This window comes from Fundulus heteroclitus, chromosome 17, assembly GCF_011125445.2.
Source record: "Fundulus heteroclitus isolate FHET01 chromosome 17, MU-UCD_Fhet_4.1, whole genome shotgun sequence".
Taxonomy (NCBI): Eukaryota; Metazoa; Chordata; class Actinopteri; order Cyprinodontiformes; family Fundulidae; genus Fundulus; species Fundulus heteroclitus.
The window spans coordinates 6,304,108-6,376,196 of NC_046377.1; the positions used below are offsets into that span (position 1 = coordinate 6,304,108).

Consider the following 72,089-nt stretch of genomic DNA (forward strand, 5'->3'; position numbering starts at 1 on the left):
CTGCCAGTTGTGATCTCCCTCATCATAATGAGCCTTTTGATATATCTTGCAAAAGAACATGAGATAAGACCCTTGCTGAATCACCAAGGATGCAAAGTCTCCACAACTTTATCTATGAACCCTGAACTACTTTACTAATCTTACACATTCCCATATGCAATATAAATGTGAAATAAGGACCCAGGATACCAGATTTACAAAGGCGACACTCAGCGTAACCAGACCGATCCGCCAACATGCATATGAGGCTTTACAGCAGAATAAGCAGCAGGGTTGACCACGCTGAGAGGAAGCTGGCTGAAACTGCGTCCAAGACCATCTGTTGCAGCCCAAGGGACACACCACTGACAGTAGCTGTGAACAACTGAGCCAAGATCCTGTGGGATTTCAAGTCCCAGACAGACAAGCTGCTGCTGCTGGTCAGTCAACCAGGCAACGTGAGTGACAAGCAGCAAAAGAGAAAAGTTGTAAAAGATGTGGCAATCCCACCTGACACTCACCTCAACAGGGAGGAAGGAGAAGAAAAAAAAAAGACTTCTCAGCGAGTTGTAAGGAAAAGACTGGCGGAGAGGTGACGCTTAGCAAGAAATGCTGCCGTTGATTTTACAGATTTGATGCACAGAAGCTTTGCAGAGTTGTACTTTTTGCGGCAGAAGAATAACCATGGTTTTCTGCTACCAAAGAAGGTGAGGTATCAGGTTTAGTGTGTGGATGATATGAATCCAACTATTGGAAACAGAACCTCTTCTCATGTTATACACACTCATGTTTAAATCCATAAACAAACGATGAGTACATAAATAGTTTGATTTGAAATGTTGTTTTGCGTTTATTACATAGACGGCAAAAGGTTTATAAAAGTTTAACAGCAGTTTCTTTGATAGAAGGAACTTTTACAAAGATATTTGTTTTTCATTACTACAAAGAGACTATCTCTAGATGTCAGCGGATGTTTTGTATTGAGAAAGGAGATAAAAGTATATATTATTTTCTCACTGAAGCAACAATACAGTTATGGTTTGGCTGTGGCAGGTTATGCGCGGTGTCCTCGTCCATAGGTTTTGCACTTTTCCCATCTTAAAAAAAAGGAGTAAAAGGTTTATTCAACAAATAAACGCTGCTCTTGAAGTTTGAGAAGATTGCCCTTGTCACCTGTTTAAGTTCCTGAAAACCATGTGTTTCGAGACAGAAGGATCCTTAAGGAAAGCAAACGGTATTCGCGTTGTCCTGTTTCTGCATCCGACGGCGCATCAATGTTTTGCCATTAGAAAGACCATTTTTCTGCAGGAAGTCAATTTTTATCCATACTAATACGCAGTCACGCTCTGCTGTTACATGCTCTACTTTCTAATGGAGGTATGGTCATGGTAATTCCATTCTGAATGGTTTTTGGCCAGGAAAGCATAAACTTGAGTTTGAACATGCTTTGAAAAACAATAAGCAAAAGGTTAATTTTTTATCTGTATTTAATATTGTCTGTATTATAAAACATAATGACCTTTGCTCTTTAGCACTAAGAATAAAATGTCACTTTTTACCAAGAGGAAACAGCTGGTAGGTCTGCAACCTTGTTTTTTCTGGTAAAAATGTTTAAATAACTAATGATTTTTTTATTATTATTATTACATATACAACAATCGTCTAAAACCCAATTGGGCAAAGCTAAGTTAATAAATGTAATTAGCTTTTAATGGTCCTGTTGCTCCACTAGCGACCAGGCATGACTAAATTTACTCAGGAGACCTGAGGCTCCTTTCCCAAATACTCATTTTAAACACGGTCTCTGAGCAGCCGCATACTTATTTTGTAGTTTGTCAAAAGCAACTGAAGCTTATTTTGCACCACCTGAGAAATCCCACCAAGTTTGAGGGAAAAAGAGAAGGAAAAAAAAGCACTAGAATTTACATACTAATTGAAGCAGCATGACTGGCTTGACAGACATCCCAGCCTCTAATGGGAAGCTGCAGATTAGGTCCACAGGAAGAAGAAAATGGGAAAAAAAAGTCTTCTGTTTTTTTCTTTTCACGTGCAAAAATAACGCCACCGAATGTGAACAGCGAGAACCTTTACCACTTGTCGTGTCACACTGATCCACAGCTGGCTATGCATGAGAAGAATTTGTGTTTGCACAGAGCTATGTGGGTGATGGGTGCAGAGGATTATGAGCTTGCAGGGGGAAAATAAAAAAAGGACCTGCGGGCAAACAAATGCATTGGTGATCTGAAAAAGTAAAAAAAAAAAGGACGGGGGGGGGGGGGAGTCAAAGCGGCACCAGCCCGCAGGAACCGATGGGAGTGGCATGTGGATGAGTGGCTCGTCCCCCCCTCTCTCCTGGGACAGATTACACAGACTTCACACAATGAGAGACAGGAATATGGCAGCGGCTCACTTTTTCTAGCCTAATTATCAGACGCCATATTGGCTCTCTTCGGGAGGAGAGGAGGTAATTTTGTTTCTGAGTTCTTTTGGGAAATTAATTCATTTTACTAAAGTGACTTGGTAATTACAGTGACATCAAGGTTAATTGCCAAATCTGTATTGCTTTGGTGCCTTCAACGTCAAAGAAATCTGTTCTCTAAACACTCACCAGCAGACAACAGGCCACATAGGAGACGCGGGCCCACTCACACGTGCCCTGGCTGTGCTGGGTGTCCTTGTCTGTGTTGGCAAAACCTTTTCGCGAATACAAAAAGGGCATGAAAGCAATGCCGATATGTGCAGAAAAGTTCAATTTCAATCAATTCAATTCAGTTGAATTTTATTTATATAGTGCCAATTCACAACACATGTCATCTCAAGGCACTTTACAAAGTCAAATTCAATCAAATCATACCGATTGGTCAAAAAGTTTCCTATGTGAGGAAACCCAGCAGAATACATCAAGTCTTGACAAGCAGCATTTACTCCACATGAAAGAGCGTAGAGCCACAGTGGACAGTCGTCTGCATTGTTGATTGCTTTGCAGCAATCCCTCATACTGAGCAAGCATGAAGCGACAGTGGAGAGGAAAACTGTCGCTTCATGCTAGAGGAAGAAAACCTCTAGCAAAACCTGGCTCAGTGTGAACGGTCAGTAGCCTCGACTGACTGGGGGTTAGAGAAGACAAAGCAGGGACACAAAAAGCACAGGAGCACACATTGATCCAGGAATCCTTTCTGTGTTATATGGTAATAGTGGATGATCTGTCTCCCCTGGATGGTGTCACAGCTAACCATAGGCCTGACCAGGTGTACCTACTGTACTATGAAGAGAAAAATGACAGAGAACAAAAAGTAAAAAGTTGAAATAACAGCAAACAAAGCAAATTGGAGAACAGTAGGAGAACTCAGTAGAGTGAGAAAAATAGACCCAGCAGCCTAAGCCTATAGCAGCATTACTACAGAGATAGCTCAGGGTAACCTAAGCCACTCTAACTATAAGCTTTGTCAAAAAGGAAAGTTTTAAGCCTAATATTAAAAGTAGACAGACCAAATTTTTTCTTTAATTGCTCAGATTGGTTAGATTGCACAGATTTCAATTCTCAATTGGATTTAGGCCCGGGCCATATTAACACCTGGATCTGCTTTGATCTAAAACCTTCCTGCCTAAAATCTTTTGCAGACTGGAATACACTTTCTTCCAACATTTTGCTGTATTTAGCTACATTTATCTTTTGATCAACTCTGAGCAATTATCCAGTCCCTGTGGAAAATAAACCTGTGCCACATCATGATGCTGCCACCACAGTGTTTGTTTTTCCTCATACCTAAGTGTTTGTAGAGTGCACATCTAAAGATGTTACTTAATTACTAAGTTACTAAGTCAAACGTTTGCACTGGGACTTGTTTAAAGGTTTTTCTCACTGTATGATAAAAACTGACGCTAAACATTTTGCCTATGCCATACCTTCTGATTGGTTGATACACAGCACTGACGTTAGATAGAAGTACACGCTGAATGTATTTAAAGTCAACTGCTTCATTCTGTGACATTTGATATATATCCTCTAAAGGTTGGATTTTTCTACTTGAACGCAGTACGCTTTGGGTGCATGAAGCCAAAGTCAAATTCCTTATATGCTCACCCAAACCCAGCCTTTAAAACTGATTCTGATGTTTTGTGGGTGTTTTGCCACAGGAGGGACAGGTGCACTTCCCAGTGATAGCTGGCATCATGAGGAAAGAAGGTTATGTTGAAATATTGAATCACCACTCCAAGACATCAGGCTGACATTCAAAGCTTGGGGACAAAAGGGTGCTCCAAATGGATGATAACCATAAGCATACCGTAATGCCGCTATAAACTGCCTGCAGAGAGATCATCACAAAGCTGTGAGGTAGCTGTTAATCCCACAGAGAATTTGTGAGCAGAGCTGAAAAGAAGACACAATGTGGTCCAAAAAACTCCAAATCTTGTGATAAGCTTGTGGAAGGAGACCCAAAACATCTGATCCAAGGCATACAGTTTAAAAAGCCAAACACTAGAGATACGTATGCATAAAGCTCTGACAGTAAAGAAAGTAAAATAGAATAGGAATATCCCTTAGTATTCTTGCATTTAGTACATAAATATTTTTGTACATTAAGCATGAAAAGTTTAGTCTGATTTATTGTCAGTGGTGTGATATCGCATAAAGAAGCAGCTACTTTTGTAATGAAGTCAATTATCACGCCATTCACCAGTGGTGTGCTCAGCGCAACGCTCGTTTATTCGCTGAGGACGATCATAAATTCTCACTGAAAAAGGTTTATGGAATAAACAAGGCGACGTCACTGGGGTGAGACCTCGGCAATTATTACCACCGAGCGGAAAACATTTATTCTCTGAGGACCAAATCAACAATAGAATCTGCCGTCCTTGTGGAAAGGGCCCAAATCAAGTGCTGACGATCATTGTTATGAAACGGGTTTGTTAAAAGTTTTGTAGAACACCCAAGTTTAGCATTGCTCCACAAATATAACTGCTGATTCTCCCACTTTTATCCCTGAGTAATTAGAAATAAATATATATTTTTTTGTCTAATGTTGGTACCCCTGCTTTCCTGCAGCTCTGTCTCCAAACACTTTGAAGTCTTTGTTAATGTTCTTGATTTTTTTTTTTTTTCTTTTTTTTGGGGAGGGAGGGGGGGTTCTATTTTTGGTGAGCTGCTTCAGCTCCCTCTACACATACGTCTAATGTATTTCTCAAATCAGTGAATACATCAGGGAGGTAACAATAAAAAAATAAAAAATAAAAGCACAACTTCCTCTTCTGAAGTCCAGCTGCATATTTCAGCCACAACGCAGCATGGTTTGTCACATACTCAGCAATTGGATGATGTGAAATGTCAGAAGCCTTCAATCATGGACAGTTCTAGACAGGGGCAAAATCAGGGGCCAGTGCCCCTGTAGAACTGGTCCTGGCCCCTGCTATGGCCCCTGTACCGAAGACGGAGTAATAAATTAATATCCTACGATTATATGCGCTGGCACAGAAACAGTAACTGGTCCCTTGGACTAACTTCATTTTTTACCTTGACAGTTTTACTTTAATAATGATTTAAAAATTGAGGTGTTGCACTTTTAGCTTCAGCTGTATTTTCACAGTTTACATCTGCTAGATTAGGGGTCTGCAACCTGATGTGCAAGAGCCCACAAATGATTGGACAGAAATCAGGACTATATGATGGCCAATCCAAAACAACACTTTGTGGTCCTCAAGCCACTTGTAATTAATTTGGTGGGATGCTCAAGGTCTTTGTCCAATTTGAAAACCCATCTTTGTCCAAGCTTTAACTTCCTGGCTGATGTCTTGAAAAATTGCTTTTTTTATTTCGATATAATAATTATGCCAGCTAGTTTGTTAGGTGCACTAGCCTTTTCTCCAAAATATGTCCCTAAACCATGATGTCGCTACCCCCGTACTTCACAGTTGAAATGGCCAATTGGCTTCCAATTGTGGCCTTGATCCTTCAAATGTAATGACAGCCATTGTGGCCAAACTATGCATTTAGTCTGATTTATTTCCATGCATCATCTGTAGATAGCTGGTTTCAAGCATTCAGTAAGTCCTGGATGCTGGACCCTGTTGATGCCAAGGCACTCTTAACAGTGTTGTGGAATTTCACATTATCTCAGAATCTAGATTCTTAAGTGTTTGCTGCATGTGTTTGTGCATATGCCTTTTACATCCTAAGAACAGGTGCTGCATCAAGCCATCCAGGATGTTCCAAGACACTGTGGGAATCCCTTAGGCCTCCATTTCCTGCTGCCTGGCACAGCTGCCAACAACCTGACTTACAGAAAAGTATATTGAACTAACAATGGCCCAGTAGATTCCACTGAGATGAAAAAAAAATAAAAAAAAATACAACGGTGCCAAGAAATACAACAGCAGTTATATGACAAGTGGGCCTATAATTGAAAATTAACCCGCATAACTACGTCTATCAAATGCACAGCATGTTTATTTGCCTATTAATGCACATGTCACCTTTGCAGTTTAATGAAATTGAAATAAAAGTTTAATCAATTTCTGTTTTACATAGTCTTGTGTATTTAAGCCAGGAGATGTGTCGCTTTGCCCCGTACATGAAAACAGCAAGCTGCTAATCTGTCTATTTATTGCTGTCATAACAACTCTCCATTAAAGGCTGGGTTTTAGGAGAGAAGGACTGTCAATGGGTTTTCCTATCTTTGCTGTGGATTTTTGCAGCTGTATCTACTTCGTAGATTACTGCTGAGGTCCATAGGAGTTTTAGTTAGAGGAGTTATAAGCTCGACACACGGGGAGTGACAAACGACAGCTACTGATGGCTTTCATCGCCACGGCGGTGAAGACCCAACACATGGGACGCAACAGTGATGATAGAGTTTCACATCGCCCTGTTGGATCGCTTGTTTTCCAGGAATTTTATTGGTTATGAAATTGAAGGGCTTTTGATATTTTGCTGGAAGTAACTGAAATCTTGCTTTTATGTCATCTACAAAAGAAATATATATAACGATGTTCATCCGATATTACAGACAAGGAAAGACTATGAAGAAAATCATAATTTTAAGGACGGACCTCACGGCCGATGCAGATAAATGGTGTCGCAAGCCCGCGTGTACAAGTTCACGTGCACAAGCTCAAAATTTCGCACGCACAAATTTTGCCGGTCACTTGGATGGAGGACGGCAAGCGATTGTCGCCTCATCGCATAAGTTCCATTGGAAATGAATGGAGAGGGAGCGACGTTGCTCCACATGTGCCAGGCCCATTAGACTAAAGGATGAGAAATACAAATGCATGGCACATTTGTCAAATTTTTAGTCGTGAAAAGAATTTGAAAACCTTGCATAGTTTCCCTTTAACTTCACAATCAGTCGGTACTGATCTGTTACTTTAAATTCAGATAAAGTATATTAAAGTTTGTGCCACGGGTGTGTGAGGAGCAGGAGGGATTTGATTATTCTTGGTTTAAGATTCAGCACAGTTTGTTTGGACTCTGCCTGTGCCTGAAGAAACCCTGCAGGGAAAACAGGATTTCAGAACCATTTTAATGACGCACCGTCTTTTCCCGTCACTCTCAAGAGAATATATTTCTGTTTTGTTTTTCTGCTCCCCTAATTTCCATGTCATGACTGTGTTTAGGATAAATATTTCTGGTCGGCTGGCAAAAACAGAACAGAGAAACAGATGTCTGTTTAAATGTCATGTTTGTCGCGGAGGCTGCGCTGACATTTCAGTCCCAGACTTTCACCTCTCGGATTTCCGCGCCGTGACTCATTACCAGAATCGGGTCGAGTCAGAGCAGTTGTTGTGAATAAACAGGATTTAATTGATAGCTGACCTCTCACATCAGTGAGTAAATGGGACCCAAACCAAGCGCAGGCCAGGAAGACTTAACTATGCTTATGTATACGAGCCACTGCATCCCTATTTGCTGATTCCCCCCGCCCCCCTTCATGAGCAGAGGAGGCGTGATGACTGCTGTATATGCGGCTGGGGCAGCTGGTGGCCACCGATATTGATAATGGCACTGCGGACACTCGGCTTCTTGTCTTATTAATCACACCAGCCTGAGCAGTGACCTTTCTCCGGGCCTGCTGCTTTGGGCTGAGCCTGATCCCCTGCCTCCTCTGCCCCCAAGGGGAGCAGGAGGCTAACATCACTCACCCCGTGTCCGCTAATGTCAGCCCCGAGCCTGGGCCGCAGCAGCTCACTGGCCCTACACTCGGCCCCGGACATAGCTCGGGATGACAGAGACATTGATCACTCAGGAGGCTCAGGCTGTCTGAGTTGTGCTAGGACTCGGGCTGTGGGTGTGTTATGTGTGTGTGTGTGTGTGTTTTGATACAACACCAATTGAGACTGGTGAGCCTAATTAGGCTTCACATCTGGGCCTAATGAGCAAATCAAGACCCATCATTGATCAAGAATCAACTGGCCCTGAGCTGCTCTGTGACTGGTTTAAGCTGTGAATCACTGTGTTACATATGCCAGGCTAGAAAAAATATTTACTTAGGAGATTCTGAATAAATCTACATAATAACTGTGCCACTGTTTGCGATTATAAGAAAGGCAGTTATTTCACAATTTGTCGCACGGCAGTCACAAATTTTAATCCATTTCATTTGGATTTTATGTGACCAACACCTTACACTGTTGTGCCATTTGTATTGCCTTTGTATTAAGTCCCCTATACTCTGATATCGCAACATAAAATCCCATGCAACCAACAGCCGCTTTTTTATATAATCAGAGACCTCGTATTAGGATTTATTCAGACACGGCTGCCAGAACTCACTGGCCCCAGTAAAGAGAAAATGAAGGACTGAAGCAGCAAAGAGGCCCGTGGTAACTACAGGGGATTCACAGCACTGTTAATCGTGCACTCCTTAAAGCTAGCCTGGCCAGCTAGACTGACTTACACTAAATGTATTCAATACACAGCGTGTTGGTCTGGACAGGCTCAGACTCTCTGGTCTGAAACTTACCAATCACAGCACAGGAGGCAGGAGTTTTCACTTTACCCATAATGCAACAGCTCTTTTCTCTACAGTCAAGATGGCAGCCACGGTGATGTTTTAGTGATGACCTTTGCTATGTCCTGACTAAGCTAGATCTATCTTTAAAAACTCAACAACTGACTGCTCTAAGAGCTAAAACAGAACGTGTTGCTTGGAGTTTCCGTCACATCCGTAGTTCTGATTGGTTTTACCCTGACACTTTTAGTCCCACCTTGGAAATCAGGCTCAGACTTGTGGCTTTCCAAACTGATATGCCGTGTTTAGGTCATAAGTCAGTCTGGCTGGCCAGGTTATCTTACAGCAACAATGTGTAAATTTTAGCCACTACGGCAAGTAGATTTGTAACTTTCAGGTTTAGTACTCCAGAAGGCCACTGGCAACACTGCACTGTCGCAAAATTAAACAGTCTCCCTCCATGTTTTGGAATCTGCTAACAGACCATTTTGGACCAGCAGACTGAGAAATAATGGAGTTACTCATAAAGACAAGGCCACATTCACCCCTCCAGATTAAATCCTACATCAGAGAACCACTAATATGTTTGATCAGGTTTTAGTCAATTCAGTTCATTTAATTATTTTCATATAATTCAATAATCCAATTGACAACACATGTCATCAAAGAACTTTACAAAGTAAAATTTCAAATCATACAGACATGATTAAAAAAGACATGGTAGAAAAGTTTCCTATCTAAGGAATCCCAGCAGATTGCATCAAGTCTTGACAAGCAGCATTCACTCCTCAAGAAAGAGCGTCCACAGTGGATAGTTGCCTGCATTGTTAATGGCTTTGCAGCAATCTCACATACTGAGCATGCATGAAGAAATAGTAGAGAGGAAAATTCCCCTTTAACAGGAAGGAAAACCTCCAGCAGAGCTAGGCTCAGTGTGAACAGCCATCTGCTGCGCCCGACTGGGGTCAGTGGCGGTTTCTGATATGGGCGACATGAGCAGTCGCCCAGGGCGGCTTATCATCTAAGGCGGCATCAGATTCACTACTGCACTACTCCAGTTGTGGATATTTGGTGCCCTCTGCCTGCAGCAGTGCATGTAGCTTTCTGCCATGGTTGTCTGAAAGACAGGTTTTAACAGAAGGGGGTAGGGAGTGGAATATGGGAGTTATGCCAGTATGCCAGTTCAGTGCCAGTGTGCATGTGCTGTGGCCAAAATGGATGGCCATATTTGATTTGGACAAATGTTGAGCAGGAAAGCTTGAATAGTTTGCTTGTATCTGCTGGAGTTTACATTTTGTTGATGGTAAAGAGCTAACAATTGAATGTCCAGACCAGATACCAGCGAATTCAGCACCTATGCAGGTAGGATACTTTTTTTTTTTTCTCAGTGGAATGAAAACATCATACAATCTTTGATGGCTGTTTATGTTGGCGTCAGTGTTGCATAGTTCACTTATTATAAGTGACTTTGGGCTTGTTTTTCTCAAAAGTAGGGTGACCAGACGTCCCTGATTTCGGGGGGCAGTCCCTGTTTTGCATGAGCTGTCCCCGGCAAAAGCTATCCACGGCCAGGGCACCAAACAGGCTAGGACCACCCCTGACTGGGGGTTAGAGAAGACAGAGCAGATGTGACACCATGAATGGTGTCACAGCTAACAGATTGCCAGACCTGGTGTACCTACTGTGAAGAGACAAAAAGACAGGGAAAACAAAAAGTCAAAGGTTGAAATAACAACAAGCAATGCAAACTAGAGAACAGTAGAGTCACAAAAATGTCAATAGATCCTGATGTCCTCCAGCAGACTAAGCCTATAGCAGCATAACTAAAGAGATAGCTCAGGATAACCCAAGACACTCAAACTATAAGCTTTATCAAAAGGGAAAGTTTTAAGCCTAGTCTTCAAAGTAAAAACTGGGAGTTGGTTCCACAGGAGAAGAGCTTGATAACAATATGCCTCCCATTCTACATTTAGAGACTCTAGGAACCACCAGTGGAGCTGTAGTCTGAGAGCTCAGTGCTCTGTTTGGAACATATAGGGTAATCAGCTCTCTTATGTATGATCAAGCTTGATTATTAATGGCTTTATATGTGAGCAGCATTTTGGATCAGCTGAAGGATTGCATATCTCTATCTGCACTGCACTTTGTGGACTTCCTGATGTTAAATAACTACAATAGTCCAGCCTTGAAGTGGCAAATGCATGGATGACACTGTTATGCTGAGTGTCATCAGCATAACCGTGGAAATTAAATCCATGCTGTCTGATAATTTTACCAATAGGAGGCATTCATATAGTAAAGACAATTGGCACAAGGACTGAACCCTGTGGTACTCCACAACTGACCTTAGAGTTTGAAGAAGAATTATTATTAACATGAACACGTTGGAATCTGTCAGAAAGATAAGATTTAAAGCCTAATGCTTTTCTCATAATCCCTAAAATATGTTCAAGTCTTTCTAGGAGAATATTGTCATCTGCTACAGTATATCAAATGCCACACTGAGATCTAACCGGACAAGTACTGACATAAGTCCATTGTCTGAGTCTATCAGAATATCATTAGTGACCTTCAGAGCTGTTCCTGTGCTATGATGAGCTCTGAAGCCTGACTGAAACTCTTCAAATAGGTCATTACTATGTAAATCTTATATCGGTTTTGTTTTGTTGTTACTCAGACCGCCGTATCCTAGAATGGGTCATGTGATACAGAGTGCCACATGAGTTCAGTTCTGGTCAAACCAAAACCAAACTTTTCAACTTTTGCAAAATGCTGTGTGTGGCAAAAACCTAACACCGCTTGTCACCCAGAACTTCCATCCTCAGAGAAATGGTGGGCACAACATTATGCTGTCGTGATGCTGTTCCTTAGCAGGAACAGGAAAGCTGGTCGGAATTGATGGGAGCCTAAATATAGGACAATGGAAAAAGTCCTGTTAGAGGCTGCAAAAAGAGTTAAGACAATAGTGAAGTCTAATGTTTAACAGGATATGGATACAACTCCTACTCCTAAACATACAGCTAAAGCTACAATAGAATATTTTAGAAGGGTGGCCTAGTCAAACTCCAATACAGATATATTTTAGTTGTAAAACCCCCCCAAAAAAACAGTTTGTAGTCATAAAATACTTTGTCTTGGTCAAGCATGTAACTTCCAACTAAAATACTTTTAAGTGCATATAAAACATATGGAAAGGGTTAAGTAGTATGAATACTTTTGCAAAGTGCTGCATTTCTCTGGTATCCATCCTCCTCTAGTCTCCTTCCTCTGGTATTAGCATTTAAACCCATCAGCACCAACAAGCAAATCCTGCTTCCTTAAATCAATTAGTCTCTGCATGTTGAGTGTAACTAATAGCCCTGCTGAATCCTAGATTAAATATGCTAGATACAAGCCGAGTATGAAGCAGGATGGTTAAGATAATTAAGAGTGATAAATCCTTCAGAGGGAAAGCAAAAAAAAAGAGGGAGGGTGTTTTGGGGTTGGGTGGATGGGGGGGGGGGGGGTTCTGAGCGTTAAATGTGTGTAGACCTGGGAGAAATGGCGAAAGCTAAGATGGGTTTGTTAGGAGGGGTTAAAAGGCCAATGAAAAAATATATAAAGAAGGATGTGTGGCCAAGAGTTAGTAAGTTCTTTTCTGCATTGCCTCGAGCTCCCCAGATGGCAACGGCTCATCTTTATTTCGCCCTCGGTTATTTGGCAGCAGCCACTGCTCACTACCCATTGTCATCTTGCACTTGTTAAGAAGCTGCATTAACACATTGGAGACTCCACTCTCGATTCTGTTTTAGCACTCTGACCGTCGCCTTACGTTTCTTTTTCGCCCAGATGTACAATCCGGTGCAGGGTGTTGATTTTCTTCCAATATATACCTCTGCCTAACACGTGGTTTAGAGCTAAAGCTGAATCCATGCGGCACATGTTTAACATCCGAGTGCATTTACTTTACATGGACATGAATGAAGTTCAAAATATGTGCCATGCACAAATTGTACATTGTTGTGAAAGGTCTGCCCAGATTACAGATTTATTCTGCTTTTGCTTTTTACTTTGACTTTTTAAGCAATAATGTTGTTTTTCTAAAATGTTGTGTTTGTTTATTAGATGTCACTATCCACTGTATTTCCTCTTTTTTTTTTTTTTTTTTCTTTTTTTTTATGAACCGGTCATGAAATGTTCCTTCTTGACATTTTTTAAATAATTCATGTCGTAAGACAGGATTTTCATTCCACAGGTCAGTCACTAATCAGGCCTGTGTTGGAAGTTGAATATATTTTAGCTTTCGAATAACTTGTGAGAGCATGCTGGATTTGATAGCTCTCATCCGTTGCTAAATGAAATCAACATTAGGAAGCTGCTCTTTGTATATGCTCAGGGTATAACTGTAAAACATAAAAATTTGTTTGTGGATCTAAGATATTTGAGTTTGAGAAAAAAAACAGAGCCAAAAGTTTTGAAGAAATAGCTTGACACAGTCAAGGTAAAACTAATTTGCATCACAGTTGCAACTTTTGAAATTTGACTAATTAGCTTCAGCCGTATCACTGATTCTTCGTTTCCAGCTTTTTACATCGCTCATGTTTTTTATGAGATTTCGTTCCCTTTCTCCAGTCAGACAAATACACTTTTTGTAATTTGTTTCTCATTAAATCACCATTTAATATAATGGGGCAAAAAATGTCTAATTTTCTTTCTTTTTCACTACAAATATAATTTACTCTCTCTTTTACTGCAAATAAACCTATTAATTCACAGACAAATCTTTTGTTTGATGTGAGGATTATGTCTGCGAAGATGAACATAATCCTAAAAAGATGTTGTTTTTTTTAGTTGTGTAATTTGTAACTTTAAATCATAGTGATGTGACAGAAATATCTGTGTTTGGTTTCCAACAACACAACATGTACTTAACGCCTTTTTTCACACAAAAAGAAGCGTGCTCGTATTTCTGGTCTATATGTGACTAGACCAAAATTGAGTCTGATAATGAGCAGTGCTTTGATTCTATACACTGAAATATATATATTTTTTATAACAGTTTGTACAAATGTCCAGTTTACAATGGTAAAGCAAATTTGCCTTTGCAGGTTACACTTCATAGCCATTTTATTCAGGTTAGAATAAATGTTATTTGCTTTGTAGAAATAATTACATTGCCTGCCTTTAACCCAACTTTAACCTCTTTAACACTTTAACACATAATATGCCTGAGAGGGGTGTTGAAAACTGAAAAAGAAGTTTGGGCCGAAAAACTGATACCTTCTTTTTCAAATCCCATCTTAAAACACATCTTTGTTTTTTGGCTTTAATTCAAAGACAACGGTAAGCCCTGCTAGTGTTAGCGGTAACGCTGGTGCTAAAACACACAAAAAAACATTATCGATCAAGTTGGCAGAATAAGCAATTGCAAACAATTTCAGCATGGGAAACCAGTAAAAAAGGAAGCAATGCAATATGACTTATCTACAGCCATCCCTCTGTAGTCCGAAGACCAGAGTGACACGCGCTGTTCTGAAGTGAGCTGAGCCAGAACAGGCGATTGATGGCAACAGCTCTTAAGAGTGTTAGCCACCAGTCTGACGGCAGGAGTTGTTTACAGGGCCATATTCTTTTATGTGTGTCTGACTCCTCCGAAGTGTGGGATTTGATGACACATGAAATGTGCTTCATTTCACAACAAATTGGAAGCATGTTGCCTGTCCCGAGAGTCTCAACTTCAGCTGTGGCAAAGTAAAATCAGGATTTGACATCGACATCATAAAAACATAAATGTAAGTTGGTCAAGGTAGTGCAATGGAGTGGGGGATATTTTCTTGGCACGCTTTGGGCCCTTTAGTACCAATTGAGCTTCAAATCCTTGAAAACTGGTACTCTGAGCACTCCAGCGGGATCCACTTACATGATCATAACTCTGTAATGTACCTTTTGAATGGAAAAAGGAAATTTGCATCTTGGATGAGCAAGCAGCAAATCTCCAACACCGTGTGTCACTGTGCATCATGTTAATATGAATCAAAATCTATGAGGAATGTCTCCAGTATGCTGTTGAATCGAGATCACAAAGAATCATAGCAGTTCTAAAGTAAACGGTGGGTCCTGGTATCAGCAAAGTGTACCTAATGAAGTGACCAGTGAGTATATGTCGTAAACCGTGAGAAAGGAACATAAGTGTGGGACTAATTCTGGGCATATATCAAAATCTTTGTCGAAAGGAAATCTATTCCAATAATTTCCAGTGATAAACTTACATTGCACTTGGACTTCACATCTCAGAGACAGATAGTATGTCAGCCAAGGATGTCTGTATTTGGGATAAATTATCACTTTTCTGATGATATTTGTTTTGACCAAGTAGAAAAGGCGGCGTTGGAAAAAAGTTAAATTGCAGCTTTGTGTTCAGCTAGATTTATACACCCATCTGTGACGAGGTCTGTCTTTTTCACAGACCTAATAAAAGCCACTGGAGCTCTCCATCCTTGTGAGAGATGCTTTATTTTTTTCGTCTGTCATCCATGACACAAGCAGACCTGTAATTTACACAGAGCCGCAGAACAATGACTTTTATTGGTGAGGTAAATATTAATGCTGGTGGAAGCTAAACACGCAGCTGCAACTGACACAGTAAAACCAAGAGAGCGCCCAAGTAATGTTGCATTTGAGTCCTAAATCACTTCCAAGAGTTCAATCAATGCTTCTAACCAATGGCTTGGTTCCATTAGACTGCCTCCACCTAATGAGATAATGAGATATGCAGACAGTGCCATTCTCTTATAACTTTACAGAACTCTTAAAAAAAAAAATTATTCAGGGTCTTTATGATTAATCTTCAAAATGTTAACCTATGTACATCATTAGGGCTTGGGAATGTTAACACTAATGTGCTCAATTCTCATCATTTTGTCCACAGTATGAAAACAAAGTAGCAACATCGGTATATTGTGCCGTGAAACATTATTTACCTTTTATGTCTGACGAATGTTTCAGATCATCAAGCAAACATTTACACAAGCAAAGGTAACCTGAATAACAACTATTAGCAGTTTTCAAATGAGATTTTCATTTCAGATTTCATTTGTTCAAACCAACCTTACCCTATGTGAAAATAATATTGCCTAAAAATAACAGATTTTTTCCCCTTTTTGGTGCCAAACATCATGCTTGACGACTGACAGTGAGTGTTTTGCATCACTGTGGGGCAGTTTTGGCCTGCTTTTTTTTTTTTTGCAATATTGTTTTACGTCAGTGACATTTGTAGTTTTGGAGAAACTTTGAGTAAGCCATTCCAAAACCTCCAACTTAAGTTGTGAAGTGAACATGCTATTTGCTTCAGATTGTTGTCCTGCTGTATAATCCAAAGTGATTTGAGTATAAGGACATAAACTGAGGCCCAGGTGGTCAGGGTTGGTACCTAGTCAGGGTTAGTCACTGTCCACTCCATGTTTCAACATGCCATTTACCCGTGACCACAGCCCTGAGCCCCCACTTAGCTATGTATCTTAGAACCGCCAATGGATTTTTCTGGGGTGAGTTACCCTTTAGGCAGCAAAGCAGTCCCAGACCTTCCCATTGTCACCACTACATTTGACTGTATGATGTTCTTTGTCTGAAATGCTTTATTTATTTAATACCAGATGCAACCTTACACACTTTCATTCAACAAAATATTTCTCCTTTGGAAATGGTCAAGATGTTTGTTTTTCTTTCTATTGGAGGGTAAGACAGTCAGCAGTGGCTTTACCTTGAAACTCTCTGATATATGCTGTTTGAATCTAGTGTATTTATTTTTGATGAATCATGAACACTAAGCCAACAGTGGCCTGCAGTGCGTAAGATGTTGCTCTGGGTTTTTTTGTGTGTCATGTTTACGTTTTCCATCACTGACCCTGAAGCAGAAAACACAGAGACGACAGTGAAATGATTGAAGTTTATTGAATGTTTTGGGCAGGTGGTTGACAGAAGAAGTGGGACTGGTGATAGACTGTAGGATATAGAGCGGACAGGATTGAGCACTGGCAACAAGGAGGAAGCCAAGATGGTGCAGCAGAGGCTAACTTACGGAGATGATAGTGGATGGCCGGAGGTGACACAGGTTGCGGTCAGTGATGGTGGAAGTGTCGCTGGAGGTTTGGGTGGAAAGGTGGTGATGGTAGCCAAGGATGCCAGTGGGGCCAGAGAAGCAGCGGTCAACTGGAGAAACAGGGAGGATATTGGGACTCGGAGCTGATACTTGAGTGAATGATCTTCTAGAGGTGTAACGTGAAGCCAGGTTTCAGTGGGGATGGAAGTTAGCCGAGAAGAACGAGGAACCAGGAACAACTTGGAGCTTGGATCTGGTATGGCACCACTCTGGGTGGGCAAAGGCTCTGACGCCTTCAATGCTCCTCATGATTGCCATGGATGGAAAACACCTGCGGCTGGCGTCGACCTGCCGCACCCTTATGGAGAGAGGTGAGAACACACACCACACTTACACTGCACAGAACCGCATACCTGACATTGTGACCTCCTGGATGAGTCATCAATGCACTCTTAGAGTAATTTTGGTAGGTCAGCCAGCTATACGTTTAACACTTGTTTCTCAAGTTGTTTATTATGGCTCTCACTGATGTTCTCTGGAGTCGTAAAGGCTGGGTAATTGTTTTATTTTTTGGTCTTCCCATGGAGAAAAATGTCAGTAATTTTTTTTCTATGTGTTCTTCAATTTCTTTACGGTTTTAGATCTTTTAGCTGTCAGTACAAATATTTTTAGCTGATTCCCTGCTTCTAGGGGTCTGACAGTAATGACGTGGTTTGGATAGCTTTCTTTGTTAAATAAATAAAATTATCATTTGAACACCGCTGTATTGACTCAGGTTATGTTTGACATTATTTAATTTGATCTGAGAAATGTAGGTGTGGAAAAAGCTAAACCAGAAAGATGTTAGGTGCCAAATCTTGTTCAGAGCAACATATGCAGACTCACAGAGTTCACGTTTTATTTTTTTTCTCAAAATCTAGGCTGGTCCCGGACATTGCTCGGGATGGATTTGTAACGGCTCAGTGGGGCATCAGAAGAAGCGCGGCAAGATATGAGAGGGACTCTGTGGCTAACTGGTGCATCATATCTTATGAGACGTCTGTTCTCCTCCCATGGGTTCCTCTGATTCTCACAGTACACATCAGCTGTCAGTCGGAGAGCCTGACAAACAGCCCACGGCCACACATGTGGAGCCGGAAAGCCAACAGTAAACTCTGAGCGTTTTCGAGGGCGGAATGACAGGACAAGTAATCTATTTACATCTTAACGAAAACTGAAGGGCAGAAACAGATTAACATCGATATCTGGTATCCAACGCTTATTTATCACCTCTCGTCAGCGGCAACCGCCCACAGTCTATGCTTCAGCTGCAAAAGTGAGGGATTTTCCAAATGACATTGTGAGGTGTGCCCTCCCACTTGTTTTCCAGCACCTCCTCCACAGTCTCACCAGAAAAAGCATAATTTCCCTATATACTGGCCACCTTGACGGCTTTGAGATTAGCTTCAATAAATATGAAGACCGGCAGTTTTACTGCATGGCTCATTGGCATAGCGGATGATAGATATTACAGGCCGGGGGTTAAGGGAAAGAAAGTCGTTGAACGGACAAAGAGAAATGGCAAAGTCAGATGGATGATAATGAAAGAGCAGATGCTTTTCTGTGCAAGTACAGATAATAAACATCTGTGAATCAAAAAAAATAATAAACTGCCAATTCCCAAAGTAAATTGTTACTGGGAAAGAGTAAACAAAGCACCATGATCTACCTGTCGGTGAAGCAGAATATTTCTAAAATATAATAAAAAGGTTGTGCAGAGACTTTACCTTAGGCTAACAACAAACCATGATTCGCTATTATAAATTTTGTTACTGCATTGGGGAGTTACTGTTTGTGAGATTAGATGATTATGCATTCAGTAGAGAGGAATAGGGTGGATATATTTCAGTTAAACGAGCACTCAGTGGGAGCGGATGGCCCAAGACTGACATCGGGATTAACTCATTTGCACTAGCGCTGCCTAGGTTCTTCTTTTGGCTCACCCAGCAATTCTCCTGTAGGGAAAAACAATGTGACAAAACACCATACGCGACTTTTTCTGTCTGCTGAATACATTAAGGGAAGCGGTGTGCAATAAATTTCCAAAATCCCTGTCTATGAATTGAAAGAAAACAGAATTGTTTTGTTGATATATATTGTACAAGTCAGCGAGGTGTATCATTTTTCACTACAATTTCTATCTAACATTTGTATCAAACTCAATCCATTAACATGTCGTAAAGTCAAACACTGGGTTATAGGTATATATAGAACAAAGAGCACTTTAGTTACGATAAAACTAATCAGAAATGGTTCCCATTTTCTTTTTTTAATTATTATAGCTTCTATTGCATCTTAAATAATAATTTAGTGTTAAGGTCTTTTTAATAATGGTAATTAAAGACAAATTAAGGCAGAGCTTTGGTGTTCCCTATAGTAGAGGTGGAAGAACCGTTAAGAAGGTCTAGGTCTTTATGGTAGAAATAGAAAACCCTCCTCACTAAAAGGCACACAAAAAGCCCCTCAGAGATTGTCACACCAGGAGGTGAAAAAAGTCCGGTCTGATGAAACCAAAATAAAAGTTTTTACCCTGAACTACAAGCGTCATGTCTGAAAACAAACAAAACAAAAACAACAGGCATAGTTTAGAAGCTGATTAACACCATCCCTACTGTGCGGCAATAGCCTGATGCTGTAGGCTGATTTCAGTAGGAACTGGTAAATGTCCAGAGTTCAATCCAACTGGGCATCTCTAGAAAGGCCTAAAAATGGTTGCATGCCAGTGCTGGATATCAATCCTGACCGAGCTTAAGATGATCCACAGAGAAGAATAGGAGGAAATAAACCACAGTGCAGGCGTGTCGAGATTGTAGAAACACATTCAAGAATCCCTGAGGCAGTCATTGCTACCAAAGCTGCTTCAATAAGTTTAATACTTCTCAAAATTACTTTTTTCGTTATCATTATGCAGGTAGAGCTTTGTGGAAAAAAACACTCAGATCTGTTTTAGAACAAAAGAACGTGGAAAACGTAAGGGGTTAAAAATACCTTCTGGTGGCACTGTATGCCTTTTGGTTGCAATACCAACAATATTTTTTTTTTTATTAATCTTCGCTTAAAACACAAGTACCATCTTATGTGCAACAACTGAAACCAACAGCCTGTTGTTATCGCTGTCTAGCTGGAAAATAACCGTTAAAGCCCATCATATAATAGAGCGTGTTTTCCCATCAGTACTCACCGCTGGATCGCCACATCAACCATACTGTATATTAAATGGCTCACATTGCTTTTTGTACCCCCGCCACTCCCGCTGTGAAGTGCTGCAAATTCTTTTCACTCAATGCAACAATCCGAAATGACCTTAATGTCGACAACAAGGACGCGCGCGATGGATTACTTGTCAATTTGACTGCATAACAGAATCATGGCATTGGAAGATGAATTACCCTGCAAACCAGGCAAGACAAGTTGGCGTGTGTGTTCATTTAAACCCGATTTATGTATTTAACGCCTTACGACGGGGCGTGCGTGACAGAGTGCCGCCGGGCCCCTAATTCAGATGTATTACAGCCAACGGCGAGCACCTCTGACTGACAGGCAAAACATAACGCTTTGGAAACAATTATTCATAAGCAGGACTCTGCATTAGGTGACCGCTCAGCTTAATGACAAATGTTTTGTTTCTGAGCTCAAATTAATTCCCCCCCATCAGCATCTATGAGTGTCTGCTTGTAGGAGCAGTAAGCTACCCCGGCTTTTTTTTGTTCCCCTTTTCTTTGATAAGTGCCCTCTGTCTTATCATTGTCATGAGCAATGTTGCCACCTTTGCTGATTTAATCACGACCTGTCAATGTGTCCGCACCGCTCAAAGCTTTGTGTTCATCTTTAAGTGCTGCAGAGCGTCCGCACAATGGGAAGGCCGCTCTTGATCAATACTTCAACACCGATGACAGACTTGTTAGTGAAAAACGTCCCCCAGTGTTTGGCTTGCAGATTCTCTTACCTCTGTGGTCACATGTGCAATGCCTTGCAAAAGTATCAATAAACCTTCAAGTTTTTTTCCCAAACTTCTGTGTCGTTTATTGAATTTTAGGTGATAGATCAATGCATAACTCTACAGTGGAAGGGACAATATGATGAATACGGTTTTTAAATGTTCTAAATTTTCCAACAAACAACGTACCCAGACTTACTTGAAAAACTATCATTGCACATTTTACTCAATGCAATGGCCCAACTATGAAACATAGTGGTGGCAGCATCATGTGGTAGGGAAAACTTTGCTTGAGCCAAGACAGGAAGCAGTTTTGTGGTGATTTGATAATGTATGAATAAGTTGAAGATGCAGAACAGCTGCCAGCGTACAATATATATGAGTGTTCATCAACCCTGACCGGCCAAACCCATGGCCTCTCTAGAGGAGCTGCAGATATCAATAGCTCAGGTGGGACAATCTGTTGACAAGATAACTACTCTCAAAAAATGTAGCCTTTGTGGAAGAACTGCAATCAAAAGCTATTCTTGAATGAAAGCTAAAAGGACTCATATTTCAAGTTTGCTAATGGGACACAGCAAACACATTGAAGAAGGTGTCCAGGTCAGATAAGACTGAAACTGACCTGAACAACTCACTGGGACACATGGCGGTGCTGGCATCATGCTGTGGGGATATTTATTTCCCCTGCAAGGACCAGGAAGAATGTTAGAGTTGATGGGGTGATAGATGGAGACAAATATAGGACAATCCTGAAAGAAAACGTATTGTAGGTCACAAGAGTATGTTGCGAGATTGTCCTTCGAGCAAATACAACCCTGAACATACAGCCAGTGCTACAATGGAATGGTTTAGATCAATGCCTCTTCAACTGTAACAATAGTCCAGTCAGAGTTAGACTTGAGTAAAAGAACATTAGGCTCAGACCTTCACGTTTTCCTGAAATGTTTACAGAGTGTTTCTCCCAACGAATAACACCAATCAAACAAGAATATTTCTTCTTTGAAAAAAAATGTTTTATGTCGTTTTCTATTAATTTTCAAAACTCCACCACAAGAAAAAAAAAATCATTTTAAAACATAAAAACAGCCATTAAACAGCAGATCTTTAAATTCTAATTCACAGCTATATTTTAGATATAGCTGTGAATTAGAATTTGTTGTAATCTTTTTAAGATTTGTGTAGCTTTTTTTTGGCTTTAATCAAATTGTATTTAAATGAACAAAAGGGCACAGGCGGCCTGTCCAAATATAACCTTCCCCTGACTTTCGATTAGTCCAAACATAATAATAAAATACGCTGAAGTTATATGAAGTTGGTTGTAACATAGAGTTTAGACGTAAATTCAGACTGGATAACTCACTTGTTCCCTGACCGCCTCGTTATGCACCTGTGATCCAGCCAATCTGCTCCAAGTCCTCTTCTCACCTCAACCAATCATCCTTCAAATGCTTGCTTAATAAGCCCTCCATACATGGACTCTCCTGATCTTCAGCCGAGCTTCGATGCTCTCAGGCTCCTCCTGGATCCCTTCCCTCCTCTGGCTCCCACCACCAGTGTCCAGACCCCAGGGGGAAGACTTCACTGATCCTAATCCTAAAACGATCATCCTAGGTCACCAACATTAGCAGCTTTCACGTCTTCTGCCGGGGTCTGATGTATGTCAATAAATCTTTCTAATTGCCTCTTCTGTCTGTGTGAGTCTTTCCAGGTTCAAATGTAAGAATGCAAAAAAAATTACAATACTTTAGCAATGCTCTTCATGCACAAGTGTGTGGAGGGCACTGCATTTTGTGAGGTTTGTGCCTTTGTTTGTGCCCTTTTTTCCAACACGGCCTCTTCTTAGTCAAATGTTTTCCATCCATCCCTCGAAATGTTGTCTATAGTCCCACTTCACTCCATGCTTGAAGGGCACTGATTTAATTTCAGAAATTGATGTTGTTGTTTTTTTAAAGATTAGTCTTCCTTAAACTTTTATTCAGAAGTGGGAAAAGAAATGAGCTGAAAAAGAAAAAAAAAACATCATTAAAACTCTCAATATTTTTTTCTTATTCATTCAAGCATTCAGACCCAGCGCATCCCATCTATTTAGAGCAGCCAAACTGATTCAATTTACCGTGTTTGCATCACTCCTTAATTCAGCAGCCTCTCTGCGAGCTGTAAAACATGCGTCGTCAGGGAGATGGCTTTAGTTGGATTTTTCTTTTTTTGTACTTTAACTGCAGATGCTTCGTCTTTTGAAATCTCATTTATTAATGTAACTGAGCAGATGAAGGCGGCTGTGGGAAGAAAATAAAAAGTCACAGCGAGGGTGGGGAGGGTAGAGAGCCTCGTGATGAAAAGCTGTAGATTAGGTTGTCAAATAGCTGCAGAGCTTATTTAACTGATGTTATGATTGTTCAAGCAAAACAGCAGTTTTATCCCAGGGATCCCAATCCCTATCATGCTTAACAATTGTCTTTTCCTACGCGAGATATGAATACGGTGTTTAAAACCATTTAGCTGTTTAAACAAACCCAGATTAGCCACTAGAAAACTAATTAGGGAAGACCAGTGCAGCTAAATTACAATTACGTCTTTTTGAATGTTTTTCTTTGGGTAATTGTTTCAGTAAGTGTACATAAACCACAAAATTAACATTCCATAAGTGATACTACATCATGAAAGCAACAGCATATTATTAGAAGAACTATACTGTACTGTTCAAGAGATAGAAGAAAAATTATGAACATTTTAATCAAGCATTTTAGGAAAGAGAATGTGTTGGAAGAGACATAGGCCCTCAGCATCATAGATACTCCACCCTACCTAACAGTGGACAGGAGGTGCTTTTCCACATATTCATCCTTGTTGTTAGGCTGGAGCCATCAGGAGCGTATGTTGCTGAAAAGCTTCCTCTTTGTCTCATAATTCAACTTTTTAAAATTCTAGAATCAATGTTTTTGGATACCTTTCTTCAAATTTCAAAGTTGAATGCACAAAGAATTGTCTGCATTTAACCAGTTTGGATTTAACCAGTGATGCCCAGATGATGATGCTATCATTTTATATTTAAGTTAATGTTGGCCACATTTGTGAATGTATTTTGAATGCCACATACACAACCAAACATCCCAATGAGAGTTGTGGACCTCCACAACAGTGGTTCATCCGTTTAAATCATTATATGCAACAGGATACAAATGTCCAGCCATCATACTTATCAGGGAGGAGGTGGGTTCTGGGTACCAGAGATTAATGCGTTATGGTTCAAAACGTGCGTATCAAATCCAGGAAGTTCTTGTGAAGATGCTGACTCAAGCTGGTAAGAGGATTTCGTTATCCAGAGTGAAAGAAGTCCTCAACATCAGGTCCAAGGTCACTAAGAAAGATTTCACAAAAAAGAGTGTACAGTTTAAAAATTAAGTCAGGGTCAAAAAACATAATTTTGGGGGCATTGTTAAAGGTTTGATGAAACTAACATTAAAGTATTTGTCTATGGTGCCCAATGCTATACTTGAAGGGAGAGGCTTGCAACCCTGAGGACACCATCCTAACTGGGAATTACGAATGAGGAAACAGCATCTTGTGTGGCTGATTTACTGCAAGAGGGACGTGCGCTTCACAAACAGAAACGCCATGGAGAAAGAACATTATGTGGTAATATTTAGGTAAAAATAACATAACACTGGTAATAATTGTTCAGTTTAGGTACAAACAGGTGTTCACACTGGCAAAGATCCTAACAATGCTGGCAAATTGGTTACAAACTAGCTTTAAGGGGACATAAGCTTTTTCAGCCCTTTTGTGTACTTGGAGTTGTTATGCCACCACACCATGCTTAATTGTGTGAATTGTGAACAATATGTGAAATGGGTAAGGGATCAAAATGGACTGTGAATTTTAGAATTTCCCCACAAGCACAAAGGACCTCCCCTCACGACAGGGTGCCTGCTGTTGAGCCAAACTCCTCCCCACAGAGGAGCACCTCTCAGCTCCCTTCCCTTCTTCACCATTTATCCCTCTTCCTTGATCTGCTCTGGAGAACAGGGCCCACGGGGCTGGGACTGCCAGCCATGCCCTGCGAGCCACACAGACAAAAGGTCAGAAACTTCTGACCAGACTCAGTCTGTTTCTTCTCCCAATGGGGGCTCCCGGGGAGGGGGGTTGCAAGCAACATCAGATCCAGTCTGCCTGCAGTCTTTCTACTCCTTCCTGGGACTCTAAAGGAGAGCCCCCCCCCCCCCTGCAGGAGCCATACAATGGGCCTGAAAGAGGCCACAAGCTGAGTAAAAATGAGCTTCTCTTAAACTCAGTTCCTCCCTGGTATCGGAAGAAACTGCCAGCTGATTCAAAGATAAGTCTCTCACTTCTGCTTAAAAACAGATGCCGAAGTGAACGAATCCGTCTATGCTAGCTTTGTTTTGCTTTCTCAGCGGACTCCAGACAGAGCTGATTCCAGACAACGCAGAGCTGAAAAGCCGGCAGAGGAGCCACTTCCCCAAGCTGAGAGCAAAGTCTGCTGAAATCGCCTGCTGCATGCCGGGGACTTGACTGCAACCAGGCTCAGAGGCTGCCTGCAGGACATCTGAGCCTTCGATCTCAACCACGCTTCGGCTATCTCCTAGCCACATGTCTGCTGCTGCTGGGCCGCAGAGCCGCAGGCTAGCCCGCTGCTGAAAAGACCAACAATTTCCCCTGCTTTTCAATGCTCCCTTCCTTGGATGGCCAAAGTGGACCGAACTCAGAAGAGGCACCGGCAGGTTCGGCAGAGAAACCAAAGGGAAATGTTTGTGCAATGCTTACACATGGTTGTTTTTAAAACAAAGAGCTAACAGCCGTAGCTCATGCTAGCATCCTGTATCAGGCCATTGCGATATGATTCAACTGTGTTTTTATGGTTATAACAAGCGTTATCTCCACAAATGTTTCATACATTGATGGGATATTAATGTTTATGTTATCCGGCCACTCATTATGACTAAAATTAAAGCTGAAGTATTTAAAGTTAGTGCTGAAAGTCCGCTAGCCAAAATCCTATTAACTTCTGGTAACGTCTGGTTCCGGACATTCAAAAAGGCTTGTTTTAAAGCATAAGGCTTGTTCGTTTCGCTCTTCCATCATTTGATAGTGCTATGAGCCCTATTCCCGCATTAATATTGAATATTAATGTCGATTTAAAGACGTTTTGTATAACTTTAGAGTAACCGATTTTAGTGACCAATCGCTGCAGCGACCCCTAGCTCCCGGAGGTAGGATCGCATTAATAAAGTTCCCAGAGTTCCCAGATTCTTACCGAGAAAATCATTCTCTAAAATGTTATTTCCTCAAATAATGTTTTGTGTAACATTTGCATTGTGAATGGGTTGAAAGCATGCCAAATGTTGTTCTGAATTAGTTAAGCTAATTTAACCTCAATTAACATTCCTTAAGGTGAACTTTGGCTCTTGAACTCAAACAAAATGTTATTTTATCAAATAACATTTTGTTTAACTCAGGATTTACATTGTGAATGGATTGAAACACGTGCCAAATGTTGTTCTGAATTAGTTAAGCTATTTTAACTCAATTCCATGTTCTTTAAATCAGATCTGCAGTGAACCAGGATTCCCTGAATTATTCTGATGATGATCAACCACTTTTGTTTTGTCTTTTGTGTTCTTTTGCATGTAAATATTTCCTTAGCTTCTTTTTATCTTAATTTTGTTTAGTAGTTTAGTTAAGTTTCACTAGCCTAGTAGAGGATTTGTTGATTGAAATATAGGGTTAATTCAGATAAACAGCATTATATAGTGATGTTCTCTGGATGTTAATTGTAAATTCTTGAATTTGAAGAGAGGTTGTCACTCATTTCTTCTATGTGTGTTAAGTATTGTCTGGAGGTGATATCCCCAGACAATACATGACAGAGAGTTATTTATTAAACATTAAATAACTTTAAACAGTGTATATTTGCACAACATAGTCTTTTAGGGTTGTGGACAATTTGAATGTAGTCTGTCCTGGTACTGTGTAGTTATTTTTCTATGTTTTTGGGCCATACCTTTCAAGCTGTTTTTCATTATGTTTTTTGAACAATAACGTCAAAGTATTTGATGCTAAGCAAGGTCATTGACTTTTGGCTGTCAGTTTCATAATTCTGCCATTTTTATTTCTCGGGGCAATTTTTCAGACCAAGCTGAAAGATGGCGAAGCTACAAGTGATAAAGTCAAAATGTCCGGTTGTTCAATTACATCATGCCCCAGGATACGACACAATGGCCGAACAGGGTGGAGTCGGACCCTCCGTGACCTGGAGGAGGGCGGGGTATGAAGTGCCTCCTTTAAAGAGTCAGCACCAAAACGAGTTGGTATCAGATAAGCCTAGAAACAGGGGTAAAAAGGGGGAATGTGGGAGTAAATTAACAAAGTATTCAGACCGAAGCATTGCAGTTACACTATATATAGACCACAAATTAATGATTTCAATGTGAAAAGGAAGAAGTGAAAAGCACGAAAAGTCCTCTGCAAGGACCACAAAGCTCTGATCCCAACCCTGTGGAAAATTTGTGTGCAAAGTTCAAAAAGTGTTTGCGAGTAAGGCAGCAAAATAACCTGACTCTGTTTCACTAGTTATGTCTGCAAACCCAGAACCACTAAACATGGAGAAGCAGCATTTACTTCCTATGCTCCACAAATCTGGAACAAACTTCCCAAAAACTGCAAATAAGCCGAAACACTGAGTTCCTTTAAATCAAGACTGAAAACCCACCTGTTTAGGGTTGCTTTTGGCCCATAATAACAGGAACACCGACCAACGACGTTTTTATGTTTTCATGATGTAAAGCACTTTGAACCGCCTTGCTGCTGAAATGTGCTATATAAATAAACTTGACTTGACTTGGGAGGAGTGGACAAAAACTCCAGCTAACTACGTGAAAGGCTTGTGAGAAGGATATAAAAAAGTTTGAGCTAAGTCATACAGTTTATAGCAAATCAATCCAACTTTTCAATTTTAGGAAAGTAAAAACACATTTGTTATTAATGTACGGAAGCTTAATGCTGCCACTGGAGAAAAAATTTTTTTTTTGCTACTTATCTTGTATAAACATGATAAAATAATTTACGTAAGGTTTCTTTCCTCAGTGAATAAATGTATGTGCTCTAATGTTTTGGCTGTTTCTATGTCTTTTAGACGGGAGACTGTATTTCTGCAGTATAATGTAAATTCCCTTTAAGGCTTTTCACACATCTTCACCTGGGTTACCAATAAAAATGCAGGGGGTCGAATAATTAGAAAAATGTATGGACTAATTTTACCTGTGTTTCATCTTTTGCTAGTTAACAAGAGAATTTATATGAGCAGGGGGATGTTGGGAAATCCCAGTCATGTGCTCTAATAAAAATACGAAATAAGCACAGAATTTCCAAAGTTACTGTGTCTAGTCATGCCCCAAGTCTCCTCTCAAGCCATTCAGTATGTTTGTAAAGATTTTATAGTTTCACCTTAGTGGAAAATTAGAGCTAGTGTTTGGCCCACAGGAGTCCACTTCAGCACCTAAAGCAAGGCTAAATCAATAGCACACGCAGGTTAATAGCAGTTGTGTTTTTGGGAAGCTGGCACATCAACTATTAATTAGCTGGTGATTAGAGTCAGCTGGAAAGAATGAGTCACAGCCCGAGGAGGCCATTGTCCTTGTGCTCGGGAAGGATAAATCCTGAGTTAAAGAGGGAGCTGGAGGTTCTCTGTCAAAACGTACGTCCTTTGTGGAAGTACAGTAAAAAAAAAGAAAATGCAGATCGAGAGAAATTTGAAAAGAGTCTGAAAAAAAAATCTAATTATTTCCGAAAGGCTTTTTACATAATGTCACACAAAAAACAAAACAATGATTTTAACCTCATCTAAATTCTTTTACACTTGCTGGTGGATTTTAGATGTGGGGGATTCACCGCCTTGGGCAGCAAGGCCAGGGTTGCATCATGAGCTGTCAACAAAAGCAAACAGTGGCCCTCAGTGGCAGGGTGGGGTACAGATAGACAGGCTCTTCTGCCAAACCTCAAATCACAAACGTTACCGTATTTTACTGGAATTTCATGGAATAGTAGTGCATAATTATGAGGTGGAAAGGAGAAAGGCACATGGTTTTGAAATGTTTTCAAATACATGTTTATAATACATGTATTAACTTCCCTTTGCTATACCTTACAATAAAAACGATGCAACCCATTGTTGTTAAAAGTCACATAATTAGTGAACAGAGCGTACCTGTGTGTAATATGTGGTGCTTTTACAAAAGAGCCATTTCCCTCATTGGATGGTCCGCGACATTTGGGTAGATGTGAAAGCTCATCCATGTTCCTCTGCTCACCGAATATAACCCTGGTGTGGTTTACAAACACTGTGAAATCAAACTGATTAGCAAACCAAAGGGACGATGCCACATCTCCTGAATGTGTGATTTAAAATACTATGCTGTATGTGATCAGAGAACATTTAAATCTTGGGTCAGCGGCCATGTAACAATATGGCAAGACATTATATAATTCAAAAGCCAGATTGGATCTTCAAAACAAATGTCCATAAAATAAAGAAAATTAATATTTCAAATGTCCAAATGGCGTTCTTCCTATCTATAATTAACTGTTGAGCAGTTATCAGTCTTTCCTTTGACAGATGACGTCCCATTTTCCACATGCACACAGTTTCCTGATGCACCTAGCCAGAAACACACTCTTCTGATCTACATGGATAGCTGAAACTCCCCACAATGTACAATTCACAATAATCTCCAATGTTAATTAGAGATAAGTGGGTTTTTTATGAAATGTTTAAACAACTTAGCTTATTTGCTCGCTGCTCATATCGGGCCTGTTCTTATAATTGCTCCCCAAACGAGCAGAAGTCTTAATTGCATGACGCTGTCTAGGCGGTTTGGTCTGCTAGCAAAAGTGCAGAGAAAGTGAGCCAAACCGAATGAACGTGTGAAACTTGTCAAGTTCCTATTCACTACCCTTGTGTAAAAGCACCCATACTGTCAGCATAATTATAGCTGCTCTCCGAAGGACTAAGAAAACATTAGTGAAGACACAACTCATAAAGACCAAGGAGCAGTGTAATCAAGGTTTGGTTCTAAAACGCTATCCTAAACTTTTGGATATCTCATTGTTTAGTCCATCATCTGAAGACTGAAAGAGCACAACACAGTTGCAAAACCAACCAAGACGTGGCAGTCCATAGTGTTTTTTTTTATTATTATTTCACCGGGGGTCTGGAGTAAAGGCGCTAAATAAAAATGCATGGCACACTTATTATTTTATGATTTGTCAAAAATAATGGGGGAAAAAAACGTGTCACTTCTTTCCCATTCCCCAATTGTGGGCTAATCTATGGTATATAATATTGTGGTCCTCCAGAAAATAAATACACTAAAATAAATGCGGTTAAAAAAAAAACTCTTGTTGTTCCTCGTATTTAGTCCGTTTCTGGCAAAAAACAAAGAAAAGTAAAAAAAAAAAAAAACCCGTTGGGGCCCATTATAAAATCCGCTGCGCTATACAAATTAAAAAGCCATAGCTTTCATCGCTGTCTCTCCTCCTCCAGGCTTAGGTTGCCATTCCACTGATTCCTCTGAGTATCAGCAGTAGATCCTCCAGGTGTCCTTCCGATCGATCCGGTCAACAAAACTTATATTTCTTCTCTGACAAGCGCTGTGTTGACTTGATCTGGCCGTTCCTCGTTTAACATCTATTTTCCTTTCTTTCATGCGGAGGAGCACCGTTCGCATCCTGGCCTGGCGCACGCCACCAGCACTTCCTATGCCACAACCCTCCAAAACTCATATAGACACCCTTTTTCACCCTGGTTCTGTAAACCAGATGCTTCTCATTGTGGACAATTATACAGCTTCACATACACATATACAAGACATCCTTGTTTAACTTTTTTTGCAATCACAATGACGCTAATCGTTTTATCCTTCACGGTAGAACATGTTAATACAAAATCAACATGACGACGTTACAACTTTCTGGTCAGTTTTTCCTTCCAGTGTATTCTACATGAAGTAAAATGTTATGTTCTCCTGTCTTGTATGCTTTCCATGAAAGAGTGTTGTTTTTCCTCAGGATCCCCAGGTTATTTGTAGGTTTCTGGCGATGGTGCGGTTCTGGTTCGGTTCGCACCTTATAGTATTGTTTATTATCCGTAGATTCTTGTTTCTGTCATTTGTTAGTTTTATAGTTAGTAGGTTATTGGTGTTTCTGTTTTATTCCTATTTCCCTGCCTGCCTGTCCTCAGGTTAGGTTATTCTTTGATATCCGTACAATTATCATGTTTTCCTGTTAGATTCTGCTCTCCTCCTGTCTCTGTCAGATCTCTGGCCTCTCTTTCATTCAGCCTTTACTCTTTTCACCTGCGTTAATTGCTCCACCTGCTGTTCCTTCTGGCTCCTCCCATAAATATTTGGCCAGTTCATACGCACTCGTTGTCAGGTCTTCTGCTATGCTTCGCTGGTTCTACTTTCTCACTCTTCACCGCAGCATGCGACTCCCGAGTTTTTGCCTGCATTTTGGTCCACAAACCAAACCCCTAAACGTTACATGTTTCCCCTCTTTGCCATTCATGTTTCAGTGATAGCGGGTGATAAATTGGACTCCGAGTGTTGATAGTGTATCTAGGTGTTTCTCCGACATGATTAAAAAGAAATTGGGTATATGCTGCAATAGGGAGAAACAAATGAATATCTTTAAAACTTTATTCCACCAGCTTATCCAAGTAAAACGCGTTAAAAATGAATCCGCCGACAAGTGCAGATGAAGCTTGCAAACCCTGAAGAGAAGAACATAATGTGGCCTTTTAAATCAGTCGCCCTCCCCTGCGGGTTCAAATTCAAAAGCAACATCTACCCCAAATAAACAACATCACAAAGGCTGCTCAGACATAAAAGGAGATGAAAAGAGGACATGTGTCAAATACATATCATGTTTCCGGCTTTGGGAAGCGGCGCGTGGTGTTAATGGATCAGGGACCCTCTCGAAAGCAATTACCGCCATGATTCCCAGAGTGAAAAACAGGTGTCAAAGAATCCAAACCTCAGAGGTCAGATTTGATATTCTGTTTGTTGTCTGATGCCTCTGCAAACCAAGTTTGAAACAGAGAAGCGGTTATCGGCGAGACAGATGTGTCTCATTTGGTTTATTAGGAGCACAAACCACTCCTCTGTTGCTGCTGTGGCCAGAATGTCACTGAAATTATTCTGCTCGGAGGGGTTTGGCTTTTATAATAGTCCATGCAATAAAGGAACAGTCGCTGAAACTGTCAATTTCCTTTACCTAACAAGCATTAAGGCTTGTTAGGTAACACTGCCAAGCATAAAGGCTTAAATAATTGCTTAAAGGAAATTTTTAGTGAAACAAATCTTAACTGATCCTGGCTTTTATCTTCTTCTGATGACCTTAAAAAAATGGCACTTTGCAGGTGCATCTAAATTAGAATTAGAAAAATTGCTCCTTTAACTTTGCCCAAGAGAGAGTAAATGACCACTAAAAGGACCATAAGTCACAAAAGATCACAGCTAACCAAATCTGATATTGATAGAGTTTGGTATCTTAATGAAAGGTTAGGTGGAAGGACAAAAATTTGATATTCATGGGTAAAAGATGGGAATTGGGAAGTGCTACTTTAATTGGCTCTATTTAACAGTTTTGTTCTCCCCTGTATTCATAAAAAATGTAAAAACTGAAAACTCGTACACTTTTCATGTATGTAGTTGATGGACTTTTATATGTTAAATGAAAACCCCATACTGTTTCAGCATGCATAAATGGGAATAATTGTGTAACGTCTTCCAATTTTCAATTGGATTCAAGTTAAAAGAATCGCAGTACATCGTTTCTCTTCAAATAATCAACAAATCTTCAGTATTTCCATTTCAGTCTCTGGGCAAAAACAACTTTTGTAACTTTTCTTGATGTGAGGTCCAAAGGTTTTACAAAAAAAAAGCCCCTATCACATTGGAAATTGGTTACAATCTCCTCTCATGACATGATGTCGCTGAGTTTTTATCACATGTGGTTGTGTCTGGTATGGCCAAACCTCTTCACTATTGATGTTCTGCTCATGTCCGGGCCGTCTCGGTGTGTTGGCTCTTTTATGAAAACAGTGGGAGCCGGTTTCCATTTGAGAGCTCTTGCAGTAGGGAGAAGCTGTGACACTACAAATGCAGTAAAAAAAAAAAAAAAAAATTGAAAAGTATCATGTTGGAGAGTAGAGACAAAGAGAGACATTCAGGGACTTGTTTTATACTTGTGCTTTTTTGTCAAATGTAAATATTGCAGTAAAAAGGTAGAATGTTTTGTCATATATTATTCATATATTATTCACAGCATTTACATTTGAAATATGCATGCAAGCTATTTTTGTCACTATTCGTATGTTGATGCTGTTGCAGAAAATATCTTTTTTGTACATTTGACAAATATATTTTCTTCAAAAATGTTTTGATTGTTTTGTACACTGGGTTACAGTAGAGTTGTTGTTGTTTTTAATATAGAAACATTTAAAGCAATATAACTGGTATTCCATCCTATTTAACAGCTAATTCACCTACATTTGACTTTGATTTTGGCAACCACACCTGCTGCTAAATTACAAATATTTTAATTGTTTTATTGTCATTCATAATTTATCATTTATTTTACTTAATGTAACTGCATTTGCCATTGTATTAAGGTTTTATACCATACACAGAATTAAAGTGAATTCTTATGTTCTATAATTTACCATAAACAAAACTAAATCAATAACGGCAAAATGTTTATTATCAAACAAAATATGCTGTGACATTGAATGCGGTTGTTGTTTTTTTACCGTTAGTTTCTGGCAGCAACAACTGTTCTTTTTTACAGGTCAGTGGAATGTTTAAAATTTGACTTTACTATACTATAAAAGCTAAAATAAAACAGAAAATAATGAGGCAAATGATGTCAGAAAAGAACCATAATGTCCATCACTCTTCACAGCTTTTTCTTGCTTTTGAAAACATGTTGTTCTAGAAGATATCTGGATTGTTCAGACACAACTTGGTAAACTTATGTTTTGCCGCCATGTACATTAAAGCTATAGTTGGTAATCCTGTTCAGAAATACTTTTCGTTTTACTGTGTAATATGTTACCTGACTCCGCCAGATAGATTTGCTCCGCATATCCATCTGGAAACCTTCCGTTGAAGTAATTTTGGGAAGGGGCGAAAATACTGGTTAGCTGATTGGCCTATGTTGGTGACAGACGGGCCAAATAAACCAATCAGATTCCTCGTCGCTCTGTTACGAGCGACGACGAAAACACAACCACAAGCCAAGCTACTCTTGCTGCTGCAGGTAAAGGCTCGTTAGCTCAGCAAAGAAATACTCTGTAATTCCGATAAAACTTGCTCGATAGCCACGCTAACGCTAGTTTCGTCGACTGAAGCCGCCATGTTCTTTAGACTGAACTGTCGCGCTTCTCGTTGTGTCACACCTCAACCCGCCTCAAAGCCAACGCTGATTGGACGTTCGTTTGGTGAACGGCTCCAAATTTTCTTTAACGGAGGGTAGCCAGACTGATCTGCGAGTGAAACCTTGAAAGCTCACGAGATCAGGATGGTCTCACGAGGCTATGTAATATGATCCTTCCATTAGAATCTAATGAATACATTATGTATTCATTAGATCTTTGTGAAAGCCGCAGGCCTGTAAAAACTCTGATCTGTCTCCGCCTTTTGCACCGAAGGGCAGGGATTGGTTAAAGTTATGGTTCTGCCCTCACTCCCCTCTGTGCCTCAAGTTCCTGGGTGTCACCTTATCTATTGAGTGTCCCACATGGCAATCACTCTGACGTGCTCATGTAATGCCAGTGTTAGTTTCCGCTTGCTGGCTGTCCATGCATACTTCTCGTGTTTATGTATCCTGTTAGCTTAGCGGTTAGCTTTGATGTTAGCGGTTCATTGCAGCTTATGAGAAGATAAGAAAGGCCTCAGTAGGAAGAAGTAAGACTTGCCAGCTGGTATGATTTCTGTAAAGAATAACAGCAACTGATAACTGTCACAACGGAGCTCATGCAGTGTTGGCTAACAAGCAAACTAGCCATCTCTGCCGGGAGGACAGAGTTGCTGCTGGACCACACTGTCCCGTTTCTAACATAATGGCAAAATAAACACTATTATATTGAATTAACTTACCTGTCCAGCAGAAAGCCTGCAACCTCCCCATCCACTGTGATTCACGGCTCCCCAATGAATTGTCTCCATCTGGTAAAAGCTATGCAGAGGCTTATTATTTATTTTTCTTTTCATGGTTACTTTCTCTTTCCGCTCGCTGGGCAAAGAGTATGGATGGTCCTCCATTTCAACAGAAAAGGGTAAATAGGATCATCTACAGTCTTCTTACTAGTTTAATACTCCTCCACTGACAACACTTTCATATACAGGTAAAACGCGTAACGCCAAGGGGTTCGTCCCCTTTCAGCTACCGTAATCAAAAATGGCGAGGCAACATTGCATCTTTTATTGGGTGCACCGCCACCTTTGTATTTAATAATAATAATAATAATAATAATAATAATAATAATAATAATAAAACTTTATTGATCTCAAATTGGAGAAACACAACTCATCCTAAGCTTTGAGAACGCTTTCCTTTTTGAAGCGATTGTTATTAGGCTTTGGCAGAATATGTATTTATAAAAGCAATACTTGATCTTTGCTAATAAAAAGCCAAATTAGTTACACGCTATCCCTTGAAGTGTTAAATACACTCAACTAATCTACAGTACACAGTGCAAATGTTCCAATAAAAACCCATTTTATCCTATGATCATAGGATTAGTTGTAGATTAGTTGAACCAGTTCTTACTTTTAACAGTCAAATGATGCAAATATTCCATGAACAAATTATTATTAATTATTAATAATTAGCACTGGCATAATTCATGTTAATCCAAAATGTGCCAAATGTGTTGTGTGTGCTTCACAAATAGAATAAAGTGTCCAAAAAGGGTGTTTCTATACAGTGCAGAATAATTCAATCCAGGTCTGATTAGGCTAGGTATTTTAAATGTTGAATATGAGATGAAAAGAGAGTGAACTGGCTCCTTAATTTACGAATCAGGTACAAATGTCAGCATCATTGTATCCTAAAGTGTATAGCCATATCATTTCACAGTGCCAGCAGATTAACAACACACTCCACACTGATTGGATGTGCAGGTAAGCAATAAAGACCTCGTTTGGGGCACAATCTGCAACATTAAAAAATGTTTAGTGCTTGTGCCGCTCCTGATGGGGTCGCACCCTGAGTGGTGAGCCATATTAACCATTAGTGAAAACACCATAAATCAGACTAGCCTTTTAGCTTGTATAAAATATGCTAAGGCATCCTTATTCTTACATTGTTTATATTAGTTTTGATTGAGCTCTGTTCAGTTCAAGAAGTTCCCGCTTGAATCCCACCACTGAGGTTTTTCGTCCAGTTTATGGATTCAACTATATGTGCAGCATTTCCTATCCATCTGGCACCAGACATGTAATATCTTAGACATCAGGAGCTGGCAGGTCAACATGATGTACCATGCTGTGTGTTACCAAAATAAAAAAAAATAAAAAAACTCTTTAGAAAGTCCTGAAAAATAATTTAAAATGGCACAAAGAGAGGATTTTAGCGAGAAACTGAATGAAGTTTCTGTGTTCCTTTATGCTTGCTCTTCTGTTCCTTTGCTTTTTTCCGTGATGTATTCTCTATAGACGACAGTGATTCAACGGGATGATTCAGATTCGGATAATCCGCTGCCTCACCAGGTAAGAATCATGACGCATTATAGGAATAGACCCCTACTGAGGGGATTGCATGTCAACTATTCCATTTTTCTTTCAATCAAAGTTTTACACAAAAGTCTGATTGAAAGCAATCTCCCAGCATAGCGGTATAGTTGAATGATAATTGGTGTCAAGGCTATAGGCAAAAAGCAACAGAAAAAGGAAAAAAAAAAAAGAACAGCTCACTTTGCCTGAGCATTGGAAATGGTGTTCTGATGCTCATTTTTAGACTTACTGGGAGTGTATTCCAGCTACTTTTTAAAGAGATCTTCATCCTGCAATAGCTGAGGTCTTGTCACGGATGATCTCCCCTCACTTCTCAAATGGAAACTGATGAGAGTTGTGCGTTCACCTTAAAAAAAAAAAATCAATTTGCATTACATATAGTGTAGCAGCTGCATGAGTACGGATCGAATGTACGATCTGACAGTTTCTTTATGGCTTACAGTGCTGATGGATGACAGCTCTGTGGCTTTGTCATCAGGCATTAGTAACAGCCACCAGCTTCGGGATCCTTCTAAGATCCTTAGAAGGCATCGCATTCTACGAGCGCAAGGTCATTTCCAATCATCCTCCATCCTGGCACATTAAAACCTGAATTCACTCCCGCACCGGAGAAGACAGCCTAAATAAGCTTGCTTGATGAGTGAATATAAAGTCTGGGGAACAGAGGGGAAGCATCATTATCATAGAAAACGTTAGCGCAAACGACGGAGCAAACGACGGACACTGAGGCTATCAGAGATGATCAGTCAATAAATTCTAAGCACTGTGTAATTGGCCAACCTCCTTTGAAGGGTAAACACAATATAATGCTCTCAGTTTAATACTGAAGTTGGCGGCTTAAAGACATGCTGCTGCTAAAGACGAAGTTTTATTTTTTCCTGTTTGCTTCCCTTTTATAATAAATGGAGGTTTTTGCAATTTTCTAAAAAATGTCAGTTCTGGGGGTTTTACAGTTTGCTTTAATCTTTTTTTCTGTTTTAAAGACTTCAAACCACTGTATGATGTAAAATCTGTGTTTTTTTAAAAAGTACATTCTTTCTTTCCCACTTCCTATAATTTCATTTTCTTTATTTAATGACTTAACTGTTGAAATGATTATACTTTCTTGCATTTTTAAAAACAGTTTCTTGTCTATGTTTCTTTTCTTTCCTTTTTCAATAACTTCAATCAGTGTAATTGGCCATAATGCACCCCAACCCCCCGTCGCCCATCTTCCAGTCTCTGGCACAGAAAAGCATCCCCACAAGACGATGCTGCCATCAAAACCTCTGAGGCCTTGCCTGAGCCATCATCACTTCTGACCAGAGTTCTTATGAGGTTTACATGCAAATGTCTGTAAGCGCCACGACATGCAGAAGACAGCAAAGTAAAATAAAAAAGAGAAAAACTGGGATCAGTTTGGTCAACTATCCAAGCTACATGACAGAACCTGATAAGTAACCCGAAAAACTGACTGACTAATGATCGTAGTGAAACATTTAAAACCGCAATGTGGTGGGGCAGCATTTGATGGCCACCGTCTGAATCCATATGTCCACAGCAATTTCCTCATGTCTCGTCATTTAGCCAATAATTTGATGAGCAATTAAAAACGAGGCTGTTGTAAACAGCTACTCATCCGGCTTGATGTGTGGCACGTCGGAGCGGGAGGGACCGCAACCTCCAAATGCTCCTTAAATGCCAGCAGCAGGTAATCAGCCAGCGGAAGAGAGTGAAGAGGGACAAATGTGTGAATAAAATCTGAATACATATCCCAACAGACAATAATGAGGTTTACAGGCTCCACAGATCTGCACGTGGTCGCAGCATGCGAAACCTGTTATGTACAAAGGACGAATACCTACAACGCATTAATTCAGACCGACACAGATTTAAATGAAAGGCTAATGCCCAAGGTAGCAAAAAAAAAAAAAAAAAAAAAATCCCCTTGTCTCAAAGGTCATAAATAATGTCTCTGTGTAAAAAAAACATGAAGTCTAGACAATGTTTTGCAGGACATTGTTTCAAGCGGGATGGTGTTGTTAGCCGGTTTTTCCATCATTGTTAATTATATGATTAAACGCCGAGGTTAAAGACCCGTTCAAAGCTCCGCATAGCTAATTAGGGCCCAAGGGAGAGGTGTCCGGACTCCACCGCCGCCTCGTATTCCGCTCACGCTCGCATGCACGCAAACTAACAAATTTAATTGGTTGCGTCATGTGAAGCCATTTTACAAATCAAATCTGTGAGCCAAGAAGAGCCCTGTCGCGGCACCGCATTTAACACAAATCAGCGTTCAGCTAACGCTTTCACTACGCAGCAACCGAGCCAGTGGAGCAACTTGTAAAGATATTCGGCTTTAAAGGGACTGATTTAACACGACTGTGAGTGTGGATTCAGTTTTAGACACACGAAGTAATGAAAGGTATGGAAACGGGCCGTTTTCCTGCTTGTTAACGCTGAGGCGATAATAGTAATGACACAGGGGTGACTCGGCAGGACGAATGTGAAAAACCCTAGGTGGAAAAAAAAAAAGTCCTAAAAAGCTCTTACTCACATGCTGCCTCTCATTAACAGGAACATTTTGACATTTAGGAGGAGATGTTTACCAGTCGCTGGCAACTTCCTTTACTGTGGTTGCCTGGCAACTGTTCCTAACCTAGAGGTATTCTGGGGGAAAAAAAAAAAAAAAAAAACTTGGACCCCCCCCCAGCAAAGAGGATACAATGTCACCAAGTTAATTGTTAAGACTGATAACTTAGAGGAAACTTTTCTGACCTCTTCAGAGCAACAGTAGCTTCGTTTCACTGGTCTTGAGAATATAAGCATGCAAGACTCAGTCTTAAAATCGCGAAGCGTAGAGAAGTACCTTGCAAGATTGGTCAAGCCCCTTGAAAATGGTAAGATTTTTAGATCTAAAAATCTGAAAGATGTGGTATTCATTGGTATTCAGTCCTCCCTCTGCAACACGGCTTGCGCTCTGATAACCATATATACAGCTTCAAGCTTTTTGGAATACCAACCTGCCTCATCTAGAGACTGACATTCTACCCCCCCCATTCTTAACAAAATTGCTCGAGTTCAGTCAGATTAAATCAATATAATTTTTTAGCCTAATTTTTCAATATTTAACACAAATTTTGGATCGGATTTTGGTCTGGACTTTAACCAGCCCTTTCTAACCCATTAATACACTTTGAGCCAAACCATTCTATGGTATAGCCCTGGATGTATGTTTAAGGTCAATTTGATGCTGAAAGGTGAACCTCCAGCACCCCCCCCCCCCCCAATGTTTGGATTTTAAACATAAATGAATAACCTTAAGGGGCTGGTGAACAACTGGAAAAACACACAAGATATAAAATTTCTCCCAGGATTTCAAGTGTAATGAGGACAATGAAGAGCCCTTTTGGCTCTCTCTGCAAGCTATGCAAGGCTATAATTCTCGGCAGTGCACCACGATTTATTTGTTATATCTAAATGAAATTGGAGTAACAAAAGACAACTGTGCGCTCTAAATTTATGACTTTAAAACGTAGCCTTAAAAGCATCATCCCATCTTTGCATTTGCTCTTATAGATCGGTCCTCGACAGAGACAAACTTCCTCGTGTAAATGGAGCAGAAAGCGCTGTAGAAAGAGCAGGAGGGTGGCTGAATAGGGAACACAATTACCACAGTTTGGTATTCCCATTTTATCCCTTGCTGAAATAGGCCTTTTCTTGCCTTCCTTTCTTGCTTTGCTCCTCTCTGGCGAACAGAGAGATGGTGATCTTTTCAAAGGTCATTTGAACCGTTAGTTTTATCTAGGAGTTTCTTCACTGGGATGGCAAAGCACAACAGAGATTTTGCCTCAGGGTTTGGCGTTCGTGTTATTTCATAACCAACTCAAAAGGGCTCAACAAGCAAGTCTATATTAGCAAAAATCCTATCCCTCTGCTCTGAAATAAAGATGCACTAAATAGTCCATCACTGATCCCCCCCCCCCCCTTCATTGAAGCAACCAGCAAAAGGAGAGCTGTAAACAATATTGTGGAGGTTTGATTTGAATTTTCTCTTTCTCATTTATCCCTTTCAGTTTTACTAGATTTCTATGCATTTATAAAACCAATACGGTTGAACAGAAAAGAAAAAAAAAACATCTGTGTAAGAAGAGTGTTGTAGATCATGACAGACGAGGGATAATTATTACCCAGAATGCACTTGGGACTTCAGTCATTACTGCAATTCCCTGCACATGTGCCGGGTAGCTCGTCGTCCGCCCTGTTACTCACATCACACCTGTGCTGGACGCCTCAGGCTTTGGCAAAGGAAGACGAGGCAAATTAATATTTATAAAGAGGAACAGCTTTAGACTAATCTCTGGAACAAAATGAGGTCCATGCAGAAACAATACTACGGAAGCATTTTGCCGTCACTTGAGAAAATAATTTTTTTGAAAACTATCATGTTATAACATGATAATTATGTGGTACAAACGTGATAGTATATTGTATAAACATAACTATATTGCATAAACGTGATAGTTATATTGCATAAACGTGATAGTATATTGTATAAACATAACTATATTGTATAAAAGTGATTATTATATTGCATAAACGTGATAGTTATATTGTATAAAAACGTGATAATTATATTGTATAAACGTGATAGGATAGCGTTATCCAGATAGTGGTGGGATGCTTTTACCCCGTATGTCATCTACTCAGGAAGTAAAATGGCAAATTCACAGGAGTTGATCAAGTTTTACTTTATGCTCGGTATAAGACACGGAGAGACACTGATGCTGCTGCACACTGTGGATGAGATCAGTATTAGCATGCACACACTGAGAAGAATCCTCAAAAGAATGGGACTCTACAGAAGCAAAAGTCAGTCAGATCCTCTAGATGTGGCGGCCTTCCTCATTGACCAGCTGGAGAGTTATGGGAGCCTGCACAGATTAAAAAAATCGAATTAACAATTGTTTAGTTTATCGGCATCTTACACGTAGGCTAAAATGTCTGGTTAAAGTACGCAAACACAAAACACAAACAAAAGAACTATCTTCATGCTTATTGTACTAATTTAAAATCATTAATGGCTAATACTATATCTGAAATATGAGTGGCCAGAAAATACACTTACGTGTTCTTCTTCCATACATGAGAGATATGCCTCTGGTAGCCTGCGGGTTTTCAGGAATCGCAGCAATGGGCTGTCCTTCATTTTAGCCATCCTCTCCACTTCAACCAAAACTAAACTTGGATTGCCAACTTCTTCTTCTGCTTATTATTCCTCCTCTTCTTCTTAAATGAGTCCAACTAAAAGCATACTACCGCCACCACCTGGATAAAGTTATCACATTTATACAATACAATTTCACGTTTATACAATACAATTTTCACGTTTATACAATATAGGTGAGCAAAAACTGGAAACTATTTTGTCTAATTTCTGCACTACAGAAATCTCGGAAAATGTAACCACAACTAAGATCGCTTCTTCAATTAGAATTTTTTTTTTTTTTTTTTTTACTTGTTTAACATCCCCAACCCTTTTTGGAAAGCCTGGACCAAGCCAGGTCACTTTTTGTCAGTTTTAATTTGCCTGTGGCAAAATTAACGGCGGCTTTAAGCAGACAGTAATTTTTGGTGCAATCTTGTTAAAGGCAAACTGCTGTTATTTTTCAGAATGTGATGCTATTGACACTAGTTGTAATTCAATCTGAACAGACTTCCACTGACAAAAAAAAGGAGCAATTAGAAAGATTTACTGACATAAATTAGAAAAGTTTTTTTGGCACTCGGACCCATGCCGAAGACGTGAAAGCTGCGAATGTCTATCAGCTTGTATGTTCATTTTAGGATTAGGATTAGTGAAGTCTTTCCCCTAGGGAACACCGGACACTGGTGGTGGAGGCCAGAGGACAGAAGGAATCCATTGAAGCCTGAGAGCGCGAAAGAGAAGACGGGGTGGAGGAGGGTCGAAGCTAAGCCGAAGAGCAGGGGAATCCGTGGAAGGAGTGCAATATAAGTGGTCTTGTGGGATGATAGGATGAGGACTTGATGCAGATTGGCTGGCGCACAGACGCATGATGAGATGATCAGTAGAAACAGGTGCGCCAGGGGTGAGTCTTCCAGCTTGAACTTTCGTCTAAACTTCATTTTACATGAGTATAGGCTGCTTTTTCCCTAAACGTATATGGAATTAAATGTGGCAAACAGTATTAGTGCAGAAAGATGGTATTGCCTCGGTAAAGATATTTTAGCAGGAGATCCGCCATTGTTTCTAGATTCAGAACAATTAGTCAAAAAGCCCAAATGCGTCCTAATTGAGCCTCTGCAATCAGCTTCGTGAAATTGTTACCCAATGTTGAACCTGTAATCCCAGACCTAACTAACTAAATTTGGGAATGGAGGCAAATAAATAAATAATAAATTGTACATTAGATACAGTGGGCTCTTTGAGTTTGAGCAGTTTGTTTTCCATTGCCAAGTATAAAGAAATCAGACTAAAATAATGTGTGAATTTGGCAGCAAATCCTCATGAGAGTTCCCCGCATGTGCTCCTGCAAGTTGCTGTTTCATAACATTTTCTTCTCGTTTAAATGTTACTTTCCACCCAACTGTCAATCTTGCAGAGCATTTGATTTAAAACCAAAGTAAATGATAATAAATGTAGTTTGAATGACGCAATGAAAACCAAACTACGATTTCATACGATGATCTTTTGGTAGCAATTCCTGCCTGATGTTATCCCATAATAAAAGGGAATACAGAAAATTATAGATTCTGAGAATGCTCCAGCTGCTCAAGTGGGATAACAGCTAATAAAAGTATTTGGGATGGAAGTTTCAGGATTTTGCAAGACCCATGAACTTAATAGAAATGTTACATCTTTTTTCATTGACTAGAAGAATTTGAGTGTTTGAAAACTGCTGCATCTTGTAAACTGTTTATGATGTCACTATATAATACAACTCATTTTAGCATGTCAATTTAGTGATGCCTCTGAAACAAACTAGAGTACAGCTCTATTATTGTGTACAGTGCCTTGGTAGATTAATGACATCCCTTGGAAATTATCGCTATTTTTAAAACTTCCATGTTTGTATTTGCATCAAGCACATACTCTGTGGAATTACATGTTGCTGCAATTACAGCTGCATCTCTTTTGGGGTATTTTCCTACCGGACTTTCCCGCCCCTATACAAAGATTTTTGGCCATACCTTTGCAGAAAAGCTAAGGCTTAATAAAAAAATAAAATAAAAAATACAACAAACAAACAACGTTAGCGCCAGTTCATTTATGTCAAAAACACTTTTGACTTAAACAGAAAAGAAGCAATAAGAGGATATATAAAACTTACTGGGGAAGTAAGTAAGTGCAACTGTCCAACCACCTGAAATGTAAATGCAGAGGGCTCTAATACAGAAGCAAAAACAGAAATCTTCTGTAATTTATGGATATATTTTTGTCAAAATCTATATAACGTAATAGCATATTTCATAAGCTTAACTATATCATTGTCTGTTATTTTGTATTTATAGGTAAATTTACTTTATGAGATAGATAGATAGATAGATAGATAGATAGATAGATAGATAGATAGATAGATAGATAGATAGATAGATAGATAGATAGATAGATAGATAGATAGATAGATAGATAAGATAGATAAGATAGATAGATAGATAGAAAAATATGTTACATTTGAATAAATACTTGGTGAGGTATTTAAAGGTAAGATTCATGTTCTTGGCCATTCAAAAGTAAAAAAACAAAACAATAAAATAAACAGGTGAACTTTTTTCATCCTAAACACAGACACAACTTAACCAATTTCTGTTGATATTTTATCTGCATTTTTTAGTTGTTTTATACAAGTGACACTGTTCTTTGTTTCTTTCATTGCCCCTTGAGGATAATTAATCTTTTCTGAACGTGATTTTACTTTTTGTTTCAGCAGTAAAAATGTTTTTATTTAATATTTGAGACTTCAGTGTTAACCAGTGTAGTTGTGATTATTATTTTATTTTATTTTTTTCATAGCCAGGTACCTATACATCTGACATTGTTTTGCAACCTAACTCTGCTTTGAACTCCTCCCCTTCTGCCTCTCCGACCCCGCTGCTGTGTTCCCGGGTCTACATTATGCTGTCTGTTCACCAGTGCTCTTTAAAAAACAATTATGTGCTATGTTTTTGTCTGTCACATAAAATCCCCCCCCCCAAAAAAAAAAATACATTGAACTTTTTGGTTGTAACAATACAAAATGTGGAAAAAGTCCACAGTGGTACGAATCCAACAAGAATACAGATCTTAGCGCAAAAGGAAAGGTTACAAACATGCATCATTTAAGTCAAGAGAGTGAAGGGAGCTCCGGACTAACCGCTGGCCGAGAAGTCTTCCTGCTCAGTGAATCAGGTCACAAGGAGAAGATGTCTTCAATTAACCTGCTGCTCTCTGGCCAGTGACATTTAGGCTTGAACGTGACCTGAATCAAACTGTAGCGTCCTCCTTCAGCCTTCAGAAGTCTTTAGCTCTAATCAACAGCTCAAGAGTAAGTAAAGCAAAAAATATTATTTTTTTCTTTTTACAGTATGTTTATGTGCATTCTTTTTATATGTAGCGACTTAATATTACATAAAGTTAACATCTCATGCAGCTCTTGCCTCCTCTTGCCTCGCTGGTTTTGGCTGCTAGTGCCACCAAGTGGTCACAGTGTCAAGATTAAAGAGGGCAGCTCCTCTGCAGCCCGCTCCGTCAGTTTCACCTCAAAGGAGAGTCCATGTGCCCTTTTTTTATGTTCAAGGCAGCTCAGCGCCTGTCTTTAACAATTCATCTATATCACAGGCCCAAGATGCAAGCGCATGTGTGTCAGTTGGTTCAAAATTACTTTCAGAGCCGGTGATAGATGTCTTGCTGATTGTCGAGTAGCTGCTAGATTGAGGAGCAGTTCACCCACATCACCTGCACTCTTCCCTCTCGCTCCCTCCGCCGTCTCGTGGGACGAAGAGGTGGGCGAGAGCCGTAAGTGATATACGAGGCAGCTTGAGAGAGATGAGAAGGACCTGCCATTCGCTGTCAAGAGGAGGCCGTCGCGAGGCAAGAGGTTACACACATTGAAATGCCATTTCCTGCGGTTCACCACTTCACTTTCACACCCGCCTCGGAGAGCGGAATGAGAAATGCACTTTTATGAAAAATGGTTCTCATTACAGGTTTGACCCCCACCACCGATCTTTGGTGCTGACCCCTCACATTTTATCAAATTGACCCCATTGCTGCGTCTCAACCTTTTTAACCTTTCGCCATCCACCCGTGTCTTCTCCCACGTGAGCTTTAAGATTTAGTATTGGCCATCCAGCAACTTGCCAAAAGGGACCACAATGGTAGCCTCTTCTCTGAATCTGTGTTAATGGTTATGCCTCTAACCAAAGGACAAGAAATTAATTTGGCACCGGTCGCTGACGTGCTCTTCGTGCCAGGTAAGGAACATCTGCTGAACCCTGATCTGTGCAGATGAACTGATTGCATATTACCACTGGAGCTGCTGGTTTACTAGTGCAGGAGATTGTTGCCATGGAAAGTAATTAGTGACAGTAATTTAGTTTCCCCTCACTGAAATATTCTGCTGTAATTAAAGGGGTTTTACGAGATGGAGCATCGCTGGGGATTGGTTTAGACATTAGGCTTTTTTTTAAAGACAAAAAACTATAACTGACATTTTTTTATTATTTTGTGATTGTTAAGATCAAGGTATTTCAGTGCAAATTTGATTGTTTACATTTTCCTAAACCCAAGGTTTCTTTATAACTGAACCATCCAAGCAGGGGAACTGTACTTTCATCTCACTACAGCCGACTCCAGGCGTCAGTTAGCTGTTTTGTGCTAACTTTATGTCTCAAAACAGGTACACCGATTTTTGAACGCAGCCTTCCTCTTGGTTTAATCAAATCCCAATCAGAGTTAGACTTACAAATTAGTTTACTAAAACTGTGTGGTTACAAAAATGACTTCAAGCAACTGTTAATCAATGCCATTAGCACATTATAATCACACATAATGCGAGATCAAGACGGGCTCTGGAGACGGTAAAAAAATAAATAAAAAGGGGAATTGTTTTACATATTTAACACATTAGTGCCTTATAAGAGGCACGTGATCATTAGCGAGCAAGGAGGCAGGCACCGGCGCTGAGAAATCAAGGAAGCAGCCGCGCTGTTGTCGCTCATTGATGCATAACAAATGTGATCAAAAGTTTCCTCCAGGCAATGACACAAAAGCAAATCTGTAGCAGGAGGAAAGCAAGCAAATATTTGATCAAAGTTAGCAAAGACGTCTGTGCGTCGGAGCTTCTCATACGCTTCCAACTTTGCAGCCTGGCAACAATATCCACGGAATCAATTATGCTGTAATCTTAAAGTACAGGAGCACACTGTGTTCAGGCTGCTGACAGATCTTATCGTCAGTGTGGGAAGGTGCCACAATGAAGGAAATTATCTCATAGTGTGATAACACTGGTTGGACACAGCAAACGAACGAGTAGGTAGAAGCTACATAATCTTTCATTTGAATAACAATGCGGTGTAACATGTCCCAGACAACGAGGTACATCATTATACGCTGCATCTTGGCTACATAATAAAGCTCAGGTTGGATTATGAGACTTTGCCGCAGAACAGTTATTTAAATGATCCAAATTAGAATTTGTAATTCAAATTCACAATCTAGAACCCCAGAGAGATAATTTCATCTTCTGCATATTCATTCACGGGAGTGTCAACAACATCATTGTCCCCCATGGACGTAATTAATGGCAACCCAAAGACTTGTGCCGAGGCACAGCCCTTACAATGCCACAGACCCAAAGGTTCATCGAGTCAATTCTTCTTTTATTATATACATTTCATTTGAGGGGGTTGCTTCTTTTTTTCAAAACATAAACAGCGCAGACAAATGAAAGTGATGCAGATAGGAAGCAATTTTGAATAAACTGTTTAAAAAATATATCTTAAAACGGGGGTTATTTACGTTGTGAACATCTCTTTAAAATCTTGCTTGAATATGCACATATGCATATTCTCTGAATAATTTCAGACCTTTCGTACCTAGAATGGGTAAACAGTGTATTCTGCACACGCTTTTAATCATGTTAGTCAAGGTTTTTTTTTTTTTTTTTTTTTCATGCGATGATAAAACCTGGTCATTTTTGAAAGCTAAAACAGACTTTTAATCTTTGAGAAAATGAAATCAAAAAAGGTTCCAAATACCACAAAAATTATGTTGAAATAGATTCTGTTTCACTCTTTTGTTAATTTGTTTGAACATTATCATTTGATTGTAATTCCTTCCAATCACACCCATCAAGGTAACTCTATAATTGCCCACATGGGTATTGAAGTCTCGTCAGGAACCTCAGGGAATCCTCAGATCCCCACCAGTAGACAATCCGAAGACTACAAGAAGGTCTGACAATCTGAACTGTTGTTTGGGTTAAAGTGGGACTTTCCCTCTTGCAATTTGCCGTTGAGAAGAGGAAGCCCTGTCTCTTACCAAGGAGAACTCAAACACCAAAGTACTCAGCCAGCGGGATTATGAGAGAGTCGCTGCTGAGAGCGACTCTGAGTAAGGAGAAGACAGAAATGTGTATCTTAGTGAGGAGGTGTGGTTGACCCCATTGCTAGGTGTGACGCTGTTTTTCCAAGAGTTGTGATTGGTTGATGGTACAAGAAGGAAAACACAACACAAATGCGCTCCCAGTGATCAAAGCAGAGACACCAACTGATTAGACTGGATTCAGAAACGTGGAAATATGATGATGAAACTTAGCAAAATTAAATGATTGTCTCAGAATCAAAATGTTTGAAAGCACCTTTCATTTATTTTGATTTGCTTATTTATTGTTACTCACTAGTCATTGTACTAATTTATTTGATATATTAATTCCCACTCACCTGTCGACATTTTTCTGGGATTGCCTGCTTGTATAAAGCGGTTGGATTTGGAAAACGACCGACATAAAATGGAGAAGAAAAGGTGGATAAAACCCAAATTGGACAGCAGTGCTGCCCAGCGCATAGCTCAAAGCTGTGGGAGGAGATATAGGACTGTTGAAAGGTAAATTGGTCCCTGGATCAAGGCGCAAACACACAGACTCTGAAGCGTATTGCCGCAGATCAATGCGTCTTTTTCTTTGCACGTCTTGGTGCTTTTACGCACCACTGAGAAGGGCTTGATGCAGCATCAAAAGCAAGGAGATGGCATCACCTACAGTACAGAAAATACTTTCTCACCTCTTTTATTTGTAAATTTCTTTGTATTCATGATTATTTACTATTTATTTATCCTGAATAAAATGATGTCACTAGAGCCACGCCTTTAACCCGTCAGGCAACTGAAACTAGCATTTTCCTCTATGAAGATGATAAAGTTTATACTATATTGATAATTGTATGATTGCTATAGCTCATGTGCTTATTTCCTCCAATGTTGAGGTGGTGGACCAGCCAATCAGCTCTCTCTGTTTCCACCATCTTCCCTGCTTAAGACACTCTTAGACTTGTTAAAAGTCCTCCTCACTATTTCTGATATTTTGTAATTTTAGGAGTTATTTTAAGGCCTAGGATGCTTTGTGAATAACTTCATCTTACCGAGGTAAACTTCTCAGAAACATTTTAAAATTCACTAAATTCTAAGAACGTTTCCTAAAATGATGTCACTAAGAGCTACTTTTAGTCTTAGGATTCTTTGTGAATACAGGCACAGATCTTTACCCTCGCAGAGCTATCTGGTCTGTGGTGTTCATGGACAGAATGCCCAGGCATACCTACGGAGAAGAAGGTGTCTGTCTTAGTAACATCAGGGACTCATCTTTGCTTTTCGCTGATATTGTGACTGTCAGCATCTTCAAGCCATGACCTTCAGCATGTACTGTAGCCATTGTGAAATGGCGGGTTTGAGAGTCGACTGGACAGCTTCATCCAGGTCGTCAGTCTCTGCCTATAGCAGAGTAGTTCCAGCGTGCTATGCTGGAATGCATCAGAGGATTTTTAGACAAATTGGCTCCTTATCCTTTGTAAAGTGGGTGAGGCTCTAATCTGTTCGGATGAAACAATGATATCCCAGCTGTAGGTGGGGGAAATTAACTCCTTCTGTGCGATGATTGGGCTGTGTCATAGAGATAGGTTCTGTCTTCTCCTGGGAAGGTTCAGGGTATGGTCCTGTGGGTAGAGACCTCAAGCAGGACCCAGAACTGGCTGGAGGGACTATATATATATATATATATATATATATATATATATATATACACACACACACACAGGAAACACCTTGGATTCCCTTCAAAAAAGCAGGAGTTTAAGTGTGATAACAGGTCATGCAATCTAAGAGTTTGTACTTGTTCAGAACTTACACTCTGCAAAAATCTTTTTAAGATGACGTACATTTTCCTGAATCTCTGTTCCCGCGTACATCAAGCACTTATTATCCAGCAAGTAAAGACTTTTTCATTGTGAAAATGAGAAAGGTAATAATCTAGCTTTGAAAAACGTTTGCAGTAAAAATTATTATTATTTTTTTTAAGTTTAGCACTTTGCAAACAGAAACTTTTGAATCAACTTCTGCATTACCTGAGCTGTAGAAAAGCTCCTAACATAGGAGTTGATTATATCTGCTGTCAAAGCTGACACTTTTTTGCCTTCACTCTCCGCTTGATTAAAATGCCCTCTTTAATCTTCCGCCTCCAGGCAGTTCGACCTGCCACTAACACCCCTCTTGTCTCTTGCTGTTCCCTCGTTATCACAACCAGCTTGCCTGTTCCTAATGCCCTTCGCCCATGTGTGTGTGTGTGTGTGTGTGTGTTTAATACACCACCTGCTTTCCAATGCCCTCCTTGGATATCATCAAAACTTTCGGCAACAGCTTAACTGTTAACCAAGGTGAGGGAACATAAGCCACAGAGTGGAAAGAAAAACTGAAAAATTTTGAAAACAAAAGCTAGTTCTGTCGAAGATGATCTAAAACATGAATGTCAAACTTCAGTCCCTTAGGGGCTCGTGTGCTGCATATTTTAGATGCGTCTCTGATTCAACACACCTGAATCAAATAATTAGGTCATTAGCAGGAATCTGGAGAACCTGAGCACATACTGATGAGACAGTTCAGCCACACACACCTAAATTAGGCGTGTTAAGCCAGGGACCCATCTATAAGTGGCGGGACACTGTCCCTCAATGACTCCAGACATCTAAAAAAAAACAACATTTAAATATTTAAAAAGTACGCACATTTTTACAAACCTCTGTGCAAATGTATATTTATTTATTATTTTCAGGTTTATAGTTTGAGAAACTGAGTTTAGCCTAATTGTATTCCCATCATTAATATTGATGTTTTTGGCCAACATACAAACTTATACCTAAAATGAATGAACTACCATTGCACATCGCAGAGAACAGACCACTCCCATGTTGAAACAGCATCATTCTCTGGGCTCACCTCTTTAGAGCAGGAATAGGAAAGCTGATAAGTGATGGCTTGAAAAACCGCTGTTCAAAGAAGCTCTTCACTCCCTTAAAATTTAACATTGACTCACCCTGGACATAAATCTCCATACTGATTTTGAGTTTGATGCTAGCTTTTGAACATCTAAGCCAAACTGTACTCCTCAGTTGATAAGTTCTCAATGAAAAAGGCTTTATATCAACCAAGGCCCTGCGATAGACTGGAGACCTGTCCAGTATATACCCCACCTCTCGCCCATTGACAGCTGGAGATAGGCACCAGCATCCCCTCGCGACCCCACAAGGGATAAGCGTATTAGAAAATGGATGGCTGGAAGGATGAATGGATCAACCAAGGCCTGAGAGGGTGCCGACCAAAGAAACAAGTCCCTGCACCAAATTCAGCCCCTTCAAGATGGACTGAAATTTGCAGCCGGAGAAGCTTCAGAAGAAAGGGTTCAGACGAAAGACTGAGGCGGTCCGAAGCATGTGATTTAATATGCCTCTTAGAGGCCCTAAACCATCACTGGAGTCTAATGAAGGCTTGAATTTTAACACAGAACATAGATCTAAAACTTACATTTTTTGACATTGCGAATGACAAAACCAGTAAAATTTATTTGGCTGTTATCAGCAAAGATTTTAAGTTGCTCAAAATTCAAATTTAAGATCTGAAGGAAGTGGCAAGTCTACTTTGTGTAAGAGCAAATAATAATCTTCCTTGTTTGGGCGTTGCGTTAACATAGTGGCAATCTGATGCTAGCAGGTTTAATATTTTCTTTCTGTTTAATCTTGGTCTGTTCACAAATAAATCTCAGCAAATACAAGCCAATTATAGGGGAGTGCTATTAAGCCCAGCCAATTAAACTTGGTCCAATTTTTAGATTAAGCCAAATATTTACTGAAAATCAGGAAAACAGGCCCTGAATCAAATGAACTGGCCCCATAGGAACTTGAGCCAGCTTTTAGCATGGTAGCTTTTAGCATGGTTGTGGCAATATTATGGTCTGTAGCTTTTAGCATGGTTGTGGCAATATTATGGTCTGGGTCTGATTTTGGTCATTGGCTGAAATAATAAAGAAGCTGCTAATTAATCTAATTAACAGTTACAATGTAGAAGCCTGAATACCATTGGGTGTTCTAAACATTCTGCTTTTTTGATCAATCTCTTGTGTTAAGAACACAGAACTTGTGGACTTATCTTAAATGCAAGGATCTGAACAGGAAACTAACCAATTTAAAATAAATTTTAGCTCTACCAATTTTACTTAGATGAGTCTTAAAATAGCCTGCCAGAAAAAAAAAACGAACGTTGAGCTTGTATGTATAATTTTCAATGTGTCTGAAAATTCATTGTGAGGGGGAAAAAAAGCGGCATAAATTAAAATTTTGACAACGGATCCATTGTGTAAGAACTTTTCAAATGCACAAGTGAAAATTAAATATCAATTAAACTTCATGTATTTCCCAACAAAAACCTTTAAAAAGCAGATGATGATTTAAATACTTATTTGATTTAACACGGAACCATCTAAAAATACGCTGGAGCCTAAAATTATGTCTGTGTCAACACCAAAACCATCACCGTAATGCGTAGCACAAAAACCATCTAACACTCATGGATGCAGTGAAATGAATAAACCCTACATCTGCAGGCTGATAAAACTACACTCATTTGTAAATATTTCCTCCACACTGCTCTAGATATAACTTTGGGGCACATTGAAAAAGCCCTTTCTGCAGATACATGTAAACTTTCTTTTAAGATGTATTCCCCCTTTACTAGGTCACTCTTAAAAGGTGGTCAAGAGAGAAACAAAATCCCTCCCCTCTTATATCATCCAGCCGCTGCCCGAGGCACATCATGTAGTTCATCTTCCTCTGCTAACTCACATTTTTCATCATTTTAGTTACAGACGTTTGCCTGTCCGCAGAGGAAAGGCGGCCGGTGACAGACCTAGAAAGGGTCCTGTGCTCAATAGCGATTACGTATTAAAATTCAACACTCTCCGTGATCAGTTTTCCAAAACCTTCTCACCTTTGTGTCCCCATAGAAAATTATTGTGTTAAAATACACATTTTCACATAACTATCAGGAAAAAAAAAAGTTTGTTATGAATTTTGGACTTCGATTTCTGCAGTGGTCAGGCTTTGAATTGTCCTGTGAAAAATATTGTATATTCTTACCCTTTTTTTTAAGGATGAGCTGCCAAATCCTAATTATCAGTGCTGCACTCAAACTCTTTGTATATGTTGCCGAGCAATTTACGCTGATGGTTTAATAATTCATTTTTGTGATCTTTGAAGTTAGGAGGCCTTGTTGCCATCATCCTAATCTGGGCCTAACTGTATGCACGGATGGAGGTATTTATGTTGGGATAGAGGGACGTGTGGATGGATGGAGAGGTGGATCAAAACATACATGGATGAATGATGGAAAAACAGATGGATGGAGGAAAATGGAAAAGGAGAAAACAAATGGAGGACAGATGGATGCATAAAGACATGAGTGGACGGCGGGCGATCAGACAGATGATGAATGAAAACAACAGGGTACGGAGTAGAGTCTGAAAATACACAGAGCTTTCCACGCCCTTTTCTTTTTCACACTTTTCCCATACAGAGAAGGAACCCCAGTTAGAAGAAGAATAGCTTTCAAACCCACGATATTCAAATTATTATTAAAACCAACAAAAGCTGCTTGCAAAATGGGAATTAAAAAAATTATAAGAAACAAGCCAGCAAACTAATAGGACTAAATCCAGTGCGTGGGCAAAAGGCATGTCAGTCTAAATTTAGAGATCCCTGTTCCTGTTTGTCTACATATTTTGGAGGTGGGAAAACTAAGTCTATCTCTATCCTGCATTCATTAATGGGTCAAAAAAAAAAGGGCTCCTCCGTGGCAGATTTGTGACTCTGATCCAGGGGCGTAACCTCTGAAATCGCTACGTTCCGGGAAGACAGAGGGGAAATAAGAAGAGGAAGTTGGAGTTGAGATCAATGTTAGAGGGTAGGACTGATAGAACTGCAAATGAAAAGCGGGAGAACGGGAGACAAGCGGGGTGGAGCGACGTGGAGAGGAGGGAATCAGTCAGTCATTTTCACGAAGAGGAAAAAGAGGTATGAATATTCCGATTTTACCCTGCTCATTAGAGACGGCTTCCTCTTCCTTTGGGGGGCAAAGCACTGCTTGTGTTTGTTTCCAGCCTGATTATTTGCATGATGTATTCCACAGCTTTATATTCAGTGATGGGAGAAAGATGACATTCTGGCAGCCTGACAATGAGGCCTGAGGGGTACTGAGGCAGACACAGTCAGCTTTATTCAGCGCAAAGATCAAAGGCCGTGCTTCTGTACCCCAAATTAGTCACCATTACGCAGTGACAAGAGCTCCTGTCAAACAACTCCGCTTATATGAGCAGCTCCTAAATAAGGATGCTTTATTTTTCTGAAAGTATGAGCACACAGAAGGGAAATCTCTAATCAAGGGCGAGCATGCAGGAGACGCAAGTAATTCAAGATCACTAAAGTTGCATCACTGCTTGTTCTTGGAGAACTAACAATGCAGTAGGTAAAGCGCATACGTCAGACTTTTTTGACTTTTCAGCTGTGCTCAGGCGTTTAGCTCAAGATGCTTACATTAGTTTCCCTATATGAAATCAAAAACAGAACCGAGAGCCAACTGTAGGTCCCATAGTGACATGTCAGAAATTTTGGAGACTTCCTGTAGCATCTCATGGTCTGCTTTCAGGAGTAATTTGCTCAGACGGACGTGTTGGCAGTTGTTCTAAATGCCGTCCACTAAGACTATTTTGCATACAGTGAAGTGGCTTTTAACAAATTCCTTTGAGACCTTTTTATATTGCTTACTGGATTCATGAGCTGCTACAGTGTACTTTTCTGAGGGCCTCATCGGGTAGCTCTTTGGATCTCATCATGGTGTTCGCTCTCACTTAAACAATCTGGAGCACACCAAGCCAAAGCTGTCGTGATAAGATTGTGCGCCCAATTTTTGGGAGAAAAGCGCCCTAGATAAGAGATCTTTTTCCAGTTTTTATTGTTCATTAAGATCACTTTACTGTTTATTTATTGGTGAAATAAAAAACAAATTGATATTAAATACCAATAGGCTCAATGCAATAGCTTCTCTAGAAGAAAGATGTGATAGCACAGCTTTAACGTACGTTTGTAAGGGGAAGAGTTACACTAATCAACCATTTTAAAAGGTACACCTTATAATCTTGAGTTGGACCCTCTTTTGCCATGATTTATGTATTGAAAACCGCTCAAGTCTTCGAGTCGCATAGGTGAAACATTCATTAGGTTCATTAGAGATTATTATAGGACTCACAGGTTACAGGAGGATCTCCGTAGAAACCTGCGCTACTGCGAATAAGGCACTTAAAGATGGCAAAAACACAGGCTTAAGCAGGCGAGGCACAAACCAAATAAAACAAACAATCCAGCAAGCAAAGAAGGACCAGCAGAAGCTTTAATAATGAATGAAAAAAGAAAACAGGTGAGTGGCATGAGAGATAATGGGCAGACACAGTTGAACTGAATGAGCTGTATTGTAAGGTGGTAGAGTGTGGGAAACACAGGGAGGAAAAGGAGGAGAAAGCATTAAGAAGCATTAAGAAAGTATTAATGGAATTGATATAAAAAAAATACAAGAAAGCCCATATATACAAAGAACACAGAAATAAACCAGGAAACCTGATAAAGAAAACTTCAAAGTCCACAATATCATGACAGGTCCCCTGAACTAACAGGTGAATGTCATCGTCTGTCCATATAAACATTTTGAATTTCCGTTCAGAAAGTTTACTCAGTGATGGTGCCTTTTTAAGCAGGGAGTGTTTGTACACGTGTGTATGTTGTCCAGCATCAATGAACATACCACCTACTAGTGGCTTGGCAGGGAATTCTACAGTTTATAGCATTTCTTCTAATGAGTTCTCTGCATAGATATTGCAATGATATATATTGTGGGTTTGATTGTCATGTAGGGAAAACTGCAAGTTCCCCGGTTCAAACCCCACAAACGGCTCACTAAGGGATGACTTAAAGGCATTGCATTTGTTACTTCAAGGCTGGACTATTGTAGTTCTTTACTATCCACAAAATGCAGTTCAAATTCTTCAGTTGATCCAAAATGCTGCAGCAAGAGTTCTGATGAAAATCAACAAGAGGGATCATATTTCTTCTATTTTAGCTTTCCTTAATTGGCTTCCTGTTAAATCAAGAATTTAAAAGTCTTTATTAAAGGCTTTATAAAGTCTTTAATAAAGCTCCATCATATATCAAAGATCTGATTACCCCGTATGTTCCTAACAGAGCACTGCAGGTCTGCTGGTGGTTCCTAGAGTCTCTAAAAGTAGAATGGGAGGCAGATCCTTTAGCTATCAGGCTCCTCTCCTGTGGAACCAATTCCCAGTTTTGGTCCGTGAGGCAGACACCCTGTCTACTTTTGCTGCTATATGCTTAGGCTGCTGGAGGACATCAGGGTCTATTTTTCTGACTCTGGTGAGTTTTCCTACTGTTCTCCAATTTGCATTGTTTGTTGTTATTTCAACTTTTAACTTCTGTCTTTTTTTCTCTTCATAGTAGGTACACCTGGTAAAGCAATCAGTTAGCTGTGACATCATCAAGGGGAGGCAGATCATCCGCTATTACCATATAACATAGAAAGGATTCCTGAAACAATGTGTGCTTCTGTGCTCTTTGTGTCTCTGCTCTGTCTTCTCTAATCCAACCGGCTGGCGAGGCAGATGACCGTTCACACTGAGCCTGGTTCTGCAGGAGGTTTCCTCCCTGTTAAAGGGGATTTTTTCTCTCCACTGTCACTTCATGCTTGCTCAGTATGAAGGATTGCTGCAAAACCATCAACGATGCAGACGACTGTCCACTTGAGCTCCACACTCTTTTATGGCAAATGAATGCTGCTTGTGAAGACTCGATGTAATCTGCTGGGTTTCCTTACATAGGGAACTTTTTGACCAACCTGTATGATTTGATCGAATTTGACTTTGTTAAGTGCCTTGAGATGACATCTGTTGTGAAATGGTGCTATATAAATAAAATGTATTTGATTTGAATTGATTTGAATGCAGAGGACAATTTTCACAGGAATGTACAAAGTTGCAAAGTCAAATAAAGATGATTACGGGAGTATGACAAACAATCCCATTTTTTATTGCATCTTCATTGTGGCTGTACATCCATGATGCACAGCCAGTTTCTGACTCTGCCATCTGCATGTTGCAGCTAAATGGAGGCTCATCACGCCAAGCAACGTTTTACGAAATGAAATTGTAAATGTTCTCAATTTATACAATACTTTTCTAGTAATGCTGTCCACTCAGTGCTTTACCCTGTAGCCACAGTGAGTGTGGTCCACACTCACTAACACACACACACCATTACACAGATTAGTAGGCAACTTGGGGTTGAGTGCCTTGCTCAGGGGCACATCAACAACTGACGGGTGGAAACTGGAATTGAGAAAACACAATCTTCTGATTGCAAGACTCTACCCACTCAGCCACAGTCATCAAATCTGATACTGATCGGCTTAGGAGAGCCCGTCCGTCCGTCCGTCTTCTTCCGCTTATCCGGGGTCGGGTTGCGGGGGTAGCAGCTTCAGTAGGGAGGCCCAGACGTCCCTCTCCTCAGCCACTTGGGCCAGCTCCTCAGGAGGAATCCCAAGGCGTTCCCAGGCCAGCCGGGAGACATAGTCCCTCCAGCGTGTCCTGGGTCTTCCCCTGGGCCTCCTCCCGGTGGGACGTGCCCGGAACACCTCACCAGGGAGGCGTCCAGGAGGCATCCTTACCAGATGCCCGAGCCACCTCAACTGGCTCCTCTTGACAGGAGAGGAGCCAGTTAGGAGAGCCTATATCCACAATTATGGAATTGTGTCAGTAATGTATTACCAATTTACCCAAATCAGAAATAGAAAAATATAAATGTATTAAAATTGAAAAGCTGTTTGAAAAAAACAAGGTTTTTAAGTGGACTATAAATGTCCAAAAATACCACAATTTATTAAATCCATAAATTAGTTACATTCTTACTAAAATTAGTCTTCAGTTAAAATTGGACACAAGTGTCAAAGACATCATTAAATACTGATTTATTTTTTATTTAATTTAAAGAAATCAAATATTGGTTTTGAAAAAAAAATATATATATATATATTTATTTATTTATTTATTTTTATATATATATATATATATATATATATATATATATATATATATATATATATATATATATATATATATATAATTAAATACTGTCATAATATTATATTTAATATTAAATACTATTATATATATTATTAAATACTGTCATGGTTGCATGCTGTCACACAGCAACAATGATTTTTTTGTGTCAAAGACAGTGGGCGGGGCTATCATTGTTGAGTTTAAAGAATTGTTCTGCAATTTAATTGGGCAGGTAGACCAATCAGACATAAGAGCTTAGATGAAGACTGACAGAGATAGTTTTTCCCCAGTGTGCCGCTATGGGGGTCCAAAAGTTTAAAATTTCAATAAATACAAAACCATGTTTTGGAAAACAATATCTTTAATCACACGGGAGGGAAATTACAAATATCTCTACTATCAATAAGGATCCCAGCCCTTTTTTTTTGCTTTGACTAGAAAGGCCTGGGGTTCCATCAAATAACAACGATCTGTTGACTTTGGTTGAAAGTCAACATAATAAATATAAAAAAATCATCTTTTATCACTGCTGCTTTTTTTTCACGTGCTTCTCTGCTGACACTGTTAAAGAAGAACCTATTGAAAAGCATCGAGGGCCAACTCTCCCAAAACATAATCAACTCCATTGGATCATTTTATTGCAAAATGAAACAGCAGCAACCAGGAGGGAGCAGCTTTAATTTGGGACAAACGCAAACTGCATTTAGAGAGTCTGTTGCATCACGGAGAAGCAGATGGATCCGTCCTGGGCTTTTACACACGAGCACGGCATCCACCCACCCTCTCCTTCTCAGCTCCCTCTGTTTCCCTGCTTCCCTCGCTGTGCAGGAGAACACAGGAACAACATGACGCCCTCTTGCTGTACATCCACTATCTATAGAGTTTAACAGTTACAGTAACTATTTTTGGTTCGTATGAGAGAGGGATTGGACTTCACTTATATCTAGTGGTAAGTATAGGGTTGACAGGTGTGGAAAAACAACAGGTCATTGAGTCATGTGTCTCTACTTACCAAGTTCCATATAAGTGACGGCTTGTGAATGAGGGCAGGCGGAGAGGCAAACGGCAAGATGAAGCCGTTTGAAACAGAAAAAGCTCTGGATGTAAGGAGGCATGAAGTATTAATGAGAGGATAGTGTAAAACGGAGGAAAAAAAAAAAGCATATTGACAGAAGGTTCCTGTCAACACATTTTAACTTACATTGCAGAGGAACATCATGGTTAAACGTAGCAAACTTTAATCTGCCCATAAACGAAGAAGGAAACAAACTTTAATGTGAAAAAGTGTCAGTTTTTAATCACGATTTACTACTGAGCCTTGGTGAGTAAAAGACACGGTTGCTGCAAAAGACTCATTTGCATATAACCTTGAGGACATCTGTATTCATAGGCTTAAAATAAATAAAAGTCTTTCAAAAAATAATGAGGATATACACATAGTAACCTGATCATGTCGTGTCAGGCAACTCAGTGGTAATATGCTTGGTGCAACATTTCACAGCTAATTAGTGAAACTGGAAACTGGTGGGGGAAATTTTTTGGTTCCAAAAAGAACGTTCTCTGAGATGAAAAGAGGGAGAAAATTTCACTCCTCTGCAAAAAGCGGTGCAAAAAATAGGCACGCTATTTTGGAAAACAGAATTCTATTTGACCAAATAGGTGACATAAGGGAAACAACAAATAAAGAAATAAAACGTGGTCCATCACTTTAAATATAAAATTACATTTTCACACTTCAAACCTTTTGAACGTTTGCACGTTTTGTCAAGTTACAACCCAAAAATTCAAAGGATTTTGTTGGGATTGTATGTGTGCCGCACTTCTCACACTCTCTACCATCGAATCTTCAGACAGTTTTCTGAAGCTGAGCAGAAACCTCCTATCGTTATATTGTATTTCCACAAATTTTGAGGAAACATGCCAGTGCAAATGTGATCTCCGGGCCAAATGACCAAGTAAGCTGCAAGAAAAAAATATCCTGTGTAACGACAGGCTCATGCACGCCTTTACATTGAAACGAGAATGTCTAAATTTGCAGAGAGCCAATGACATTTACATGATTATCCTGAAGAACAAACATTGGTCTCATTGGGGAGTGAATGGGGGCTATCCACACATATCAAAGTCTGGTGTTGGGACAATAGAGAGGATGAGCTGTTATTTACAGAGTGGGTAGATTCAATAAAGTCAGAAAACTAATTTCATTTCATCTCGGTGAGGTGTTCTTTTCCACAATTGGCACTAGGCAACTTCGTTCCGCTCTCAGTGCCAAAGCTTCCCTTATAGGTACACTGCCTTGGGCTCTCCATCATGCATAGTTGTATATTACAAACTTCACATTCAGCTGTCTGACCCTTGCTTTGCCCTCTCTTTTTCTTCATTTTATAGCTCTCTTCTGAAATTTGCTTTTGTTTTGTAATCATTATTTAATCATTATTCTTCCTTGCTTTTTACTGACTTCCATTTTCTGAATTCCTACATCCACGGCAGTCAAAGTCTCAGTTTCAATCTTCGAATCGCCTATAAATCCATAACAAAGGCAAATTTAAAAATGCTGCATATCCTCATGTTAATAAATGATGTGCTTGCACATGCAATATGTATATATTTGTTCTTGTAAGTGAATTAAAGTCATCAATATCTGACACCGTCACACAAAGCTTGGCTCTGAGATAACCTTGCACATTCTCACATCAATACTATAGACTGCACCAGCAGCAAAATAGCATATTGTCAGTATTTGTCAGATTCATGTTTTAACAATCGATTTATGCAGGCCCCTTGATACCTGGGGCTCTAATGCTGCTCCACTACTTGCATTAGCTGTAGTTATGCCAGCTGATAAATCCATGCACACACAGAGAATTATAGCAGAGTGGATAGGTAAGAGGAAACTGAAAACACAATTTTTCATCAACAATTTGTTTTTTGGAGGAAATTATTCACATTTCCAATGATTCTGGAAATGGGCTTAAAGAGGTCTCAGAAAAATTTGAAATACACCATTCAGTGATTTGTGAATACAGTAGTCTACAAGTTGAGGGCATTTAATAGAACATTAAACACGCCCAGTTCTGGTCATCCAAGAACAGTATAAGTGTAAAACGTAACTATATTGATAGTAGAATTGAGGACATTATAAACCAAATACAGGATTTGAAGATTTTTTTTTTCCTGAAGTATGGAAGAGGAGATGTCATGATGTGGGGATGCTTTTCTCTACCTGAAGCTGGCCAGGTGATCATCATAGAATCTACCTGGAGTTTTTAACTGTGTATCAGAGGATGCTTGCGGAAAATGTAAATAAGAAAAGATGGACTAGACAACTTTAACATGAGAATGGCCCAAAACATACCAGTAAATCCACCAAGAACTGGCTGAGGATAAAGAACTGGAAAAACCCAGAATGCAACCAGTCTCCAGATCTCTTTTTGGTAATTGCACAATATTCACTTTGGTATTCATTTTACCTTTATTTTTGCTGTTTTTGATTAAGCTCAACCTCTGTTGCATCAGAACTAACCTTAGCTTGGATTAGCTTGTTTTTTTCATTACTATAAACATGTGTGTAACAGTCTGTCAATCAATCAGTTTATTTATATAGCACAATCCATATGGTTCACAAAGTGCTTCACAAGTTAATACACAAACAAAAAGATGTCATGACAAAATAGGATATAAAAATGTATAGTACAGGATAAACAGGATAAAAAGAGAATTAAAACAAAAAAATGCTTAATAGGACAATTCAAAACAGTTTTAAGAGCTATATAGAAAAATAAAACCACAAACGAAAACACAATCAACAGTAGAACAGCTAGGAGTGAAAGGCCTGTCGGAACAAATGTGTTTTTAGCTATGATTTAAAGACTCTTAGCTCAGTAAAGGATCATAGCTCTGGTGGTAAAGCGTTCCACAACTTAGGAGCAAAAACAGCAAAAAGAACGATCACCCCATTTTTTGCACCTAGTCCTACAGACATGCAGGGTTATAAGCTCTGATGAGCGCAGAGCCCTGACGTCGTGGCAAACAGTTAAAGGTTCAGACAAATATGCTGGAGCGAGGTGATTTATGAATTTAAAAGCAAACAGCAGGACTTCAAAGTCTATCATAAAGCAAAGTGGAAGCAAGTGGAGAGCGGAGAGAACGGTGATAATATGGGTGTGTTTCAGAGCATTTGAGAAAAAAACGAGCAGCTGCATTTTGGACCCGTCGAAGTTTATGGAGAATGGACTGGCTGATTCCTGCATACGGAGCATTACAGTAGTCCTGCCTTGAACTAATAAATGCATGCATTTTCTTTTCCAGATCAGCCCAGGATAAAAAAGTTTGGACTTTTGATAGAAGTCTTAACTAAAAAAAAAAGTCTGCTCTGACCGCTGAGTTAACCTGTTCATCAAACTTTAGTTTGCTCTCAAAAATCAGACTGTTTTTCATGGATGAAGTAAAAGGTGGGGAAATGGGACCAAGGCTTGGGACCGGACAAGATTGTTTAGAATTGAGAAGAATGCATTCAGTTTTCCCTTCATATAGGTGGAGAAATTTTTGAGACAACCACTGCTTGATGTCAGACATATAGTTTGGCAATAAACAGAGTATTATTGTCATTCTGTTTCATTGCTAAGTAGATTTGTACGTCATCAGCATCTTGTTAGCCCGTTTGGTGTTAGTCTGTGTTCATTGCCACCGTCACACCAGAATTTCCCCCTAATTCTGGGACGATAAGGGGAGTTCTTATCATGTTGGGTGCAATCATGTGTTTTATCGGCTGCTGTGGAAGCAACGGCCCCCAAAAAGTGCAGTTAGCCTGAAGCCGCAGCTGACAATGACGTGCATTAACTTCATCTGACGTGCAACTGTCCCGTAGACTTCTTCATTATCTCAGACTGAATACAAACATGCACACATCCTGATGAGCTCACCTGATCAAAGAGAGAGTCATTCATCTCCCTCCCTCATACGGTCTGTCATTTACACCCCGGGGAATCCAAAAGGGACATACACCTGCGGCTAAAGCGCGACTCACTAAACAGGCCATTAGGATGCATGAAGGGATGACGGGGTAAGGCTCGTAACACCCCAACGATGGTTCGGGTGACTGCCATTGCATTGCATTCAAATTCCACCATACAGCAACATTAAGTATTTTTTTTTATTATAACTCTTTCGTAAACCCCTACAGCTGGGATCGAGCTGCTGGGAATCACAGTGGTGACTTCAGCTTAAAGGGAATGATGTGGGAGACAGCGACGTCTCGATCTGAGAAGCTCCTGCGTAGTTTAACCGAGCGCGGCAGACGACATGCCTAACAACTGCAAGGAGCTGCAGCCATGAAAAGCGCGTAACCCTCCCCGTATTAAATCCAAAATTGAATTTTCTGCTTCATCGCATGTTTCTCACCGAGATGGATACAGGGCGAGCACGGAGAGAGGAGGTGGGGGGGGGGTGTTCTTTGAATCTTTTAACCTTTACGGCTTGTTGCAGTATCAAGCCCTGCGGACAAGATCGGATGCTGACACGTTTGTCAAGGGATGACAAATTAGCTGTCCTTCCAGATGCCTGATTGCCTGACCTTTATTCACTAAGTGGTGGCGGTGGTGAAGGGGCTTGACAGTCTTAAATGGTGCCTGTGTCAATGAGGGCCTGCATAGGAAATGCACATTTTACCCCATTAGCCTTTACAGTGATGGAAATACAATCACCACTGTGATGAGTTAAGCATTTTTTTTAATCACACGTTAGATAATATTTGAGACTTTAGTTGTCAGTATAACTAATAATTTCTAGGTCTGTAAAGCATTGCAACTTTCCTATTCAGTATTTTTGGAGCAGTAGAAGCAAAAAGCAGGTAAATAAAGTTTCTCTCACAACAGCTTCAAGAGCACAGTTTGGGTTGTGTATTCTCAAAAACGTGCTTTTGAAGGTGTCTATACTATTATGAAACAAGTGCCTTTTTCCAGAAACAAATGCTATCGTGGTACTCAGTGCCTCCTGTAATTACAGATCTTATATTTAATGTACAGCTGAAATGTACACTTTGATATCTTAATATCAGAAAGGTTTCCATGTGATCAGTAAAACTCATTAAAAAAGTATTTGAGTTAAAAAAACAAAACAATAAAGATACTTCTTTAACTTTTTAAATTTGAAATCATCTGTATTGCAATGCGATCTGAACTCTATTCATGTTGCAACAATCTAGGAGTAAGACACTAACTTGGCCTGGTGTGAGACTCTCATGGTGCGACAACGTTGCGTAAAAATACAACCTAAGAAGACAATATCACCTCTTTGCTAGAAACAATGACCCTTTAAAGAGAGAATAGATTTATTATTATCAAATGTTGAGCAGGCAATGCAATACCTAACAGGGAAACAAAACAGATGATGCAAATAGAGAGGACCTGCAATGGAAATAAATAACACTGTCGAGAGAGACCATCATCAGATTATGTAAAACTTGGAATCTAATGCAAAATACTTTGATTGACTAGTACATCCAGATGCTTTCATTTATGCAATTGTTTCTCTTTTCTAGATTTTCCAGAACTTTCCAAATGAAATCATGAACATACTTTAGAAACTTCGGATTACTAAAATCAAACAATCTTTAGCTTTATCAGCTCAAAAACTCAAAAATCTGATCTTTTCCCAGTGAGCGAATGCACCCTATCCGAGCACTACCAGGTTGTGGTAACAACACTCTTTTGCAGTGGAAATTCTTACCAATGAAAGAAAACTGAAAAAAGGTGTTTAACGATAACGACAGAGTAAGCAAAGAGACGCAAAAAGCAAATTGAATGGAAATATTTATTTTTTTAAACATGAGTCATGTGCATGTCTCAGATTTATTCAGGCTACGAGAAAGCAAGATAAGAGGAAGTGCTGAATGGTTTACAGCAAAAGGGCTCTGTTTTGGAACATGTTGGATAAAGAAATGTTGGCAGCTGTAGGAAATCTTAGAGCTTAGCTAAGAATCTGCTTTCTGTGAGCATGATTGCAGAGACTCTTGTTTTACAAATGATCATCACTGTTATAGACTGTTAAATCACCGTGCAATAATTTTGGAATCATTAGACTTCATGTTGCTTTAACAGAACACAGTCTCGGATATATGTTTTTGTGTTATAGATTTTAAAGAAAATATGATTTGGCTAGCATCATACCTGATCTGTGTATCAGATTACATCCCTATGAAAGAAATAAAAGTTGACTAAAGAAAAAGTTGGAAACTTAGGGAAATTTTTACTTTATTTTATTAACCGGAAAAAACACAGGAGCACATTAGTGGAAACTTTATTAACAACCTGATGCTGTCACTCACACCCTTAAACACCTTTACCTTCATTTACCCTGATCCCCTTCATTCATCCAGCAGGCTGTGATGTGATAGAGCGGCACAATAGGATAGTTTTGACTGACATCTGCATATCGTGGAAGACGGCAATATAAACCTAAACTCTGAATATGAAAATGTCTCTTCTTTGATACACTAGAACCTAAATTTTAGTTTTCTGCCAAACTGACAGTAGTTTCTTCAGATTTCAAACTAATATTCAGATCATTTTCAGCCCTTTACAGAAAGTTTTGTAACTTTTCCGGAGGCCGTTTTTCATTTTGGGTTTAAAGAGATAAAAGCTGAGTGAGAGCTCCCAGGCATCAGTTTGAGATATTTCCACCCTTTGAGCAGCACTTCATGGCCAGCATCAGGTTTACATCAGATGGTAAATGGATCATATCTGTCAAAGACTTATCTACTTACACAATTTAATGGCTCCACGTTGAAAAAAATCTATGGTAATGCTTGAGAGAAGATGGACAGTTGGCACGGAGGTGTTTTGAGAAGCACTGAGATGTCAGACTTCATAATTATGTAGCTTTAACAGAACAGAGTCTCAGAATCACAGTATATAACCAGCATATGCTGGAAAGTAAATAAATACTTTGACAAGCAAGTATGAGTTTCTTTCAAATATGTAACAAGTTGAAAACACACCCACACAGATCTAAACAGAACTAAAAAGTAAAGCTTTAAACACTAAATGTATTTAATTTGACTTTATTTTACGCTAAATAAGACATTTAGAATCCAGGTTAAATATGAAAATACTCGGCGGACGCTGTATGTTTCAAAGAGAGTAACATGTTGAGAGGTTCCTTACTTCACCTGTACAGAACAGCTGTACTCATCTTAATTTACAAATGCGCAAATTCTGCATCGAATAAATAGGTTTTATATCTATTTATTCAGTTGACACCTGAAAGCAATTGAGTTATTACAGTGTGTCAAATTAATGAGGCCTAAATAGATATGTGTGCAACACCATGCAGATTTCTTTCCTTCCACTACAGTTTGGTACCACTTTGTTTTGGTCTATCACATAAAAGGGCTAAATGTATTTAAGTTGATGTCAGACAAAATTGTTCTCCCATAATTATATGGTTGCTTTTGCAAGTCCACGAGTACTCCACAAATATACAGTATGAATGAACTGTGGCTTGGAGCACAGTGGCCAGTCACACAGTGTATTACCTAGCCAACTATCTTTGTATATAGTTAAACCTGGTACAGGTTTAATTATAAATTCATGTTACAAATCAATGCTGGAATGAAGATCTTGGCATTGAAGAGCTAGTTGCTCACAGTAGAAGGTGACAGGCAGGAAGGCTGACGCAGGACAGGAATCCAAGAAACAAGCTTGGGTCATGCACGGGCAGTCAGGGCTGAGGAAGGCATACTGAGTCAATGGGCTGGGCAAAGGTCACGGTCGTGATAGCAGTCCAGAAGACAGAAGCTCTGGCAGATGTCCACCAAGGGCTAGACAAGACAGAACATTGCTGTTGTCAAGACATGATAACAATCTTGATCATAATGCTGGACATCCACTCGCTAGGCTTTCAATAATCTGGCACTGTCTAACTGTCTGAGGAGAACTCAAAAAGAGCTTGAAACAGGTAATGGAGATGAGCTTGACTGCATTGTCATGCAGCTGTGGTGAATAATCTTTAATGGAGAGGAGGAATGACAGCATGCAGGCAGCAGACAGGTCAGATCACGACAGAAGTAGGATGTTTTGGAGATGAAATGTATAGAATTCTCCATGTTCTGCTGTGTCACGACAGGAAGCGATATGTTTTTCCTCACGTTACCATTTTATTTTTTATATTTAATCATCTGCAGATGAAAGTTCTATACATGCCTCACCAAAAGTTAATTATTAGTTGTATTGGTCCGAAAGTAGGACAGGCTGCATATAGTTGAAGCAACTCCCTGCATTTGTCCCCCAGAGGTAAGTTAAGCTTACGTAGTGCAGTGTCTGATAGTATTGGTGCTGTTGGGTCATAGTTGCAACATTTCACTTGCACCTGTGCTGATTCTATAGCAGAGGCACACATATGCGGCCTTTTTTCCTGAGTTGACACCAGTGCTCCAACATGCATTGTAATATCCATAAAATGCATGGCAGCCTGACAGAGCTCATGATCAAATTATACATGTGTCAGTATCTGATGGAAATACTGGAACGTTGTTTACCTAAAGGAGTGCATTATTCCTTTATCATTTAAATGCATATGTAGAATATGATGTAACAAACACATCAAACAAAGGGAAAAATAGAATCCCAGGTTCTCTTCTTATTCATACCCTTGGATTTCCAGTGTCCCATTAACTCTTTTCTTGGCTACCACAGCTCAAAATATCCAAAGGTTTTGCATACTTGTAAAGTACAAAACTACACAAATTAGCAAAAAGAAAAATCCAGCCGAACTGAAGATCTTTTATCACACTATGCAGACATTTCCTGATATAAATAGAGCGGGTTTACTACCGTATGATGGGTTTATCTCTGATCTGAAGTTTCAGATGACCAAACCAAGGTCCGACTAATGGCTATGTGTATAAAAAGGATTTATCCTTCAATTGTGTATATTTTACTAAAGAACATAGTACAAATGATTTCTTGACATACAAATTTTTGATTAAACATTATATAGTTTTCATTAATTCATAAATTGTGGTCTGATTCAACAAAGTCATCAAAGTGAAGCTTTTCCATTTTTTGTAAAAGAATAGCGAAACGCACTCAACAACTTCAGTTTCTATATATCGTTTTATTGAAATTTTGGAAAGTTTAAACACTTTATTATTAATCAAAATCATAGTTTTTTTTGGACAAATGTTGGACATTTGGTGTAAAAGCTGAAGGCCACAAAGGCAGGAACATGAAACCGTAAAAGTTGCAGTTAAAAGCTAAACAAATAGTAAAAGATATCAAAGTTTTATCAAAACATCGCTTGAAAATATTTTGTGGTTGCCCATCATGTCCAGATCACTACAACTCTGTAGAACACATTTCAGTTTCCCACCCAGAGATGGTCCTTAAAAGCAAAAATCAACATCTTAGCCAGTCAAAATAAGGATTGAGAACAATATGCTTCGCTCTGGTCTGCAAAGTTAAAAGTGGACAGTATAACCGTTCATTGTCTTTTTCATTATATATATATATATATATATATATATATATATATATATATATATATATATATATATATATATATATACATATTTTGACATGAAGTATAAAGTACATATCAGTAACAACCCAAGTATTCCACCATATAGTGGAATTGAAACAAACTATACCATTAATTAGACTAAGAATGAACATGTGACAGAAATGAGATGCAAAGAGCCACAGAAAAGAAAACAAGTAAAAAAAAATCTGTCAATATTTTGGAAGGAATGTATTCAACGACTTCAGTCCTGAATTTATCTTGTCTTTTCTGTAAAGCCCTTTGTTACTTTACCTATGGTTCAGACAGGAGGATAATTAGCCCAATTTTCACCCTGATCCTCCCCGTCCGACATGCCCTGATTATTGGGATGACACTTAAAAAATCTTTAGAGATATTCCTGTCATGTGTGGTGTATCAAGAGGGATCTGATCTGCTCGGAAAGGATGTCGGGACCGCTCCGACCCTGAATCTGGGATAATTAACATGTTGGGTTGTCTTGGCCCGATGTCCAAGCGTGTGGGGGTGTTCCCCAAGGACAAACGACCAAGCAGCCTGTTGAATGTGATGTGTAGCCAATCAGAAACTGATGTAAGGGAAACAGAAAAAAAACACAAATCAGCTCTATCACAGTGTAATAAACGTAATGCCCCTTTTTGTGTCGTCTCCACTCCTTTAACCAAAGACCATTCTTTTAGTAATGTTTTTGTCTGTTTAAATTACTTTATAAACTGTTGACATTGTTCTTCCTTCTTAGCACCCAACTTAAAGGAGCATTACCTCCACCTACTGTTCCGGAGTATGACGTCAGCCATGTTTGTTTACTTTGAACTCATGTTTGATCACGAGAGGTCTTGGAAAATTTTGTGTGTTTGTGTGTGCTGTGGTGTGCTTGATGTTGTACCAGACACTACACACTGTAAGAGCAAACCTGTTATATCTACAATTTGTTTTTGTTTTTTACTGTCATGTTTTGCGTCTCTCGGGCTTTGAAAATTGGCCGGGAATTCTTAAAACTTGCCGTGTGAACCAGGTTTAAGTTTTGACTGGTGCTCCCAAGAAATGTTAGGGCAAAAATCAAAGAACAGCAATGAAGCCAGACTGCATCTATACTAATGAAGCTAACAACAAAAGAGCTGATTTTTAGAGAAAGGTCAGCAGAACTGTCAAATACAAGTGTGATTACATAAAGTAACCATGGAGGACTAAAGAACCAAGATATACTCTAGGATACACAAAGTAACATGACAGTATTTCAGTAAAGGCTATATCCAATCTGAAATACAACAAAACCTACAGTACTGGAGATATTGGGCAAACAGACCTGGACCGCCAAAGTCCAAAGGCTGCATGTTAAATATCTTTAGTCAACTTGACCAAAGTGCATCTTCTTCAGCCTAATTGAGTTAGAGGATGCAATTTCCTTTGAGAACAAGACATTAAGCTTCCCTCTCAGGGCACAGTCAGGAAAGTAAATCACTTTTAATTAGAATAAACCTACAGATTAGATCTGGCCTTTCGCTTGAAGACATTTGTGTAGCTTCTCTAAATACATGCCAGGCGTTGTTGGCTGATAAGTGGGATTAAGCATTGTGCGAAGAATAGAGCTGCTGGTGTTTAAAACCAAAGTGTTTAAGTTATCAAATAATGGGAAAACAATATTTATCACTGATTTGATTTTTAAAAATGTATCATTGACAAGCCCACTGATGTGATATCTCACCCAGTATTATCTGGACTTCTCTTGGTGAAAAAAAAAAACAAACACACAGAAATAAAAAAAATACTCAAAACAGCTATTAAGAAGCTACACGGTTCAGTGGATGTCAGGGTCATATGTATTTTTATTTATTTTCCCTCTGATATATTTTTATCTCTCAATTTTAAAGCTGATTGAAACCTGCTTAGTTAGTTATGTTTTGTTACGTAAGTAGTTATTTTAGATCCTTATTTTATGCTTGCCTGTCTTTAGCTTAGATTCCATGCTTTTTATGTTGTTGTGTGTGTGTTCTGGCTATGATAGATTTTGTTAGTTTATGGCCGCTATTATTTCCATAGTTCTATACCCTCTGAGTTCAATTAAGATTCCTCCATTGCCTGGCCCATTATCTCATTATCTCTCCATTTAGATTATACTCTCCCTCTGCTCCTGCCAGCTCATTCCCCCTCCTTTCCTGCAGCTGATTGTTTCACTCTGTTCACCTGTGCCTCATTATCCACCTATTGTTTCCCTCCGTCGCTTCCCCTTAAAGTTCAGCTCACTCTGTCAGGTTCATTGTTAGGTCCTCCGTCTTCATCCGTCACACTACCCTGTCTTGGTCTCACCCTGCTGTGTTCCTGGTTCCCGTTAACCTGTTAGTGTTTTTGCAAGTCTGTGCCTTTTGTTAATAAATCAAATTCTACTCAGTGTGCAACTCCCATGCTCTTGTCTGCACTTCGGTCTTGCTCCTGAAGCTCCTGCTCCTGATGCTAAATTTTGAAAAGGTTCCACATTAGACTATTCATTCTCAGTTTCTGCTCTCATACAGTATCTGTTAAGCTACGCAGTCACGCTCAAAAAGTGTTTGTACATGAAATAACTCCCAAAACAAATGCAACTCAAATGAATCATTTGCATGAATAATAATAGACATGAATCCTCAATTATATGTGTATGTGTAGTATTGTAGAAATATAAGCTGATCAGTATTTTCATATACACTAGGAAGCTAAAGGATTCAATTGCTCAGGATGGATTTTAATGCCAGGTGTGAACAGTGAATCTTAAGACTAGTATGCATGCATTTTGATCATCCAAGATGAGGGTAAGTACCATATCTGAACAGTGTCTTGAAAATAGGATGAGTAGTTCCTATTATTCAGGCAGTGCTGAGAGTAGAGTTGCTGCTAATCAGCATTGAAAGGTGTCAATTAAGGGAGTTCAGTCATTTGATCAGGATGCATCTTGTGCACCTCCATTTGGAGGTTCCCCAGGTTACTAAAAGAGGCAGGAGACCCCAGGACAGAAGCAGAACCCAATGGAAAGGCTATATATCCCTTTTTGCTTGGGAACACCTTGGGACCTTGTATGACAGCCAGTCCATCTGT

General features: G+C 39.6%; 1 long non-coding RNA gene across 1 annotated transcript; it reads right to left on the bottom strand.

Annotated features, from left to right (window-relative positions):
* Nucleotides 1–22,870: 22,870 nt before the first annotated feature.
* Nucleotides 22,871–37,036, bottom strand: LOC118566553. Its single transcript, XR_004933105.1, has 3 exons — nucleotides 37,022–37,036; nucleotides 23,097–23,259; nucleotides 22,871–22,981 (listed from the first exon to the last, which is right to left on the bottom strand). It is a non-coding gene; the product is annotated as an uncharacterized LOC118566553 (long non-coding RNA).
* Nucleotides 37,037–72,089: the final 35,053 nt, after the last annotated feature.